Source organism: Boleophthalmus pectinirostris, unplaced genomic scaffold, assembly GCF_026225935.1.
Source record: "Boleophthalmus pectinirostris isolate CB_2022bp ecotype Guang Dong unplaced genomic scaffold, ASM2622593v1 HiC_scaffold_2826, whole genome shotgun sequence".
NCBI lineage: Eukaryota > Metazoa > Chordata > Actinopteri > Gobiiformes > Gobiidae > Boleophthalmus > Boleophthalmus pectinirostris.
This window is the reverse complement of record NW_026571291.1, coordinates 1,491,085-1,557,795: the sequence shown is the minus strand read 5'-3', so window position 1 is coordinate 1,557,795 and position 66,711 is coordinate 1,491,085. Positions and strand designations below refer to the sequence as shown.

The following is a 66,711-nucleotide window of genomic DNA, read 5'->3' as shown; positions in this document are numbered from 1 at the left end:
GTCACATGAAAATTGTTACTGAACTCCGTGTGACTGAAGTGAAGCACATCTCCACTCACCACTCTTGGCTCCGTCTCCACATCCACACGTTCCTTTCAACGGACTGAACCACAAAACACCACGACCAAAAACCTCGTCCTTCTCCTTCTCAATCTCCTCCTTAAAACAAGTAAGTTGTTCATGTTCTGGCTCCGGTACGAGAGGAACTTTAAAATCTCCAGGTGCTCGATGCTGCGTCCATGTTTGGACAACTTCCATAAACACAGAGACGCTCGCTGCGGTTGACGTCGTCGTGTCTCCAGTGTCACATGTGGGACACTTTTGGGCCGTTTAATGTTCACACTGGAGTCACATACAAGTCACATTTAATTGGAAATGTGAACGACCTCGAAAAAACATCGGATTTCACAAAAAAAAAAAAAATCTGAATTGAGCGTTAAGCCCTGCAGTCTGAACGTAGCCTTAGACTCAGTTCTTTTCTGAAACGGTGAACTTGAGTTTGGGGCCCTCACTATAACACACTGTTTTTTTGTTGTTGTTTTTTTTTGTTTTTTTTTTGTATTTCTTTAATGTGTATTGTCTGTTTTTCCTCATTGTTCATGAGACACGCACATCTTTATTTGAATTATGTTGGTCTGGAAACTTGTCTTATTATTTCGGTCGCCTACTAGAAAACCAGAGCTGGAAGTGGTTTTATTTTTTTTCTTGTACAGTTACATTTTTGTTTTGTTTACATCCATTACATATGATTATGATTATACTATGATTATGTTTATTATGTTCAAATCAGGGTCATGATGATTCATCCATTCTGACATGAAAGGGGGAAACACTTTGACAGTTCAAATAAATTTCACAATCAGATTCTGTTTTGATGGTGTTTTCTTGTTTAAAGTAAAACTACTCTCAAATCTCTCTGAGGCCTCGGTCATTAGTGGCACTGAGGGCAGTTGGGGTTCGGCGTCCGCCTCCTGTTACCTAACGGTAGCACCGCCTCTGCATGACATCACGAGGTGGAACCGAGCGTTTGAGGATTAGATGTAAACAGACGAATAATAAAAGGATTATTCAAACACATGTGAATGAAAACACAACTCCAGGTCTGTTTTTGATTTATTAACAGTATTAAAACACGGCTTAAATCTCACAAGAGCTGCTCAGGAAGTGTGTCGGCTCCTCCATTGTCTCCTGGATTATCCACGACCTGTCAGGCAGCCTCAGTACGTGCGGCAGGGAGCACCCTGTCTGATACTGTGGTCACTAATGCAGGAGCTCCCCAGGGAACAGCCCTGTCTCTGGTTCTGTTCAAATCTGATTTCCAGAACAGCTCCGAGTCCTGCACCTGCACAAGAGACGATGAGTCAGAGACAGGTGCTGGGACAGGTGCTGGGACAGGTGCTGGGACAGGGCTGGGACAGGTGCTGGGACAGGAGCAGGGACAGGTGCTGGACAGGTGCTGGGACAGGTGCTGGGACAGGTGCTGGGACAGGAGCAGGGACAGGTGCTGGGACAGGAGCAGGGACAGGTGCTGTGACAGGTACTGGGGTGTATCAGAGATGGACAGGTGCTGGGACAGGTGCTGGGACAGGAGGACAGTGGGACAGGTGCTGGGACAGGAGCAGGGACAGGTGCTGTGACAGGTGCTGGGACAGGAGCAGGGACAGGTGCTGGGACAGGAGCAGGGACAGGTGCTGGGACAGGTGCTGGGACAGGTGCTGGGACAGATGTTGGGACAGGTGCTGGACAGGTGCTGGGACAGGAGACAGGTGCTGGGACAGGTGCTGTGACAGGTGCTGGGACAGATATTGGGACAGGTGCTGTGACAGGTGCTGGGACAGGAGCTGGTGCTGTGACAGGTGCTGGGACAGGTGCTGGGACAGGTGCTGGGACAGGAGCTGGGACAGGTGCAAATGATGTATGATAGACATATATTAATCATGTATAATACTCCCTACAACTGTACAACAACTCAAACTTATGTAACAAATAATACTCCCTACAACTGTACAACTCACCCTTATGTAACAAATAATACTCCCTACAACTGTACAACTCACCCTTATGTAACAGATAATACTCCCTACGATCTGGACTCACACTGGACATTCAGACGTCAGGTTTTGTTTTCGTTTGTGTAAATCTTTCACAGAGCCTCCCTCCTCCGTCACTAATACTACATCTGCTCCGACTACACAAAAAACAAACGAAAACGCACAATATCGAACTTTGGACCGAACTCTGACGCACAAAACCAACTCACCGAAAATCAAAACACGTAGAGGAAAAAACAAATAGTTGTAAATGTTTCGTGATAACAGTTTTAAAGAACTCACGTGATGGTGTTTTCTCATCGCCGTTTCCTCGTCAAAAACAGACCTGGAGTTGTGTTTTTTTTGTTTCATTCCACACACAAGTTTAAGTTCTTTTCTCAAACAGAAATAAAAAAAAAAATCATTTGTCAAGGGGCTAAAAGTTTATTTGGTCGAATACGTTTTTGGTCAGATGCTGGTGGACACTTCCTTATATTCGCCTGAAGGGACTACAGAGGATTTTCAGACAACATGAGATCCCTATATATTTCAAACCCTTTAAACAAACACTTGAAGACAGAAACTAGTCGATCCAAAGGACAAAACACCGAGACACAAAACAAAACAACGTGTGTTACTAGATTCAGTGTAGTGAAGACTGAAGTGAACGTGAACGGCCACTTCAGAAGAGAATGAACCAACACAGATGAGAGAGCAACACAGGACCTCAGTCTGCTGTACAAGAACCTCATCTCCACCTAAAAGAACCTCCTGAAGTCCTCCACCTAAGTCTGCCGTACATTCTCCACCTCCTACAAGAACCTCACCTCCTACCTCTCTGCCGTACACCTCCACCTACAAGAACCTCATTCTGCCGTACACCTCCACCTACAAGAACCTCACCTACAAGAACCTCAGTCTGCCGTACACCTCCACCTACAAGAACCTCAGTCTGCCGTACACCTCCACCTACAAGAACCTCATTCTGCCGTACACCTCCTCCTACAAGAACCTCAGTCTGCCGTACACCTCCTCCTACAAGAACCTCAGCCGTACACCTCCACCTACAAGAACCTCAGTCTGCCGTACACCTCCACCTACAAGAACCTCAGTCTGCCGTACACCTCCACCTAAAAGCCTCGGGCCACTTCTTTGAGGACAGTGAGGTACAGATCTGAGCCTGAGAAAAGGTTTGGTTTGAGAGGAGAGTTAAAGAGGCTATTTTTGTTAAGAAAGAGAGTCCTTCTTTAAACAGAAATGGAGGCCTCAGACATCAGCAGTATTCTATTTACAACTCCATCCTCAAACCTAAATCAAAACAAACAAGAGAACAACAGGTGTATCCAGGTCAGGTCCAGAGGTGTGGAAGCTCCATTATGACCTTGAATGATTCTGCTGATAAGACCCACACTCAGTGCAGATGAATAGGTCGAGCTAACAAACAGAAACTGTAAACAGTGTGTGTGTTAGTTTCAGAGTAGTTTCAGTGTAGTTAGCTCCTCCCTGCAGACAGATATAAGGAAGTGTTCAACAGCGTCTGACCAGAACTGAAGAAGCAGCTTGGATGAGCTGAGAAACGTATTCGACCAAATAAACTTTGTCCAGGTTTAATCGAGGTTTAGTTCTGGTTTGGACCAGGTTTAGTCCCGGTATAATCTAGGTTTAGTCCAGGTTTACTCTAGGATTAGTCCAGATTTAGTCCAAGTTTAGACCCGGTTAAATCCAGGTTTAGTCCACGTTTAGTCCAAGTTTAGATCAGGTTTAATCCAGGTTTAGTCCACATTTAGTCCACGTTTAGACCATGTTTAGTCCAGGTTTAGACCAGGTTTAATCCAGGTTTAGACCAGGTTAAATCCAAGTTTAGTCCCAGTCCAAGTTTAGATCAGGTTTAATCCAGTTTAGTCCAGGTTTAGTCCACATTTAGTCCACGTTTAGACCATGTTTAGTCCAGGTTTAGACCAGGTTTAGTCCAGGTTTAGACCAGGTTAAATCCAAGTTTAGTCCACGTTTAGTCCAAGTTTAGATCAGGTTTAATCTAGGTTTAGTCCAGGTTTAGTCCACATTTAGTCCATGTTTAGACCACGTTTAGTCCAGGTTTAGACCAGGTTTAGTCCAGGTTTAGACCAAGTTTAGTCCAGGTTTAGTCCAGGACTTCAAGAGCTGCTTGTACAAAACATCTGCACAGGGGCAAGTCATTTTTTTCCTCAAATACATAAAAAAATCTGATCCAGACTCTTTAATTCTCGCTATATTCACATTTCTAAATCTTAATCTTTGGGAGTTCTGCCGTTCAAAACTCCAGGAATGAAAAATATGAGGCAGTTTGTGCCGTTCACGTTTCCATCCTGTTCCGTCATGACCTCGGACGTATTTGCTGACGGGAGTTTATTAAAGGTTTATAATTGTGTTTTGATGATGAGTTTGGTTCAGATCTGTGGAGTCAGCGGCTTTGACAATTTCAGGAGCGAATGTAAAAAAAAACTCAACTCCCCGTTAGAAAGAAGGTTTAGACCTGGTTTAGTCTTGGTTTAGACCTGGTTTAGTCTTGGTTTAGACCTGGTTTAGACCTGGTTTAGACCTGGTTTAGTCTTGGTTTAGACCTGGTTTAGACTTGGTTTAGACCTGGTTTAGACCTGGTTTAGTCTTGGTTTAGACCTGGTTTTGACCTGGTTTTGACTTGGTTTAGACCTGGTTTAGACCTGGTTTAGTCTTGGTTTAGACCTGGTTTAGTCTTGGTTTAGACCTGGTTTAGACTTGGTTTAGACCTGGTTTAGACCTGGTTTAGTCTTGGTTTAGACCTGGTTTAGACCTGGTTTAGTCTTGGTTTAGACCTGGTTTAGACCTGGTTTTAGTTTAGACCTGGTTTAGACCTGGTTTCTGGTTTAGACCTGGTTTAGTCTTGGTTTAGACCTGGTTTAGACCTGGTTTAGTCTTGGTTTAGACCTGGTTTAGACCTTGTTTAGACTTGGTTTTGACCTGGTTTTGACTTGGTTTAGACCTGGTTTAGACTTGGTTTTGACCTGGTTTTGACCTGGTTTAGTCGTTTTAATCTAGGTTCAGATCAGGTTACACCAGATCTAGGCTGGGTTTCAGTCAAGGTTTAATCCAGGTCTAGTCCAGGTTTAGACCAGGTTTAATCTAGGTTTAGTTCATGTTCAGTACAAGTTTAGACCAGGTTTAATCTTGGGTTAGACCAGGTTTAGTCCAGGTTTAGTCCAGGTTGAGACCAGGTATAGTCCAGGTTCAATCCAGGTCTAGTCCTGGTTTAATCCAAGTTTAGCCCAGGTTTAGTCCACATTTAATCTAGATTTAGACCAGATTTGATCCAAGATTAATTAAGGTGTAGACCAGGTTGAGTCCAGGTTTATTCCAGGTTTAGTCCACATACATATCGCACCTTTAACTTGAAAACGACCTCTTCATGACATCACGAGGTGGAACAGTGTATTTTGATCTTTGTAGATATAAACAAATAATAATAAAGTTTTACTCAAACATGAATGAATCAAACACAAGTTCAGGTTTGTTTGTGACGAGGAAACAACATTAAAACATCATTTAAATCTCACAAGAGTCAGTTTTGTGCAGTTTTGGACCATTAATAATTTGATTTCTTTACTGAATTTTGTAAATAAAATAAAAAAAAGAATTGTTGGTGTAAAACGTTGCCCAGACTTTTCATTCATGTTTTTATGGTGAGACAGACGTGTGGTTTGTAGGTCAGTGGCGCCCCCTGGTGCTCAGTAATGGAACAGTCCAAACATGTCACTGAAACTACAGTAAACAACATCATGGACATTTACCGCTTTGTCTGGAATGTTCCACAGTATTAAAACTTTCTATCGTCATGGAGACCAAACCAGACCAAGTTACAGGTCAGATCTGAGGTTTAGACCAGATTTGATCCAGGTTTAGACCAGGTTTAGTCCAGGTTGAGACCAGGTTTAGTCCAGGTTTAGTCCAGGTTTTAGACACAACACACACTCACATTTATAACATTTGTATATTTTATTTAAATTGTTTTTAGATTAGTACTTGAAACTGGGCGTATTTGTTTTCATGGGGCATGACTATGAGCGCCTCTCCAGTCTTCTTCTCATCCAACACCAGCTCCATCAGAGCTTCTGCAACTTTACTCGCACTGGAAAAAGACACACACAAAATAATGAACACTTAAAAAAAAAAAAAAAAAAAAAATATATATATATATATATATATATATATATATATATATATATATATATATATATATATATATATATATATATATATATAAATTTCAAGGCAATATTTTAAATGAACATGTATTTTAAGTGTGTATCGCTGTGCCAGTGTGTGTGTGTGTGTGTGTGTGTGTGTGTGTGTGTAACACGCTGACGGGTTAAAGATTCTTTTTTTTTTTTGTCCAATCAGATTTGTTGACCTGGTTTATGGTTTGTTACAGAAGAAGAGGGGTCACAACAAACGCAAACGCCGCAACAAATACAAATGTGACAAACAAAACAAACAACAGAAGTGACCATTGTAGTTCTTCTTCACTTGCCGCTTGATCGGTCTGTTGGAAAATAAAGTCCTGCGGTCACTTCTGTTGTGGCTTTTTGTTGTGTTGTGGCGTTTGTATTTGTTGTGACTCCTCTCGGCTTCTGTAGTTTGTGTTGCTCTAATCATCCACATGAAACAAAACCTGACACAAAGTTCAGTCTTTAGTAAAACTATCAACTGTTCTTCCTGGAGACCTGTAGCATGTTTTTGGGTTGATGGGGGAAACTGGAGCGCCCGGAGGAAACCCATCCAGACACGGGGAGAAACATGCAAACTCCACACAGAAAGGCCCGGGCGACCCAGGGATCGAACCCAGAACCTTCTTGCTGTGAAGCATAAGTGCGTCCCCAGTGTCTCTTTGGCGCCCCCCAGAGGAGGCAGGCGTCACTTACTGAAAACCACTGTTTTAATCAGATTAATTTTGCAGAGTCATTTGACCAACACTGATCAGTGATAAATGTGCGTGTCGTCTGAAGTGTCCCTGTTGTTTCACCGGTTTTCTATAGATTTTCTTCTTTTAGCCGTCGTCAGATACAAACTAAACCCTGAGTTGTAGACTTGTGTATTTGTTCTTTAAACTGTAGAAGCTCTTTCACATTTTGGACGTGTTTTGACTTTTGACAGGAGACGTCATTACGCCCATGGACACTCGATTTAAAAATGTGGAATGTTGTTGTTGTGACGTCGTTTGCATCATCTGTGTAGTGAGAGACGATGTTCAGATGTTTCCACTCACTCCATGATGCCCAGCTTGTTGATCAGCTCCATCATCAGGTCCCGCATGGGCGTGTACGGGCCCAATCTGTCAGGGATCTTTTCGGACAAATTTGTCTTGATGTATGCGGGACACAGAGCGTTGAAGCGCACGCCGTCCTCCGCAACGAGAGACGCCAGCTACACACAAACACAAACACAAACACTCAGCTGGGGTCGTCCACAGGTGAAGCTACAGCGCTGGGAAAAAGGTTTTACCCCCTTAGTCGTTTCTTACTTTTTACATTTTTATTTGTTAAGAGAAAAACCGACGACTGATCCAAGAGTGCGTTTACATGCACATCAGTTTCCCGGTTATGATCGGGTTTTTTGAGTATCCCGGTTTCTTCATGGTGCATGAATACGCAGTACCCTGGTTTCAGTATCCCGGTTATGGCAGTATCGTGGTTATTAGGATACTGTGGCATGTAAACGCAGTATCCCAATTACTGCAACGTAAAGTTGAGTGCGCATGTGTCCAAAAGACACTTTCCAGCCTCACCACAACAGTAGTGACATAAATAAAGTGACCACACAAGTAAAATGAGTGTAAAATAAAGAGCTGCGCTAAACCTGCACACGTACAATCTGCACTCGTCTGACCTGCACTCGGGTGATCACTGAAAAGCTAAAACATGAACTATCTCCTATAGAGGCTTTGCACCGTCACGTGACCCCTATAGCAACAGTACCTACGCCGCCATGACACCGGGCACACTATGTCACTGACTTCAGCAGCATCGGAGAAACATGGGCAGGTCTTGTTGTGTATTTGGTTATTCTAGACCAGGGGTCGGCAACCCGTGGCTCCAGAGCCACAGGTGGCTCTTTAGCACCCCCTAGTGGCTCCCTGTAGCTTTTTCAAAAATGAGTGAAAATGGAAAAGGAATGATTTTTTGGTTGTTGTTCTAATCTGGTTTCTTTAGGGGTAAAACCCTCATTCATCTCTGGTCATGGATCTGATCCATCAGCTGTGTGCAAATGCAAACACATGAAAAGTGTTTCAGCAGAACAAGTAGATGAGCTGAAGCGGGGGTGGTGTCCACCTCCACCTGAGAAGCGCTTTCCCCGAAAAAAACAACAACAAAAAAACACGTGCTCAGAACAACATATAACGAACCAAACGGGATTCACGCTTCTGTCCGGATGCTTTGCACCACCTCGGAACCAGCCGCGGTCGAGCGCGGAGGACCAGAGCAGCCCGCCCGGACCTGTGGCCCACAGCGCGCAGACGACTGCATTGCACAGTCATCTGTGCGCTGGTTCCGTGCGGGAAAAGCAAGAATGCTCTGTGGGCCATAGGCCATAGGTCCAGGCGGGCTGCTCCGGTCCTCCGCGCTCGACCGCGGCTGGTTCCGAGGTGGTGCAAAGCATCCGGACAGAAGCGCGAATCCCGTTTGGTACGTTATGTTGTTCTGAGCGTCCATCTGCGCACGTGTTTTTTGCGCTTCTCAGGTGGAGGCGCTGGACACCACCCCCACTTCAGCTCGTTTGTTTGTTCTGCTGAAACTCTTTTCATGTGTTTGCATTTGCACAGAGCTGATGGATCAGATCCATGACCAGAGATGAACGAGGGCTCGGAGTTCAGTGATTTTACCACTTCTTTATCTCCGGAGAAGCGAGCCCGCTCACTAATGCACGTTTTTCAAGGTATTTGTGAGAAGTACTTACAACTGTAATGAAATAAATGCTACAGGTTTGAGTCTAATCCAGGTGCTCCCAGAGGCTCGGTGTAGTTCTGACGGCGCTCGATGACGTATTTATCCGGGTTGATGTAAACGGAAACTTTTTTGAAAACGATGCTGTGTGCACGATGTTATTTTGGAAAACGGAGGGAGAGAAATATTCGTTTCTCAAAGTACCCGTGTACGTGTAAACGGGGCCTAAATGACAAAGGAATAAACACTAACCACCTGATTTCAGTGGCTACAGACGGAGCACCGAGTATGAGAGGGTCGCAAAAGGGGTTTGTGTATCATGATGCTCATTTTGTATTTGTAGCCGACTTAGTCATTTTAATAGTCGGCTTATAGAGCTAATATACTGACAGCCTATGTTGCCTTCATATTAGGCTTATATAAGGCTTTTCATTTTTTGCGGCTCCAGGCAGGTATGGTTTTAGTTTTTTTTGGGCCAGTATGGCTCTTTGAACATTTTGGGTTGCCGACCCCTGTTCTAGACGCTCTTAACGGGATAAAATGAATCGTTTCTTCACTGTTCCTCTGGAAATTACTCATCAGGAGTTCAAAGAAGGGAATTATCGGAAAAAAGACGGGTATTATGGCTAGAGAACATAAACCACGAAGAGATTTCCTATGGTACCATCAAGACACACTCATGTCACTTTCATCAAGGTATTTGCTATTTAAATTGTTTCATATCTTATTTAATGAGAGAAGCACATTTACTGAACTAAAATGTAAAAAGAAAACATTTGCAGTGTGAGTGGCAGTAGAAACTGTATCTTCCAGCACATATAAACATGTCACTCGTCATAGGAACCATGTTTTCTTTATTGTCTTGTTTATCCACAACTTGTCTTCTAGAATTAATCACTTTTTGTGAGTGGATCTTTCTAACGTTCGCAAGGATCTTTTCATGGCCGATTCTTTCGAGGTTCGGCTCACAGACTCTTCGACTCGTGCGACATGTTGATCACAGGAGCCCAGTGTTGGTTCGTTGAATCGTAAACAAGTGCGGGTTTTCTTGGATAAATTAATGACATTTTAGTTCAGTAAATGTGCTTCTTTCATTAAATAAACTATGAAACAATTTAAAAAGCAAATACCTTGATGAAACTTCAGGTGTCTTGATGGTCTCTTTGCGGTTTATGTTCTCTAGCCATAATCCGCATCTTTTTTTTTTGATAATTCCCTTGTTTGAGCTCCTGATGAGTAATTTCCAGAGGAACAGTGAAGAAACAAAGAAACAAATAATTTTATTCCTTTCAGAGCATCTAGAACATCCAAATATACAACAAAACCTGCCCATGTTTCTCCGATGCTGCTGAAGTCAATGGCATAGCGTGCCCGGTGTCATTGCAGCGTAGGTACTAAACTTTGAACACGTTTTTAACCAACTCCCTCACTCTTTCACAAGTAGATTTCCCAATTTTACAGTTACAACTTTTGGATTTTTGTGAATAAAACTAGGGCCCAACCAATATATCGGTTGGGCACTTGGAAACATATCGTCGATCGGCCTAAATCTTGCCGATATTTCACGTGTGCATGTTATACATCGTTATAAATCTTAGACTCTCTACATTATGTTAATTTAATCCAATTTACATACAGATAAATATCCTAATATGTGGCTCCTCATCAGTATTTATCTGCGGAGTCATTTGTCTGTGTGTGTCCGTACCTGCCCCTGAACACACCAAAGAGTCACGTCACTCAAGTGTGTTTGTTTACACTCACAGACACAGATCCAAACACTGAGATTATTTTCTTTTTACGGACAGTCGGTTTGAGTCTGGATTAAAAGGACACTTACTAGTTCAGACTTGTGATCTGAGAGGAGCCTGTGTGAGCGCTGAGTGTAGGAAATGTGTCGATTTTGAAGCTAGTTTTAGTTATAGAAAGAATAATGAATCTATAATGCTCTGTAAAGCATCTTTGTGACATATGTCTGTGCTATATAAATAAAAGACTTACTTATTTCTCATTGATTTGCGATTAGCTGCTGTAGCTCTCACACATAAACAGACTGTTTTCTATTGATCTATTGTAAAGTGAATATATTGGCCGTATATATGTTACTGGACAAGCATTGATATGTAAATGAGCTGTGAATAGAGGTGTGAATGATTGACATTTACACATATGTGTATGTATATGTAATTAAATTAAAGACTAATAGCAGTAGTTAGAGTAGTTTGGAGTAAAAAAAGTAAACTAATAGCAGTAGTTTACTTTCTTTACTCGTAGCTAGAATGATGTGATGCAAAAACTGCCATGAGGCCGACCTACTGTCTGTAAATATGATGTAAAGACATAATTACATAAATGTCGCCTAAATAAACACAATTTAAAATCCACAAGAGCCAAACCTAAGTTTTTTTTAACAATTCAAGATTTATAGTGAATTTTTACATCACTAAATATATCGACTTTTATATCGGCTCCTCCAACTCCCATTTTATTGGTATTATATCGGCCGCAACAAAATCCGTATCGGTCGGGCCCTAAATAAAACTATTAAAAGTAAATTCTGCTGTGCATAGTTCATAGATAATTAACATAATGATCCCAGAATCAGTATCGAGTATCGAGTCTTTTCCTTAGTACTGAAATTGAGTTTTAGTTTGGTGACAACACGAACTGCAGCTCATGGTTTTTAATGACATTTGGAGAGGGTTTTGACTCTTTGCTCTGGGGATGTTTTTCAGTCGGTTCAGTGTAATTCACTCACTCCCATTGCTCTGGTGAAGCCCACAACTCCAAATTTGGTGGCTGAGTACACGGGACTGTAGGGTATCGCCTCAAGACCTGTGAGAAAAACACAGAATATTTAAGAGGACGTGTTTTACTTCTGACACATTTACACACATTTACATCACTACTTTACCTTCCATTGTTTTGAAAATGCTGTGTGCGTGTGTGTGCCGTGTGTGTGTGTGTGTGTGTGTGTAACATAAATCTACAGTGTGCTGAGTGCTGGAGCAGTGCATTGTGGGACAGGACCTGCTATAGATGCAGTGTTAATGATGACCCCTCCATGACCTTTGCGCAGTTTGCTCATGTGCTCACAGACCTGAAACACAGTCACACAGTCTGAAACACAGTCACACAGTCTGAAACACAGTCACACAGTCTGAAACACAGTCACACAGTCTGAAACACAGTCACACAGTCTGTCACACAGTCTGAAACACAGTCACACAGTCTCAGTCACACAGTCTGAAACACAGTCACACAGTGAGTCTACAGTCACACAGTCTGAAACACAGTCACACAGTCACACAGTTCACACAGTCTGAACAAACACAGTCACACAGAGTCTGAAACACAGTCACACAGTCTGAAACACACACAGTACACAGTCACACAGTCTGAGTCACACAGTCTGTCACACAGTCTGAAACACAGTCACACAGTCTGAAACACAGTCACACAGTGAGTCTGACAACACAGTCACACAGTCACACAGTCTGAAACACAGTCACACAGTCTGAAACACAGTCACACAGTGTGAAACACAGTGTCACACAGTCTGAAACACAGTCACACATTCAAACCCGACTCTTGTCCTCACCAGGTTGATGGACACCGTCTTCTCCCACTGAGTCTCGTCAAAAACTCCAGCGTTGTTACAAACAATGTCCAGTTTTCCAAAAGTCTCCACGATTTTCTGAAAAGCAGCTGGAAAAACAACAAAGACTTAGGGCCCTAATACAACAAATCTGCCAGCAGGGGCCGCTGGAGTCTGGAGTGGAACAGTATCATGTACATGGTGAGGACATCCAAACCAATCTGTGACCCCTGTGGCATTTCACATCACTGCCAGTGAGGGGGTCTGCTGTCAGTCAAGCAGCAAAGAGCAGTGTGGGACATTAGGAAAAAAATAAAATAAAATGCATGGGCATAAAAAAATGCTCCGTCCCCCACGACGTACGTCTACACCAGTAGAGGCGTCAGGATTATAGGATTTTGGATGGTCCGTCACAGAAGTGGTTGGACTTGTGGAGGTGCGCCCCTCTCACGTGCACGCCCCTGTGGGTCCATGCACACTCATGTCAATCATAGTTTTCTCTGTGTTCCTCCGTCGTTCTTTTGTCTCCCATTACGGAGCAGACCAGTGGCTTTCTTGTGCACTCCCCATCCCACATCAGACCCCCTGATCTCCTCTCCCCCCTGGTCACACCTGCTCCCACCTGTGCTCTCCTGACAGTCCTCTCCCGCCCGTCCCGTGTCTCTCACCTGAGGTGCAGGTTTCCACTGCAGGTACCGGACATGGATTAAAGCATTAACATGGGGGGGGGGGGATCACACGACTTGCACTCGTAGAAGGAGGTGCCATGACATAGACAGGGTAAGAAAACACTTCAGCATAGTGCTGTATCCGGACAGCACACGGACATGTGAGTGTTATGGATTTATCATATTTGAAAATAAAATAAGGATTTTTTTGCCTTGAATATTTTACATGAGGTTTTTGAGTGGAAATTCAGGCTCGGCAAACCTCTGGTGTTGGAGTGTGAGTGCTCCTGTCTGCTCCTCTGGCTCTGCTCCTGTCTGCTCCTGCCTGCTCCTGTCTGCTCCTGTCTCTGCTCCTGCTCCTGCCTGCTCCTGTCTGCTCCTGCCTGCTCCTGTCTGCTCCTGTCTGCTCCTGTCTGCTCCTGTCTGCTCCTGTCTGCTCCTGCCTGCTCCTGTCTGCTCCTGTCTGCTCCTGTCTGCTCTTAGATGATGATGATGTTTAGTTTTACCTTTCAGTTGTTCTTCAGACTGAACGTCACATTCAATAAATAAAGTTTTGTCTTTTCCAAACTTTTCCTCCAGATTTTCCACTAAACTCGTCCCGGCTGCTGCGCTCACGTCCAACAGCGCCACCTGCAGACACAAGCAGAGCACTGTCATTATCAACACACGCCACCATCAGCTTGAACACACGACACACAGCAGATTCTGTGTCTGAGCAGTTTGAGGAGAGGAACAGTCCTCTGGACAAAAGTGTCCTCAGCAGGAGCCAGGTGAACAACAACATGCAGGTCTCTTCTAAACTTCACTCTCACTCTGCTCTGGGGTTGGTAATGAAATGGTCCATTGCCTCAAAGTATTCTCTAGAACAGGGAGTCAAACTCAAATTCACAGAGGCCAAACTTAAAACTAGGACTAAGTCGTGGGCCAAATTAAATATTTATTGAAAAAGTTCAGCAACATCTGCATGTTTTCTCATCTGAAGAAAGTCTGGAAATGATTTACTTTCCTATCCTGGTCTGACCGTGTACCCTTGTTTCACCTTCAACAGTGCTGAAACATAACCAAGTAAAAGTAGTAAAAGTCTGTACTTTACTTTTAAATGAGTACTTTTTTGGTTTTACTTGATAGTAAATATTTTATATGATACTTTCACTTGAGTATTTTTTGCTTCAGTATCTTTACTTAAGTAACAGACTTGAGTAGATTTTCCACCAACTAACCCCACACACACACACACACACACACACACACACACACACACACACACACACACACACACACACACACACACACACACACACAGGTTTTACCTTGGCCCCGTTGGTGAGCAGCTCCTCCACCATGGCTCGTCCGATGCCCATGGCTCCTCCGGTCACCAGTGCCACTTTCCCGCTCAGTGCCATGTCTGATACACAGACACATGCACTGAACTGGTCTTTATACAGAAGAGATCTGAGGGAGGAGCCTGGTCCCTGCAGCACACAGAGCTCCACCAGGACACAGCCCAGCGCACACTCAAGTCAAAGTGTCACATGAGAAAATCTACTGGAGCAAATGTATTACAAGTATCTGTTTGAAATTTACTTAAGAGTAAAAGATCAAAGTATTTCAAGCAGATTTTGAGATCTAATAAAGCTTTAAATTGACTGATTTTGATACAGATTTGTGCTGAATTTTGTTCAACAGAAACAACTGAATTGGTTTTGTTTTTCCTAAGTTTGTTTTTATTATTTTGAAACCTACAAAAACATTGTCGACCCAAAGGACAAAACACCGAGCCACAAAGCAGTGAGCTCTACTCCATCCAGTGTAGTGAAGACTGAAGTGAGCGTCACACTGGAGAAACAAAACAAAACAAAAAACAACACAGACGAGAGAGCAACACAGGACCTCAGTCTGCTGTTCACCTCACTGTTCACCTCCACCTAAAAGGACCTCAGTCTGCTGTTCACCTCCACCTAAAAGGACCTCACCTCCACCTAAAAGGATCTAATCTGCTGTACATCTCCACCAAAAAGGACCTCAATCTGTGGTACATCTCCACCTAAAAGCCTTGGGTCTCTCCAGTGACAGGACAGTGAGGTACAGATCTGAGCCACAGAAAAGAATTGGTTTGGGAGGGGACTTAAAGAAGCTATTTTTGTTAAGAAAGACAATTCTGTTCTAAACAGAAATAGAGGTCTCAGACACCATCTATCTCCTGTTTACAACTCCATCCTCAAACCTAAAATAAAACAAACAAGAGAACAACAGGTGTATCCAGGTCAGGTCCAGAGGTGTGGAAGCTCCATTATGACCTTGAATGATTCTGCTGATAAGACCCACACTCAGTGCAGATGAATAGGTCGAGCTAACAAACAGAAACTGTAAACAGTGTGTGTTAGTTTCAGAGTAGTTTCAGTGTAGTTAGCTCCTCCCTGCAGACAGATATTAGGAAGTGTCCACCAACGTCTGACCAGAACTGAAGAAGCAGCTTGGATGATCTGAGAAACGTATTCGACCAAATAAACTTTTGACCAGGTTTAATCGAGGTTTAGTTCTGGTTTGGACCAGGTTTAGTCCAGGTTTAGTCTAGGGTTAGACCAGGTTTAGTCCAGGTTGAGTCCAGGTTTACTGTAGGATTAGCCCAGATTTAGTCCAAATTTAGACCAGGTTAAATCCAGGTTTAGTCCACGTTTAGTCCAAGTTTAGATCAGGTTTAATCCAGGTTTAGTCCAGGTTTAGTCCCAACTCCCCGTTAGAAAGAATCTGGATGATTTCAGTGACGCGCCGACTCGACTGGACTAAAGGTAAAGGAGCGGTTAAAGGTGCTTTGCCGTCACATTGTGAACTTTTAACTGGAAAACTTGAAATACACTTTGGACTTTAAAAGGTGCAGTGTGTAACTTTTCTACATGGAGATGTTTTTGCTTTGTTTGGAATGTTTCACAATATGGCATTATTTATTATCATTATTATTATTATTATTATTCTATCTTCATGGAGGTTTTAGTCCAGGTTTAGTCCAGGTTTAGATCAGGTTTAGACAAGGTTTAGATCAGATCTAGNACCCGGTTAAATCCAGGTTTAGTCCACGTTTAGTCCAAGTTTAGATCAGGTTTAATCCAGGTTTAGTCCACATTTAGTCCACGTTTAGACCATGTTTAGTCCAGGTTTAGACCAGGTTTAGTCCAGGTTTAGACCAGGTTAAATCCAGGTTTAGTCCACGTTTAGTCCAAGTTTAGATCAGGTTTAATCCAGGTTTAGTCCAGGTTTAGTCCACATTTAGTCCACGTTTAGACCATGTTTAGTCCAGGTTTAGACCAGGTTTAGTCCAGGTTTAGACCAGGTTAAATCCAAGTTTAGTCCACGTTTAGTCCAAGTTTAGATCAGGTTTAATCTAGGTTTAGTCCAGGTTTAGTCCACATTTAGTCCACGTTTAGACCACGTTTAGTCCAGGTTTAGACCAGGTTTAGTCCAGGTTTAGACCAAGTTTAGTCCAGGTTTAGTCCAGGACTTCAAGAGCTGCTTGTACAAAACATCTGCACAGGGGCAAGTCATTTTTTTCCTCAAATACATAAAAAAATCTGATCCAGACTCTTTAATTCTCGCTATATTCACATTTCTAAATCTTAATCTTTGGGAGTTCTGCCGTTCAAAACTCCAGGAATGAAAAATATGAGGCAGTTTGTGCCGAACGTTCACGTTTCCATCCTGTTCCGTCATGACCTCGGACGTATTTGCTGACGGGAGTTTATTAAAGGTTTATAATTGTGTTTTGATGATGAGTTTGGTTCAGATCTGTGGAGTCAGTGGCTTTGACAATTTCAGGAGCGAACGTAAAAAAAAACTCAACTCCCCCTTAGAAAGAAGGTTTAGACCTGGTTTAGACCTGGTTTAGACCTGGTTTAGTCTTGGTTTAGACCTGGTTTAGACCTGGTTTAGACTGGTTTAGTCTTGGTTTAGACCTGGTTTAGACTTGGTTTAGACTGGTTTAGACCTGGTTTAGTCTTGGTTTTACCTGGTTTTGACTTGGTTTAGACTTTTAGACCTGGTTTAGTCTTGGTTTAGACCTGGTTTAGTCTTGGTTTAGACCTGGTTTAGACTTGGTTTAGACCTGGTTTAGACTGGTTTAGTCTGGTTTAGACCTGGTTTAGAGTCTTGGTTTAGACCTGGTTTAGACCTGGTTTAGTCTTGGTTTAGACCTGGTTTAGACCTGGTTTAGTCTTGGTTTAGACCTGGTTTAGACCTGGTTAGTCTTGGTTAGACCTGGTTTAGACCTGGTTTAGTCTTGTTTAGACCTGTTTAGTTTTGTCTTGGTTTAGACCTGGTTTAGACCTGGTTTAGTCTTGTTTAGACCTGGTTTAGACTTGGTTTAGACTGGTTTAGACCTGGTTTAGTCTTTTAGACTTTTTGACCTGTTTACTTGTTTAGACCTGGTTTAGACCTGGTTTAGTCTTGGTTTAGACCTGGTTTAGACCTGGTTTAGACTTGGTTTAGACCTGGTTTAGATATTTTAGACCTGGTTTAGTCTTGGTTTAGACCTGGTTTAGACCTGGTTTAGTCTTGGTTTAGACCTGGTTTAGACCTGGTTTAGTCTTGGTTTAGACCTGGTTTAGACCTGTTTTAGTCTTGGTTTAGACCTGGTTTAGACCTGGTTTAGTCTTGGTTTAGACCTGGTTTAGACCTTGTTTAGACTTGGTTTTGACCTGGTTTTGACTTGGTTTAGACCTGGTTTAGACTTGGTTTTGACCTGGTTTTGACCTGGTTTAGTCGTTTTAATCTAGGTTCAGATCAGGTTACACCAGATCTAGGCTGGGTTTCAGTCAAGGTTTAATCCAGGTCTAGTCCAGGTTTAGACCAGGTTTAATCTAGGTTTAGTTCATGTTCAGTACAAGTTTAGACCAGGTTTAATCTTGGGTTAGACCAGGTTTAGTCCAGGTTTAGTCCAGGTTGAGACCAGGTATAGTCCAGGTTCAATCCAGGTCTAGTCCTGGTTTAATCCAAGTTTAGCCCAGGTTTAGTCCACATTTAATCTAGATTTAGACCAGATTTGATCCAAGATTAATTAAGGTGTAGACCAGGTTGAGTCCAGGTTTATTCCAGGTTTAGTCCACATACATATCGCACCTTTAACTTGAAAACGACCTCTTCATGACATCACGAGGTGGAACAGTGTATTTTGATCTTTGTAGATATAAACAAATAATAATAAAGTTTTACTCAAACATGAATGAATCAAACACAAGTTCAGGTTTGTTTGTGACGAGGAAACAACATTAAAACATCATTTAAATCTCACAAGAGTCAGTTTTGTGCAGTTTTGGACCATTAATAATTTGATTTCTTTACTGAATTTTGTAAATAAAAATTAAAAAAGAATTGTTGGTGTAAAACGTTGCCCAGACTTTTCATTCATGTTTTTATGGTGAGACAGACGTGTGGTTTGTAGGTCAGTGGCGCCCCCTGGTGCTCAGTAATGGAACAGTCCAAACATGTCACTGAAACTACAGTAAACAACATCATGGACATTTACCGCTTTGTCTGGAATGTTCCACAGTATTAAAGCTTTCTATCGTCATGGAGACCAAACCAGACCAAGTTACAGGTCAGATCTGAGGTTTAGACCAGATTTGGTCCAGGTTTAGACCAGGTTTAGTCCAGGTTGAGACCAGGTTTAGTCCAGGTTTAGTCCAGGTTTTAGACACAACACACACTCACATTTATAACATTTGTATATTTTATTTAAATTGTTTTTAGATTAGTACTTGAAACTGGGCGTATTTGTTTTCATGGGGCATGACTATGAGCGCCTCTCCAGTCTTCTTCTCATCCAACACCAGCTCCATCAGAGCTTCTGCAACTTTACTCGCACTGGAAAAAGACACACACAAAATAATGAACACTTAAAAAAAAAAAAAAAATATATATATATATATATATATATATATATATATATATATATATATATATATATATATATATATATATATATATATAAATTTCAAGGCAATATTTTAAATGAACATGTATTTTAAGTGTGTATCGCTGTGCCAGTGTGTGTGTGTGTGTGTGTGTGTGTGTGTGTGTGTGTGTGTGTGTAACACGCTGACGGGTTAAAGATTCTTTTTTTTTTTTGTCCAATCAGATTTGTTGACCTGGTTTATGGTTTGTTACAGAAGAAGAGGGGTCACAACAAACGCAAACGCCGCAACAAATACAAATGTGACAAACAAAACAAACAACAAGAAAAGCCACAACAGAAGTGACCATTGTAGTTCTTCTTCTTCACTTGCCGCTTGATCGGTCTGTTGGAAAATAAAGTCCTGCGGTCACTTCTGTTTGTTTCTTTTTGTTGTGTTGTGGCGTTTGTATTTGTTGTGACTCCTCTCGGCTTCCGTAGTTTGTGTTGCTCTAATCATCCACATGAAACAAAACCTGACACAAAGTTCAGTCTTTAGTAAAACTATCAACTGTTCTTCCTGGAGACCTGTAGCATGTTTTTGGGTTGATGGGGGAAACTGGAGCGCCCGGAGGAAACCCATCCAGACACGGGGAGAAACATGCAAACTCCACACAGAAAGGCCCGGGCGACCCAGGGATCGAACCCAGAACCTTCTTGCTGTGAAGCATAAGTGCGTCCCCAGTGTCTCTTTGGCGCCCCCCAGTGAGCCCAGGCAGGCGTCACTTACTGAAAACCTCTGTTTTAATCAGATTAATTTTGCAGAGTCATTTGACCAACACTGATCAGTGATAAATGTGCGTGTCGTCTGAAGTGTCCCTGTTGTTTCACCGGTTTTCTATAGATTTTCTTCTTTTAGCCGTCGTCAGATACAAACTAAACCCTGAGTTGTAGACTTGTGTATTTGTTCTTTAAACTGTAGAAGCTCTCTTCACATTTTGGACGTGTTTTGACTTTTGACAGGAGACGTCATTACGCCCATGGACACTCGATTTAAAAATGTGGAATGTTGTTGTTGTGACGTCGTTTGCATCATCTGTGTAGTGAGAGACGATGTTCAGATGTTTCCACTCACTCCATGATGCCCAGCTTGTTGATCAGCTCCATCATCAGGTCCCGCATGGGCGTGTACGGGCCCAATCTGTCAGGGATCTTTTTCGGACAAATTTGTCTTGATGTATGCGGGACACAGAGCGTTGAAGCGCACGCCGTCCTCCGCAACGAGAGACGCCAGCTACACACAAACACAAACACAAACACTCAGCTGGTGTCGTCCACAGGTGAAGCTACAGCGCTGGGAAAAAGGATTTACCCCCTTCAACGATTCTTACTTTTTAAATTTAAATTTGTTAAGAGAAAAACACTCTCCAAACCGACGACTGATCCAAGAGTGCGTTTACATGCACATCAGTTTCCCGGTTATGATCAGGTTTTTTGAGTATCCCGGTTTCTTCATGGTGCATGAATACGCAGTACCCTGGTTTCAGTATCCCGGTTATGGCAGTATCGTGGTTATTAGGATACTGTGGCATGTAAACGCAGTATCCCAATTACTGCAACGTAAAGTTGAGTGCGCATGTGTCCAAAAGACACTTTCCAGCCTCACCACAACAGTAGTGACATAAATAAAGTGACCACACAAGTAAAATGAGTGTAAAATAAAGAGCTGCGCTAAACCTGCACACGTACAATCTGCACTCGTCTGACCTGCACTCGGGTGATCGCTGAAAAGCTAAAACATGAACTATCTCCTATAGAGGCTTTGCACCGTCACGTGACCCTATAGCAACGGTACCTACGCCGCCATGACACCGGGCACACTATGTCACTGACTTCAGCAGCATCGGAGAAACATGGGCAGGTTTTGTTGTGTATTTGGTTGTTCTAGACCAGGGGTCGGCAACCCGTGGCTCCAGAGCCACAGGTGGCTCTTTAGCACCCCCTAGTGGCTCCCTGTAGCTTTTTCAAAAATGAGTGAAAATGGAAAAGGAATGATTTTTTGGTTGTTGTTCTAATCTGGTTTCTTTAGGGGTAAAACCCTCATTCATCTCTGGTCATGGATCTGATCCATCAGCTGTGTGCAAATGCAAACACATGAAAAGTGTTTCAGCAGAACAAGTAGATGAGCTGAAGCGGGGGTGGTGTCCACCTCCACCTGAGAAGCGCTTTCCCCGAAAAAAACAACAACAAAAAAACACGTGCTCAGAACAACATATAACGAACCAAACGGGATTCACGCTTCTGTCCGGATGCTTTGCACCACCTCGGAACCAGCCGCGGTCGAGCGCGGAGGACCAGAGCAGCCCGCCCGGACCTGTGGCCCACAGCGCACAGACGACTGCATTGCACAGTCATCTGTGCGCTGGTTCCGTGCGGGAAAAGCAAGAATGCTCTGTGGGCCACAGGTCCAGGCGGGCTGCTCCGGTCCTCCGCGCTCGACCGCGGCTGGTTCCGAGGTGGTGCAAAGTATCCGGACAGAAGCGCGAATCCCGTTTGGTACGTTATGTTGTTCTGAGCGTCCATCTGCGCACGTGTTTTTTGCGCTTCTCAGGTGGAGGCGCTGGACACCACCCCCACTTCAGCTCGTTTGTTTGTTCTGCTGAAACTCTTTTCATGTGTTTGCATTTGCACACAGCTGATGGATCAGATCCATGACCAGAGATGAACGAGGGCTCGGAGTTCAGTGATTTTACCACTTCTTTATCTCCGGAGAAGCGAGCCTGTTCACTAATGCACGTTTTTCAAGGTATTTGTGAAAAGTACTTACAACTGTAATGAAATAAATGCTACAGGTTTGAGTCTAATCCAGGTGCTCCCAGAGGCTCGGTGTAGTTCTGACGGCGCTCGATGACGTATTTATCCGGGTTGATGTAAACGGAAACTTTTTTGAAAACGATTCTGTGTGCACGATGTTATTTTGGAAAACGGAGGGAGAGAAATATTCGTTTCTCAAAGTACCCGTGTACGTGTAAACGGGGCCTAAATGACAAAGGAATAAACACTAACCACCTGATTTCAGTGGCTACAGACGGAGCACCGAGTATGAGAGGGTCGCAAAAGGGGTTTGTGTATCATGATGCTCATTTTGTATTTGTAGCCGACTTAGTCATTTTAATAGTCGGCTTATAGAGCTAATATACTGACAGCCTATGTTGCCTTCATATTAGGCTTATATAAGGCTTTTCATTTTTTGCGGCTCCAGGCAGGTATGGTTTTTGTTTTTTTTGGGCCAATATGGCTCTTTGAACATTTTGGGTTGCCGACCCCTGTTCTAGACGCTCTTAACGGGATAAAACTAATCGTTTCTTCACTGTTCCTCTGGAAATTACTCATCAGGAGTTCAAAGAAGGGAATTATCGAAAAGACGGGTATTATGTATGGCTAGAGAACATAAACCACGAAGAGATTTCCTATGGTATCCATCAAGACACACTCATGTCACTTTCATCAAGGTATTTGCTATTTAAATTGTTTCATATCTTATTTAATGAGAGAAGCACATTTACTGAACTAAAATGTAAAAAGAAAACATTTGCAGTGTGAGTGGCAGTAGAAACTGTATCTTCCAGCGCACATATAAACATGTCACCCGTCATAGGAACCATGTTTTCTTTATTGTCTTGTTTATCCACAACTTTGTCTTCTAGAATTAATCACTTTTTGTGAGTGGATCTTTCTAACGTTCGCAAGGATCTTTTCATGGCCGATTCTTTCGAGGTTCGGCTCACAGACTCTTCGACTCGTGCGACATGTTGATCACAGGAGCCCAGTGTGGGTTCGTTGAATCGTAAACAAGTGCGGGTTTTCCTTGGATAAATTAATGACATTTTAGTTCAGTAAATGTGCTTCTTTCATTAAATAAACTATGAAACAATTTAAATAGCAAATACCTTGATGAAAGTGACGTGAGTGTGTCTTGATGGACCATTGGAAATCTCTTTGCGGTTTATGTTCTCTAGCCATAATCCGCATCTTTTTTTTTTGATAATTCCCTTGTTTGAGCTCCTGATGAGTAATTTCCAGAGGAACAGTGAAGAAACAAAGAAACAAATCATTTTATTCCTTTCAGAGCATCTAGAACATCCAAATATACAACAAAACCTGCCCATGTTTCTCCGATGCTGCTGAAGTCAATGGCATAGCGTGCCCGGTGTCATGGCAGCGTAGGTACCAAACTTTGAACACGTTTTTAACCAACTCCCTCACTCTTTCACAAGTAGATTTCCCAATTTTACAGTTACAACTTTTGGATTTTTGTGAATAAAACTAGGGCCCAACCAATATATTGGTTGGGCACTTGGAAACATATCGTCGATCGGCCTAAATCTTGCCGATATTTCACGTGTGCATGTTATACATCGTTATAAATCTTAGACTCTCTACATTATGTTAATTTAATCCAATTTACATACAGATAAATATCCTAATATGTGGCTCCTCATCAGTATTTATCTGCGGAGTCATTTGTCTGTGTGTGTCCGTACCGCCCCTGAACACACCAAAGAGTCACGTCACTCAAGTGTGTTTGTTTACACTCACAGACACAGATCCAAACACTGAGATTATTTTCTTTTTACGGACAGTCGGTTTGAGTCTGGATTAAAAGGACACTTACTAGTTCAGACTTGTGATCTGAGAGGAGCCTGTGTGAGCGCTGAGTGTAGGAAATGTGTCGATTTTGAAGCTAGTTTTAGTTATAGAAAGAATAATGAATCTATAATGCTCTGTAAAGCATCTTTGTGACATATGTCTGTGCTATATAAATAAAAGACTTACTTATTTCTCATTGATTTGCGATTAGCTGCTGTAGCTCTCACACATAAACAGACTGATTTCTATTGATCTATTGTAAAGTGAATATATTGGCCGTATATATGTTACTGGACAAGCATTGATATGTAAATGAGCTGTGAATAGAGGTGTGAATGATTGACATTTACACATATGTGTATGTATATGTAATTAAATTAAAGACTAATAGCAGTAGTTAGAGTAGTTTGGAGTAAAAAAAGTAAACTAATAGCAGTAGTTTACTTTCTTTACTCGTAGCTAGAATGATGTGATGCAAAAACTGCCATGAGGCCGACCTACTGTCTTTAAATATGACGTAAAGACATAATGACATAAATGTCGCCTAAATAAACCCAATTTAAAATCCACAAGAGCCAAACCTAAGTTTTTTTAACAATTCAAGATTTATAGTGAATTTTTACATCACTAAATATATCGACTTTTATATCGGCTCCTCCAACTCCCATTTTATCGGTATCATATCGGCTGCAACAAAATCCGTATCGGTCGGGCCCTAAATAAAACTATTAAAAGTAAATTCTGCTGTGCATAGTTCATAGATAATTAACATAATGATCCCAGAATCAGTATCGAGTATCGAGTCTTTTCCTTAGTACTGAAATTGAGTTTTAGTTTGGTGACAACACGAACTGCAGCTCATGGTTTTTAATGACATTTGGAGAGGGTTTTGACTCTTTGCTCTGGGGATGTTTTTCAGTCGGTTCAGTGTAATTCACTCACTCCCATTGCTCTGGTGAAGCCCACAACTCCAAATTTGGTGGCTGAGTACACGGGACTGTAGGGTATCGCCTCAAGACCTGTGAGAAAAACACAGAATATTTAAGAGGACGTGTTTTACTTCTGACACATTTACACACATTTACATCACTACTTTACCTTCCATTGTTTTGAAAATGCTGCTTGTGTGCGTGTGTGTGTGTGTGTGTGTGTGTGTGTGTGCGTGTGTGTGTGTGTGTGTAACATAAATCCACAGTGTGCTGAGTGCTGGAGCAGTGCATTGTGGGACAGGACCTGCTATAGATGCAGTGTTAATGATGACCCCTCCATGACCTTTGCGCAGTTTGCTCATGTGCTCCAGACCGAGGTACGACACTCGAATCATCCCCATCTGAAACACAGTCACACAGTCTGAAACACAGTCACACAGTCTGAAACACAGTCACACAGTGAGTCTGAAACACAGTCACACAGTGAGTCTGAAACACAGTCACACAGTGAGTCTGAAACACAGTCTGAAACACAGTCACACAGTCTGAAACACAGTCACACAGTGAGTCTGAAACACAGTCACACAGTCTGAAACACAGTCACACAGTCTGAAACACAGTCACACAGTCTGAAACACAGTCACACAGTCTGAAACACAGTCACACAGTCTGAAACACAGTCACACAGTGAGTCTGAAACACAGTCACAGTGAGTCTGAAACACGTCAGTGAGTCTGAAACACAGTCACACAGTCTGAAACACAGTCACACAGTCTGAAACACAGTCACACAGTGAGTCTGAAACACAGTCACACAGTGAGTCTGAAACACAGTCACACAGTCTGAAACACAGTCACACAGTGAGTCTGAAACACAGTCACACAGTGAGTCTGAAACACAGTCACACAGTCTGAAACACAGTCACACAGTCTGAAACACAGTCACACAGTCTGAAACACAGTCACACAGTCTGAAACACAGTCACACAGTCTGAAACACAGTCACACAGTCTGAAACACAGTCACACAGTGAGTCTGAAACACAGTCACACAGTCTGAAACACAGTCACACAGTCTGAAACACAGTCACACAGTGAGTCTGAAACACAGTCACACAGTGAGTCTGAAACACAGTCACACAGTCTGAAACACAGTCACACAGTCTGAAACACAGTCACACAGTGAGTCTGAAACACAGTCACACAGTCTGAAACACAGTCACACTGTGAGTGTGAAACACAGTCACACAGTCTGAAACACAGTCACACTGTGAGTGTGAAACACAGTCACATTCAAACCCGACTCTTGTCCTCACCAGGTTGATGGACACCGTCTTCTCCCACTGAGTCTCGTCAAAAACTCCAGCGTTGTTACAAACAATGTCCAGTTTTCCAAAAGTCTCCACGATTTTCTGAAAAGCAGCTGGAAAAACAACAAAGACTTAGGGCCCTAATACAACAAATCTGCCAGCAGGGGCCGCTGGAGTCTGTCAGCAGGGGCCGCTGGAGTCTGCCAGCAGGGGCCGCTGGAGGCCGGAGTGGAACAGTATCATGTACATGTTGAGGACATCCAAACCAATCTGTGACCCCTGTGGCATTTCACATCACTGCCAGTGAGGGGGTCTGCTGTCAATCAAGCAGCAAAGAGCAGTGTGGGACATTAGGAAAAAAAAAAAAAAATGCATGGGCATAAAAAAAAAAAAAAAACGATCCGGGCCCCACGACGTACGTCTACACCAGTAGAGGCGTCAGGATTATAGGATTTTGGATGGTCCGTCACAGAAGTGGTTGGACTTGTGGAGGTGCGCCCCTCTCACGTGCACGCCCCTGTGGGTCCATGCACACTCATGTCAATCATAGTTTTCTCTGTGTTCCTCCGTCGTTCTTTTGTCTCCCATTACGGAGCAGACCAGTGGCTTTCTTGTGCACTCCCCATCCCACATCAGACCCCCTGATCTCCTCTCCCCCCTGGTCACACCTGCTCCCACCTGTCCTCTCCCGCCCGTCCCGTGTCTCTCACCTGAGGTGCAGGTTTCCACTGCAGGTACCGGACATGGATAAAGCATTAACATGGGGGGGGGGGGGGAATCACACGACTTGCACTCGTAGAAGGAGGTGCCATGACATAGACAGGGTAAGAAAACACTTCAGCATAGTGCTGTATCCGGACAGCACACGGACATGTGAGTGTTATGGATTTATCATATTTGAAAATAAAATAAGGATTTTTTTGCCTTGAATATTTTATATGAGGTTTTTGAGTGGAAATTCAGGCTCGGCAAACCTCTGGTGTTGGAGTGTGAGTGGCTCCTCTGGCTCTGCTCCTGCCTGCTCCTGTCTGCTCCTGTCTGCTCCTGTCTGCTCCTGTCTGCTCCTGTCTGCTGCTCCTGCTCCTGTCTGCTCCTGTCTGCTGCTGCTGCTGCTCTGTCTGCTCCTGCCTGCTCCTGTCTGCTCCTGTCTGCTCCTGTCTGCTCTTAGATGATGATGATGTTTAGTTTTACCTTTCAGTTGTTCTTCAGACTGAACGTCACATTCAATAAATAAAGTTTTGTCTTTTCCAAACTTTTCCTCCAGATTTTCCACTAAACTCGTCCCGGCTGCTGCGCTCACGTCCAACAGCGCCACCTGCAGACACAAGCAGAGCACTGTCATTATCAACACACGCCACCATCAGCTTGAACACACGACACACAGCAGATTCTGTGTCTGAGCAGTTTGAGGAGAGGAACAGTCCTCTGGACAAAAGTGTCCTCAGCAGGAGCCAGGTGAACAACAACATGCAGGTCTCTTCTAAACTTCACTCTCACTCTGCTCTGGGGTTGGTAATGAAATGGTCCATTGCCTCAAAGTATTCTCTAGAACAGGGAGTCAAACTCAAATTCACAGAGGCCAAACTTAAAACTAGGACTAAGTCGTGGGCCAAATTAAATATTTATTGAAAAAGTTCAGCAACATCTGCATGTTTTCTCATCTGAAGAAAGTCTGGAAATGATTTACTTTCCTATCCTGGTCTGACCGTGTACCCTTGTTTCACCTTCGTCAGTGCTGAAACATAACCAAGTAAAAGTAGTAAAAGTCTGTACTTTACTTTTAAATGAGTACTTTTTTGCTTTTACTTGATAGTAAATATTTTATATGATACTTTCACTTAAGTATTTTTTGCTTCAGTATCTTTACTCAAGTAACAGACTTGAGTAGATTTTCCACCAACTAACCCCAACACACACACACACACACACACACACACACACACACACACACACACACACACACACACACACACACACAGGTTTTACCTTGGCCCCGTTGGTGAGCAGCTCCTCCACCATGGCTCGTCCGATGCCCATGGCTCCTCCGGTCACCAGTGCCACTTTCCCGCTCAGTGCCATGTCTGATACACAGACACATGCACTGAACTGGTCTTTATACAGAAGAGATCTGAGGGAGGAGCCTGGTCCCTGCAGCACACAGAGCTCCACCAGGACACAGCCCAGCGCACACTCAAGTCAAAGTGTCACATGAGAAAATCTACTGGAGCAAATGTATTACAAGTATCTGTTTGAAATTTACTTAAGAGTAAAAGATCAAAGTATTTCAAGCAGATTTTGAGATCTAATAAAGCTTTAAATTGACTGATTTTGATACAGATTTGTGCTGAATTTTGTTCAACAGAAACAACTGAATTGGTTTGTTTTTCCTAAGTTTGTTTTTATTATTTTGAAACCTTACAAAAACATTGTCGACCCAAAGGACAAAACACCGAGCCACAAAGCAGTGAGCTCTACTCCATCCAGTGTAGTGAAGACTGAAGTGAGCGTCACACTGGAGAAACAAAACAAAACAAAAACAACACAGACGAGAGAGCAACACAGGACCTCAGTCTGCTGTTCACCTCCACCTAAAAGGACCTCAGTCTGCTGTTCACCTCCACCTAAAAGGACCTCAGTCTGCTGTTCACCTCCACCTAAAAGGATCTTAATCTGTGGTACATCTCCACCTAAAAGCCTTGGGTCTCTCCAGTGACAGGACAGTGAGGTACAGATCTGAGCCACAGAAAAGAATTGGTTTGGGAGGGGACTTAAAGAAGCTATTTTTGTTAAGAAAGACAATTCTGTTCTAAACAGAAATAGAGGTCTCAGACACCATCTATCTCCTGTTTACAACTCCATCCTCAAACCTAAAATAAAACAAACAAGAGAACAACAGGTGTATCCAGGTCAGGTCCAGAGGTGTGGAAGCTCCATTATGACCTTGAATGATTCTGCTGATAAGACCCACACTCAGTGCAGATGAATAGGTCGAGCTAACAAACAGAAACTGTAAACAGTGTGTGTTAGTTTCAGAGTAGTTTCAGTGTAGTTAGCTCCTCCCTGCAGACAGATATAAGGAAGTGTCCACCAACGTCTGACCAGAACTGAAGAAGCAGCTTGGATGAGCTGAGAAACGTATTCGACCAAATAAACTTTTGACCAGGTTAAGTCCAGGTTTAGTTCAGGCTTAGTTCAGGTTTAGTCCAGGTTTAGTCCAGGTTTAGTCCAGGTTTAGACCAGGTTCCGTCCAGGTTCAGTCCAGGTTTAGTCCAAGTTTAGTCCAGGTTTAGACCAGGTTCCGTCCAGGTTCAGTCCAGGTTTAGTCCAAGTTTAGTTCAGGTTTAGACCAGGTTTGGTCCAGGTTTAGTCCAAGTTTAGTCCAAGTTTAGTCCAGGTTTAGACCAGGTTTGGTCCAGGTTTAGTCCAGGTTTAGTCCAGGTTTTAGACACAACACACACTCACATTTATAACATTTGTATATTTTATTTAAATTGTTTTTAGATTAGTACTTGAAACTGGGCGTATTTGTTTTCATGGGGCATGACTATGAGCGCCTCTCCAGTCTTCTTCTCATCCAACACCAGCTCCATCAGAGCTTCTGCAACTTTACTTGCACTGGAAAAAGACATTCATCAAATAATGAATACTTTAAAAATATATATGTATATATAATTCAAAGCAATATTTTAAATGAACATGTATGTAAAGTGTGTAACACTGTGCCTGTGTGTGTGTGTGTGTGTGTGTGTGTGTAACATGCTGACGGGTTAAAGTTTTTTCTGTCAGATCACAGATTTGTTGACCTGGTTTATGGTTTCCGTGAGGGGTCACAACAAACGCAAACGCCGCAAAAATACAAATGTGACAACACGAACGTAAATGCCACAACACATCAAAAAGCCACAACGGAAGTGACCGCGGGGCTCTATTTTCCGACGGACCGATCAAGCGGCAAGTGAAGAAGAACTACAATGTGAAAAATTAAAGGAACGGAGAAGTTGGAAACGTAAGTAAAAGTAATTTATTATTTTTTCATTATTCGTTTCACGTTGTAATTCTTCATGTTTTATTGCAGGACATGCAGGGTGTAACCGGTAACCGGAGCATAAATGTAACGTCATATACGAAATACCTGCATGTCCTGCAATAAAACACACATCGAGGAAACAGGGAGGGCGTTCAGTCCACGAAAAAAGGAACATAGAACAGAACACGAGAAGGAAACAGCAAAGGCAAAACACGAGCAACAAAACACAAAGCGGAACAGGAACAACTCAAATCGGCCGTTTCTGACCATTGTAAAAGAGAGAAGCACATTTTGGACTGGAACAGAGCAAACATCACTGGGACAGAGGAAAACAAACATCGTCGTTGGATTAAAGAGGCAGTTGAAATACGGAAACGTGCCCACGGGACGATGAACCGGGACGAGGGGCTTTTTTACTCTCACACACCTGGGATACTGTCCTGAGGAAGTGGGACTGCAGGTGGCGCTGTTGTCCTGCCTCCACCGGTAGGAAAAAAGCGCCAAAACCTGTTTAAATCAACTGAGCGACACGACACAGAAACATCACGTGACTCTGAGGGAGAGCGCTAGTGAGAAGTCGAAACTGTCAGGTATGAAACAAAACTCTAGGTCTGAAAAAAGAACCTAATAACATAATGTGGAATGTTGTTGTTGTGACGTCGTTTGCATCATCTGTGTAGTGAGAGACGATGTTCAGATGTTTCCACTCACTCCATGGTGCCCAGCTTGTTGATCAGCTCCATCATCATGTCCTGCATGTGCGTGTACGGGCCCATTCTGTCAGGGAGGTTGTGGGCCAAATTTGTCTTGACGTACGCGGGACACAGAGCGTTAAAGCGCACGCCGTCCTCCGCACCGAGAGACGCCATCTACACACAAACACAAACACAAACACTCAGCCGGGGTCATCCACAGGTGAAGCTACAGCGCTGGGAAAAAGGATTTACCCCCTTCCTTGTTTCTTACTTTTAAAATTTTTATTTGTTAAGAGAAAAATACTCTCCAAACCAACGACTGATCCAATCTGTGTGTCGTTCGTTCATTTGTTTTTCAAAATAAAACCAACAATAAGAAAAACGAAAAAAACAACTATTTTCTTCTCTTCGTCTCTAAAACCAAAAGGAAAAAAACAGACAAAGATTTATTTATTTATTTTTTTTTCAGTTTTTGATTTTGTGTTTAAATGAAAAATGGAAAAAATGAATAACAGACGTTTCCCGTTTACGTGACTTAAACTGCGATGCCGGACTTTTGAGCCGCATACGGACTGAACCAGGACTGAGACCGAGACCCAGACCAGACCAGACCAGGACCAGACCAGGACTGACACTGGGATCTGGTTTAGTCCTGGTTTAGTCCTGGTTCAGTCCTGGTTTCAGTCCTGGTTTAGTCCTGGTTTAGTCCTGGTTCCTGGTTCAGTCCTGGTTCAGTCCTGGTTCAGTCCCGGTCTGAGTTCTCACCAGTCTATGCAGACATCACAGTTTAAGTCACGGAAACGGGAAACAGTGGTTATCCATTTGTTTTTTTTTGTGTGTGTTTTTTTTTTCCATTTTTCATTTAAACACAAAAATCTGAAACTGAAAAAATGAATCATTATCTGTTTTTTCATTTTAGTTTTGGAGACAAATAATGAAGAAAATAATTGTTTTTTCTAGAGCTGGGCAAAAATAAAATAAATTAATTGCATGAGTTTGAGTGTGATTAATCGCGATTAATCACATGTTATACGCAAAACCAATTAATGAATTAAAAAGTAGAGTATAGCTTCATTTTTATTGGAAATGTAAATGAAAGAGTCAAAAATTTGTTGTGCAAACAGCATTTCTTTCAGAGTGGAACACTCAGAGCCTTCAAGGTATTCTGAAGGATCAAGTAAAAACTACTGAAAGAATTTTTGTACTACTAATATGTTTTTTCAATATTTTTTATTCAGTGAGTAATAAACACGACACTAGTAATAATTTCTAGATCATTGTTATAAACTTGGACTGATATTTCTTGGGAAACAAAGGGTTAATATAATGGAATGAAAATGGACCAGTCACAATTTTTCTTCCAGTGGTTTCTGGGTAAATCAGTGACTCCCCCTGCAGCGCTGAACTAAAGAAACAAGCTCAGCTCAGAGCGCACGGCTGGTCTGGCCGGAGCCGGAGCCCGCGGCCGAACCTGCGGCCGGAGCCGGAGCCCACTTCGGCCACAGGCATGGACACGTTGCATCTCACGTGGTCAGAAAAAAGTACAGAAAGTGTAAAGAAAAGACGTCAAACTTAAAGAAACGCTCGCGGTGGACTTTTTGAAAATAAAAGCCGGTGAGAAACAGATGTTTACAATAAAATAAATAAATAATAAAAACTGTGTTAACGGCGTTAAAATAATTGTCGATAATGACTTAATTAGTTAACACAAAATTAACGCGTAAACGTGCCCGGCCTTGGTTTTATAGTTTTTTTATTTTTGGTTTTATTTTGAAAAAAGAATCAACGAATGATACACGCCCAGACCTCTGGTCAAACTTTGAACATGTTTTTAACCAACTCCCTCACTCTTGCACAAGTAGATCCCCCATTTTTACAGAAACAGCTTTTGGATTATTGTGAAGAAAACTATTAAAACTAACTTCTGCTGTGCAAAGTTCATAGATAATTAACATAAAGATCTGATCCGGTTCTGGGGATGTTTTTTAGTCGGTTCAGTGTAATTCACTCACTGCCATTGCTCTGGTGAAGCCCACAACTCCATATTTGCTGGCAGTGTAGACGGGACTGTAGGGCATCGGCTCAAGACCTGTGAGAAAAACAGAATATTTAAGAGGACGTGTTTTACTTCTGACACATTTACACACATTTACATCACTACTTTACCTTCCATTGTTTTGAAAATGCTGCATGTGTGTGTATGTGTGTGTGGGAGTGTGTGTGTGTGTGTAACATAAATCCACAGTGTGCTGAGTGCTGGAGCAGTGCATTGTGGGACAGGACCTGCCATAGATACAGTGTTAATGATGACCCCTCCATGACCTTTGCACAGTTTGCTCATGTGCTCCAGACCGAGGTACGACACTCGAATCATCCCCATCTGAAACACAGTCACACAGTCTGAAACACAGTCACACAGTCTGAAACACAGTCACACAGTCTGAAACACAGTCACACAGTCTGAAACACAGTCACACAGTCTGAAACACAGTCACACAGTCTGAAACACAGTCACACAGTCTGAAACACAGTCACACAGTCTGAAACACAGTCACACAGTCTGAAACACAGTCACACTGTGAGTGTGAAACACAGTCACATTCAAACCCGACTCTTGTCCTCACCAGGTTGATGGACACCGTCTTCTCCCACTGAGTCTCGTCAAAAACTCCAGCGTTGTTACAAACAATGTCCAGTTTTCCAAAAGTCTCCACGATTTTCTGAAAAGCAGCTGGAAAAACAACAAAGACTTAGGGCCCTAATACAACAAATCTGCCAGCAGGGGCCGCTGGAGGCCGGAGTGGAACAGTATCATGTACATGTTGAGGACATCCAAACCAATCTGTGACCCCTGTGGCATTTCACATCACTGCCAGTGAGGGGATCTGCTGTCAGTCAAGCAGCAAAGAGCAGTGTGGGACATTAGGGAAAAAAAATAAAAAATATGCATGGGCACAAAAAAAACCAAAACGATCCGGGCCCCACGACGTACGTCTACACCAGTAGAGGCGTCAGGATTATAGGATTTTGGATGGTCCGTCACAGAAGTGGTTGGACTTGTGGAGGTGCGCCCCTCTCACGTGCACGCCCCTGTGGGTCCATGCACACTCATGTCAATCATAGTTTTCTCTGTGTTCCTCCGTCGTTCTTTTGTCTCCCATTACGGAGCAGACCAGTGGCTTTCTTGTGCACTCCCCATCCCACATCAGACCCCCTGATCTCCTCTCCCCCCTGGTCACACCTGCTCCCACCTGTGCTCTCCTGACAGTCCTCTCCCGCCCGTCCTGGGCCAACCTTGAATATTTTACATGAGGTTTTTGAGTGGAAATTCAGGCTCGGCAAACCTCTGGTTTAGAACCCCACACAACCCCACACCTGCACTCCCACAAACACCGAAGGCAAAATATGACTCAGTCTGAAAGTTGGAGTGTGAGTGGCTCCTCTGGTTTTGCTCTCTGCCTGCTCCTGCTGGCTCCTGTCTGCTCCTGTCTGCTGCTCTCTGCCTCTGCTGTCTGCCTGCTCTGCTCCTGTCTGCTCTGCCTGCTCCTGTCTGCTCCTGTCTGCTCCTGTCTGCTCCTGTCTGCTCCTGTCTGCTCTTAGATGATGATGATGTTTAGTTTTACCTTTCAGTTGTTCTTCAGACTGAACGTCACATTCAATAAATAAAGTTTTGTCTTTTCCAAACTTTTCCTCCAGATTTTCCACTAAACTCGTCCCGGCTGCTGCGCTCACGTCCAACAGCGCCACCTGCAGACACAAGCAGAGCACTGTCATTATCAACACACGCCACCATCAGCTTGAACACACGACACACAGCAGATTCTGTGTCTGAGCAGTTTGAGGAGAGGAACAGTCCTCTGGACAAAAGTGTCCTCAGCAGGAGCCAGGTGAACAACAACATGCAGGTCTCTTCTAAACTTCACTCTCACTCTGCTCTGGGGTTGGTAATGAAATGGTCCATTCCCTCGAAGTATTCTCTAGAACAGGGAGTCAAACTCAAATTCACAGAGGCCAAACTTAAAAACTGGTACTAAGTCATGGGCCAAATTAAATATTTATCGAAAAATTTCAAACATCTGCATGTTTTTTGTTCTTTTGAGATATGTAATGTTAAACCTTTTCTTATTAAAATAAATGTTTAATAATAGTTTTGCTTAAACATTGAATCCAGAACAAGCAGAATATAAAATAATAACACAATTTTAAATAAATAATGTTTTTTAGCCTATCCTTAGCGGGCGGGCAGCTCTAATACAGATTTGATATGATCTCACGGGACAAATATATTTATATCACAAAACCACATGAACACGACACATCAGAACACGAGTGATGCACAAATGTAGAAGTTTATCTTGGATCTTCTCCTCAGCTGAGGCAGTGTCCATGTTTTTGTTCATTTTTGTCCACAATGATCACCTTGGTCTTCTTGATGTTCAGAACCAGGTTATTGTTGTAACACCATGATGCTGTGTTACTACTACTACTACTACTACTACTACTACTACTAATATTATAACTACAACAACTACTACTCCAACAACCAGGGCAGTTTTAGTTTTCAGAATTGGACCCTCTTTCTATTCATTTACATTAGACAGGGGCCAATGTACTGTAAGACTTCTTGCCCTGGGCCCCCAAATTTTTGGCGAGGAGAAAATTCAGTTTGTCGACTGGACAAAAATTTGTTTGGTTGAAGACATTTCGCAGCTCATCCAAGCTGCTTCTTCAGTTCTGGTCAGACGCTGGTGGATACTTCCTTATATCTATCTGCAGGGAGGAGCTAACTACACTGAAACTACTCTGAAACTAACACACACACTTGTTTACAGTTTCTGTTTGTTAGTTCGGCCTGTTGACCTGTACTATGTGTGGGGTCTAATTAGCAGAACAATTCATGGCCATAATGGAGCTTCCACACCTCTGGACCTGACCTGACTACACCTGTTGTTCTCGTTTGTTTTGATTTAGGTTTGAGGATGGAGTTGTAAACAGGAGATAGATGGTGTCTGAGGCCTCCATTTCTGTTTAGAGAAGGATTCTCTTTCTTAACAAAAATGGCTTCTTTCATTCTTCTCTCAAACCAATTCTTCTCTCTGGCTAAAATCTGTACCTCACCGACCTCAAATGAGTGACCTGAGGCTTTTCGGTGAAGATGAACAGCAGACTGAGGTCCTGTGTTGTTCTTTCGTCTGTGTCGGTTCATCCTTTTGTGAAGTAGCTGTTTAGTTTCTCCAGTGTAGCGTTCACTTCAGTCTTCACTACACTGAATGCAGTAGACCACATTGCTTTGTTTGTGTCTCGGTGTTTTGTCCTTTGGTTGGACCAGTTTCTGTCTTAAAGTGTCCGTTGGTTTGAAATAGACCGGGATCTCATGTTGTCTGAAAATCCTCTGTAGTTTTTCAGAAACACCAGCCACGTAGGGAATAGTTAACCCCTTTTCTCCTGGGTTCTGATTCTCTGTTGTCTTGTTTTTGTTTTTGTTAGTTTTTTTTAGGGATAACTATTCCTTACATGGCTGGTGTTTCTGTTGACCAGCCTGACAACAACAACAACAACAACAACTACTACTACTACTACTACTACTACTACTACTACTACTCCTACTACTACTACTACTACTACTACTACTACTACTACTACTACTACTACTACTACTACTACTACTCTTACTCCTACTACTCCTACTCCTGCTGCTACTACTACTACTACTACTACTACTACTGCTACTACTACTACTACTACTACTCCTACTACTACTACTACTACTACTACTACTACTACTACTACTACTACTACTACTACTACTCCTCCTACTACTACTACTACTGCTACTCCTACTCCTACTATTACTTCTACTCCTACGCCTGCTGCTACTACTACTACTACTACTACTACTACTACTACTACTACTACTACTACTACTGCTGCTACTACTACTACTACTACTACTACTACTACTACTACTACTACTACTACTACTACTACTACTACTACTACTACTACTACTACTACTACTACTACTACTACTACTACTACTCCTACTACTACTCCTACTCCTGCTGCTACTACTACTACTACTACTACTCCTACTACTACTCCTACTCCTGCTGCTACTACTACTACTACTACTACTACTACTACTACTACTACTACTACTACTACTACTACTCCTACTACTACTCCTACTCCTACTCCTACTCCTGCTGCTGCTGCTGCTACTACTACTACTACTACTACTACTACTCCTGCTGCTACTGCTACTACCACTATTACTACTACTACCGCTACTACTACTACTACTACTACTACTACTACTACTACTACTACTACTGCTGCTGCTGCTGCTACTACTACTACTACTACTACTACTACTACTCCTGCTGCTACCGCTACTACCACTATTACTACTACTACCGCTACTACTACTACTACTACTACTACTACTACTACTACTACTACTCCTGCTGCTGCTGCTGCTACTACTACTACTACTACTACTACTACTACTACTACTACTACTACTACTACTACTACTACTACTACTACTACTCCTGCTGCTACTACTACTACTACTACTACTACTACTACTACTACTACTACTACTACAAGTAGTAATAGTAGTAGTTCTAAGCACAGCTAGGAGTTGAAAAGACATAATGTAAATAATGAAAATTATTTTTACAAGTATTTGAAAACACTGCTGCTGCGCCTTGAACCTGAGCCCAGCCTTGTCGTTCTTTTTAGACAGATTATCTGTGCACTTCAGTGATATTCAGTAACATGATCTGATGACATCTTTTTTCACCCAAATGCTAAAATAAAACAGATTTAACTAAAGACTGTGACTGTTCACATATGTAACTCTGTGGTGCACTGGAAAGGATTTACTTTCCTGTCCTGATCTGACCCTGTGTCACCGTTTCACAAAAGATATGTACATGTATATCTTTCTCATGCAACAACAATCCCATCTGCACTTTAATAAAAAAAATAAAATAAAAATAAATTACATATATATCTCTCTGATGCAACAACAATCCCATCTGCACTTTAATTAAAATAATAATAATAATAATAATAATAATAATAATAATAATAATATAATATATATATATTTTTAAAAGAATTGTAGATATATATGTCTCTGATGCAACAACAATCCCATCTGCACTTTAATTAAAAAATAAAAAATAAAATAAATTACATATATATCTCTCTCTGATGCAACAACAATCCCATCTGCACTTTAATTAAAATAATAATAATAATAATAATAATAATAATAATAATAATAAATATATATTTTTTTAAAAGAATTGTAGATATATATATATATATGTCTGATGCAACAACAATCCCATCTGCACTTTAATTAAAATTAATAAATAAATAAATAATATATATTAAAATAATAATAATAATAATAATAATAATAATAATAATAATAATAATAAATAAAAGAAATATACATATGTATCTCTCTGATGCAACAACAATCCCATCTGCACTTTATACTGTATATACCTTTGTTGTTTTGTAGTTATGTTTCTGTAACAATAATTAAATAAATAATAATATATATAAAATTTAAAAAAAAAGAAAAGATATGTACATATATATCTCTCTGATGCAACAACAATCCCATCTGCACTTTAATAAAAAAAATAAAATAAATAAAAATAAAAAATAATAATAATATTAATTAATTAATTAATAAAAAGAAATGTACATATATATCTCTCTGATGCAACAACAATCCCATCTGCACTTACTACAGTAATTAAAAAATAAAAATAAAATAAATAAATTTAAATAAATAAAAAAAAAAAAAAAAGAATACTTGGAGAGACCCGCAGGGGGCGCTGTCTCCCCCCGCGCACACTCTGGCGCACGCAGCGGGAGGAGGGACACTTCCGGCCCGGTAACAGTCGTCAGGGGGACCGCGCTCAGGAGGAGGAAGAAGAGGAGGAGGATTTTTCTGCTGTTTTTACTCACTTTTGTGCGGTTCCTCCTTCACAGCGGACTCCCAGGCGCCCGCACAGGCCCAGGACCGGACAGGACCGTCGCTTTGGCGCAGTTTGACCGTCACTTTGGCGCACGGCAGCTGGAGGTTCAACATGACCCACCAGGCTGCGGCTCTACAGACCTACAACAACGAGCTGGTCGAGTGTGAGACATTTAACTTCTGATTTAACACTGACTTAACACTGATTTAACCTCCTGCAGAGAGTTGAGAAGCGCTTTACTGTCCGTCTGTGACGTTCAGGGTTTGTCCGGTGTTTACAAACAAAGTGCTGCTGCTAGAGATGTAACAATAACCAAACTATTGTGATATGTTGTCAGAAGTTCTCACAGTAATATCGTGGACCATCACAATATATCGAATTACAAGTCTCTTTGCTTAAATAAAGAGTTATGGTGCAGCAACAGCTAAAAAAATACAGAAGAACTACATAGACCATGATCCTTTGCTCCATTTCAGTGCAGACGACAAGAAGAAATAACAGTTCTAACACTTTTAAGTCTTAGTTCTTTGGATTAAGTCTTGTCAAGGCATTTTAAGAGGAAAAAGAAGCATATTCACAGTTTTGTTTGTTTAGCCTCCACAAAATATCACAATAAATATCATGCCGTGAGATGTAAATCGTGAAAATATCGTACAGAGAGTTTTGGATATTGTTACATTCCTAATCGTGAGCACCCCCATCTTATCATGAGCTTTCACACAATATCGCAATAAATATTGTACCGTGAGGTTCATACCGTGACTAGTGATGGGCATTCGATAAAATTTTCTTAATCGATTGTTGGGAGAATTAACGATTGATTAATCATTAAAGTTTTTATATTAAAATTGTCATCATTATTATTACTATCTGCACTAATCTGCATAAATAAATTCAACTTTACGACATATAAACATAATGACTCTAGAGCCACATCAACCCGTTTGACATTATAATGTGTTTAATTCAGTTTTGTTCAACTCTCACAGAAACAAAACTTAAAACCACATCACTAATTTGCATAAACTAAGCGAAGGAGAAAAAAAAACTGCTCTTGTGTTGCGGATTAAAGGACACGACTCAGGTGAATACAGGTTAGTGTGACCAGATTTGTGTTTGTCAAAACCAGGACACCGTACGGGGGGAGGGAGGCGGGGACTCGTCATCGACATTGCGCGACTCTCACCTGGTAAAACTTTTTCATGTTTTCTGTGTCCTGGTGAACTTTTTTTCCACTGGACACTGAAACATATCTGCTTGCTTTGTGCACGTGGACTCACACTTGTCCCGACTGGAACGGAAAGTGTGTAATTTCTTGTACAAATCATCGTTAAATCCACATTTGTGCTTCGGTACGTTGCAGACTGACCCACTGTTTGTGTCTCGCTCCTTCTGAGTTACAGAGAGCTACATGTCGGGACTCCTGTTTGGTCACGCTACGCACAGCAACCTACATTTGGTTTGTCGATGAAAATGAACGTAATGATGAAATTCTTAATGATCAATTATTGATTAATCGACTAATCATGACCATCCCTAACCGTGACAGTATTGTATTATTACATGTGGATATTGTTACACCCCTAATAGAAAGAGAAAGTCTTCATCATGTTCATAGCATCATAACAATTGTGTATCATCATTCACTCCCAGTTCTCTCAGCATCTTAAAAACACCATCCTCAAAATCATTATTTAGTTCATTCACTCCAGAGCATCACTGTCTCTTCACTCTCCAGACACGCCTCAGTCCACACTCCGGGCGCAGGTTTGGTTTGAGAGGAGCCACTGTTTCTCCAGGAGTGAGAAAGTGCCGTAGTTTGTCCATGTGATCAGCTCCGTCGGTGACACGTTCCACTGACGGACGCCGCGCATGAAAAGGCTGAGTTTACAAATGCCGTCGTGCGTTTGTGGATCCCGCTCTCGCCGCGCTCAGTGGGTCGAGCGGCTCGGGAGCAGGTCGGGAGCGTCGGAGCAGGTTTCAGAGCTCAGAGAAGCAAAATGTTTCAGCGGACGAGCAGCAGAATGATCACGAATGATCTTAAACAGCAGACAAACATTTGCATCATGATCAGGTTTTCAGAACTTCAAATACTGTGTTTCACAAGAACATGACAGTGGTGGAAGAGCCGACTTTTCCTGTCATGGGTCTTGAGAGGCTTTTATATAATGATTCTCAATCCGTGTATGATTCGTTCATTCATTTTTAAATATAAAACCAAAAATAAGAAAAAGAAAAAAACAACTATTTTCTTCATTATTTGTCTCTAAAACCAAAATGAAAAAACAGATAATGATTTGTTTTTTCAGTTTTCGATTTTGTGTTTAAATAAAAAATGGAAAAAACGGATAACGACCGTTTCTCGTTTACATGACTGCGATGCCGGACTTTTGACCTGCGATCCAGGTCCAGGACCAGAGTGGACTCCAAGCCTCCACGGGGTCCAAACCGCAGCTTCGAGCTCCAACCCTGTCGTGGACTCTGAGCCTCCAGTCTGGTCCCGGTCTGGTCCCAGCCTGGTCTCGATCTCAGTCCCGCTCTGGTCCTGGTCTGGTCCCGGCCTGGTCTCAGTCTCGGTTTGGTCCCGGTCTGGTTCTGGTCTGGTCCTGGACCTGGATCAGTCCTAGTTCAGTCCGTATGCAGTGCAAAAGTCCGGCATCTCAGTCACAGAAGTCACGGAAACGGGAAACGGCCGTTATCCGTTTTTTCCATTTTTCATTTAAACACGAAATCGAAAACTGAAAAAACAAATCATTATCTGTTTTTTCATTTTGGTTTTGGAGACAAATAATGAAGAAAACTGTTGTTTTTTCGTTTTCTTATTTTTGGTTTTGTATTGAAAAATGAATGAACGAATGATACACGGATTAATCTCGACGCCTCAGAGCTGATTTACAAACCTGTGACCAACTTGTTCTACAGTAAAGAAAGTGTGGAATTATCATTTTATCTAGAGGCACCTGAGGCTTCAGTGGTCCGGGAGTTTCTGATGTGTCTGAAATTGGCCATGTCGAATTTTATGATATTTGTTAACATTTTAAGGTGCGTTTTAAAACATAAATTTGGTTCCACAATAAGTCGTAGATATTTCACCTGATCAACATTATTCATTTTCTGCCCTTCTGTCAGAATTTCAGGGTAGTGTTGAAGTTTGAGAGGAGGTAGTTACAAATGAAGTGCTGCTGGTGATAATAATCTGCATGTATTTTTTTTTTTATATGTAGCACTCCTCTTTTCTGCTCTTCTCTCTCACCCTCCTAAAACAATGTTCCCAGACGTCCCTTTTTACCAGGGACAGTCCCAATTTTGAGCCCCTGTCCCAGCAAATTTATCCAAAACCAGTGATTAGTCCCGGTTTTATACAAGAAATGTCCCCGGTGTCCCTATTTTTGACCAATCTGATCCCTGCCAACAGTAAAGAGAGACACACATTATCATTTGTTTAGGTAAAATACTGAAAAGTTGCTTAAAAATGACCAAAACACAAAGTAAATGTGACTATAGTGACTCACATTAGAGCCAAGTGCAGAACAATTCTCCTTAATTACTTGTTTCTCTCGTTTCACAGTTTTATCATTTCCAGCCACCACAAACCGAGGACGTCCCAGTTTTTTTATTTTGAAAATCTGGTCCCATTATCCTAAAAGCCTCTTAGTCTGAGAGCAGTGAAGGATCTAATTCAATCTGATTAAGGCTTTTAACTCCGTAGTCCCGGCGTCTCCTGCTCTTTGTGATCAGTTTTGTATTTGGACACTGATGTAAAATCAGAATAGTTAAGTGTTTCACGGAGGCCTGTCACGATAATTACAATATTGACTTATTGTTCAGTGTGTCAAAGCTGGATCAAGTTAGTTTTGGGTTAAATATTTATCGTGTGCACATTTTCTTTGCACCACTGATACTGGTACTGTTGGTTATTTTTTGTTTAAATTATGAAGTTTAAGCTGTAAAAGTTTGAATCAATAACTTCTATGACTCATTACATCTACAAATATCTAATAATATGTTTGATTTTATTTATTTGTTGCAGCTGATGATTTTTTTAAAGAATAGTGAACATTTAGAATAGGTTTTTGGTTTACAGTCGTCACCTTTCGTAGTCTCGCTGTTTTGCAGATTTTTTAGTACAATTTTGCATGACTTTTTTTTTTTTACAGTGTATAAAGGCACATTGTGTTCCTCCCCCTGCGTCCTGATTGGCTGTAGATCACTGTCAATCAGTCTCCTCCATGCCGTCTCTCCTGTACAGTACAGAATGTGTTCAGTTTAACAAATGTACATAAATGTTGGATCTGTATCAGTGTGATTCTGAAGTGCTGTGTGTTTGTGAGTTTTCTCCTCGACAAAAAACACAATAACGATAAAGTCTCCTGCGCTCGCTCCCAAAAGACAGAGGAAGACGTAACTATCGCACAAAAAGTTGGACTTCTGGACACGCTGAAGGAAGAGAGAAGTGACACGCTGCATGTGTCAGAGTCCTGCACCTGGTCGGATACGGGCAAATAGTTGCTGAAACGGGCGAGTTTTAACTTTCTGGAATTTTAAGGGCAGGTAGTGATTACACACGGGCGGGTCGGGAGGACTGAACCAGGTCTGAACCAGGTCTGAACCAGGTCTAAACCAGGTCTAAACCAGGACTACACCAGGTCTCACCAGGACTACACCAGGTAAAACCAGGTCTACACCAGGTCTACACCAGGACCAGGACTACAACCAGGACTACACCAGGACTACACCAGGTCTACACAGGACTACACCAGGTCTACAGGACTAAACCAGGACTACACCAGGACTTCACCAGGACTAGGACTCACCAGGACACACCAGGTCTACACCAGGACTACCCAGGACTACACCAGGACTTCACCAGGTCTACCAGGACTAAACAGGACTAACCAGGACTAAACCAGGACTAAACCAGGACTAAACCAGGACCAGGACTACACCAGGTCTACACCAGGACTTCACCAGGACTAAACCAGGTCTAAACCAGGTCTAAACCAGGACTAAACCAGGACTAAACCAGGACCAGGACTAAACCACACCAGGTCTACAGGTCTACAGGACTACAGGACTACCAGGACTACACCAGGACGGACTACAGGACTACACCAGGACTACACCAGGTCTAAACCAGGACTAAACCAGGACTAAACCAGGACTACACCAGGACTAAACCAGGACTAAACCAGAACTGAAACAGGACTCACTGTCGGGACGGACTCGGAGGTGACCGCAGGAGAAAAGACCGGCTCAGTTCCGCACCGCCGGCCATCGCCCGATCGCGCTTTGCAGACACCCTGCTCCGCGGAGTCAGGGTTCTCTCTCTTAAGTCCTGGTTTAGACCTGGTTTAGTCCTGGTTTAGGTCCTGTTTTAGTCCTAGTTCAGTCCTGGTTTAGTCCTCTTCAATCCTGGAATCAGTCCTGGTTTACTCTTTGTTCAGTCTGTGGCGTTTGCAGCTCAAAAGTTTGATAAAATCTCGGGTTAACGGGCGGGTGTGGTCCTGTACTGTTTGGGTGCGGGTCTCCAAAACTGGACCCGTGCAGGACTCTGCGCTGTCGGCTCCATTACAGAATAAATGAATCTTCAGTTCGTTACATAAAGAAGAAAATAACAAAAAGGACGACAGCAGCAATAAGTTTAAAGAAGGATGTAAAACGTGTTGTAACTGTCCTGTGTGAGAAAAGTGTATCAAGTTTGTGCTGAGGGGTTTTACAGCCTTAACACAGATAGAATAATTGTAAAATATAAAGCTGACTACTTCATGGATTTCACCTATCGTGGATTATTTTCAGAACGTGACCCCCGCGATAAACGAGGGACCACTGTATTGTGTCAGTAGCATAAACATCTTACATTATATTGTTTGTGTGTGTGTTTTAGGTATCGAGGACTTGTGCTCGAAGCGTGAGGAGCTGAACCGTCAGATCCAGCAGGAGGAGGAGGAGAAGGAGCGGCTCCAGCACGACATCCGCGTCCTGTCCGAGAAACTGAGCCGCGTCAACGAGAGCCTGGCACAGAGACTGGCAGCGCGCGCCACCTTCGACCGCACCATCGCCGAGACCGAGGCTGCGTACTCCAAGGTGAGAAACAACAGAGTGAATACACGCATCACGAATTTCGGACTTCCGATCATGGCGCCATTCATACTGGGAAGGATCCTCAGAAAAAGTGAGCATCAAACCTCCATGTTTGTTTTCCCAGTGGGATGTGTCTATTGTCAAAGTCGATCTTTTCAAGTCTTTTGAACCATATCACTTTTGTTTCTGGTTCTGATATTGTTTAGTTTTGGGATTCGGACGTCGTAATTGTGTGGTTGTTGGATCCTAACAGAGGAAAACGGCTCGAGAAATGGCCTTCGGAAGTTTGTGAACTCCATAACTGCAAAAGTGAATCAGATGTGTGTGACTCAAACCTCTGTTCAAACTGTTTCTCTTCCCAACGGAATTGAAAAATAGTGAAAGGTGAAGGTGATGGGCAGGATTGATTCACAGGAAGAACCAAAAAGGAAACATTTGTCTGACTAAGAAATCATCCTGAAATCATCCAACAATCACACAATTATGATGTTCGAATCCGAAAACTAAAATATGACAATATCAGAACCAGAAACAAAAGTGATATGGTTCAAAAGACTTGAAAAGATCGACTTTGACAATAGACACATCCCACTGAGAAAACAAACATGGAGGTTTGATGTTCACTCTTTCAGAAAATCCTTCCCAGTATGAATTGCGCGATGACCAGAAGTCCAAAATTCGCGGATTCATGAATACCAAGGTGAGGAGGCGTTGGCTCTGGATAAAAGACTAGAGTGTTGCATTTATGAAATCAGTGAAACGCTACAGAGAACACAGAATTTTATTTCTGCATGAAACATTTTGAACTCTGAAAAAAAAAAAGACACTTGGTTGACGCTTTCAAATGAAATACTCAGTGTCTATTTGAGTTTTTGTAGGAAATAAAAATCCAAACTTAAATTATCCACCCACACTGAACCAAAAACATGTCTGCTTCTGTGTTCCATCACTTTATCCCATGTACGAGTCTGATCAGCCATGAAAGCAAATTAATCTGCTCACGTAGTATTAAACGTTCTGTTTTCTTCAGAAACTTTTCTTTTCTTAGATTCATCATTTACTACGAGGGGTTGAAAAGCTCAATAAATCGTGCTGCTGGTGTTGGTGCCGGTGACACTTTGAGCGACAAAAATATTAAAAATGTTTTATTTGAATGTTACAGCATTACCATTATCTACATATTTGGAATTACATTTAAAAATGACCAAAAAACATTGTAATTAAATACTCTTTATTTATTTTCCAAAGTCACAGGGAGCCACAACAGAAGCATGAAAGAGCCACATGTGGCTCTGGAGTTGTCGAGTTGCTCTAGACTTAAGGAAAAACTGTACATGAAGTTTTATTGTGACTCTTTTGTGCAGCACTTGGGCTGCAGTGGATGTCTAAAAACCACAGCCACTCATTTTATTTGCCCTTTGCTTTTTACTGTAGCATGTTTCATTTTCACTCATCAGCTGACAAAAACTCTGTGTCTTTGTTGGTGTAACTGAGCGTGTGAGGAGGACGACTCCCAGCATGCCTCTGTGCTCACAGGAAAGTTATTAAAGAACAACAGAGCAGAATGTAAACAAACTGCCCTGCTCCTCCTCAGAGACAACAGCCTCCACTCAGCTCTCACTTATAATAATAATAATAATAATAATTTATTATTATGACTATATCTATAACCAACGTGAGGGCTGCACTGTGTATCATAATCACAAAGGACGCAGTTATTTAGAAAACAGAACAGTCCTTTACAGTGATCAAAATATCCTGTCTTTTTATAGAGAAATCAATTTCAAATCGATTTCCATTAGTCCAGGGGCAGTTTGTGAAGACAGTTTGAAGAGTAGCAGTAGCAACAATCTGTGTTTTTTATACACTAAAATCTAGACCAGACATGTCAAACTCTGGCCCAGGGACCAAATCTGTATCAGAGCTGCCCACCGGATACAGATCGACTATAGAGACATTATTTATTTAAAATGTTGTTATTATTTTATATTCTGCTTGTTCTGGATTCAGTGTTTAAGCAAAACTATTATTAAACATTTATTTTAATAAGAAAAGGTTTAACATTACATATCTCGAAAGAAGAGAAAACATGCAGATGATGATGAAATTTTTAAATAAATATATAATTTGGCCCAAGACTTAGTCCCAGTTTTTAATTTTGACTTCTGTGAATTTGAGTTTGACTCTCCTGATCTAGACAGTTTACATAAAAATACATTTGCACACTCACCTTCCACGGTGGTTGGTCTCACCCTCATCCAGCTCAGGTCGTCTACCAGAGTCCTGGGAGTCTGAGAGTTCTTCAGTATCTTTGCTGTTCTCAGTCCTGCACTTTTCTGGACTGAGATGTTCTGTTGTTTTTCTTGGTATCTGTTGTAGTCTCTTCCAGTTTGGGGGTTACAGCCCCGAGTGTCCGATCACCACAGACTCCACTGATGCCTTTACTTTCCAGGCTCTCTCCAGCTCCTCCTTGAGCCCCTGGTATTTCTCTAGTTTCTCGTGTTCCTTAAAGGTTGTATGGAGGATTTTTTTTAGTTTCAAACCGTCAGTGAAAGATTAAAATACCATTACAGAGACGCAGCAGCTTTGTAATTATGATGACCAAAAAAAAAAAAGAACGAAAATCTATCAACTGTGGACGTAGTGAGGCCAGATAAACATCAGCCAATAGAAAACGAGGCTCCCTCAGTTTCTATTGGCTGTTAGGTTGTCAATCAAACTCCCTAGTGTAACTGACTCGTCGGAGCGCGGGGATTACGTGGTTTACGCAGCGGTTCTTAGAGGCTTTTTCGAACTGTCGCTTCCTCGCATTTCGCACAAAGTTTGTCGCGACGGCGGACGAGAATCCACGACCGGTTCGCCGCAAAAGAAAGTCCGTTTTTGAGGTCGCTGAAAGAAGAAGAGAAGAGGAAAAGGAGCAAAGCCAAACTGAGGTGATTCTTGGAGATCTCATTCAACGATGGCGCAACTGAAACAGACGAAGGGTCTAAAAACTGACGCGTCGGTCGCTGAATTACTTCTAGACAGGAAACTTCAACGGTAATTCTGAATGCGCACAAGGACTGTCGCTGTATTTCTCTTCCCTTAAAAAAATCCTCTATACAACCTTTAATCCTGATATTACCATCTCTTGGTGTTGCGATGTCCACCACCACATTTATTTTTTTCCTTCGGTGTCTGTTAAAAGTATCAAACTAGATTCTGAGTTGAGCGGGTGTCAGCACTAGAAATGTCACATAAAGAGAACAAAAATTAACCATTGTTGATCTTGAGCATTTTTATTCATCACTGATTTCAAGTAGAGAGTCTGTTCTTTAGTATTGAAATCGAGTTTGAAATCGTCTGAAGAATCGTCTGTCTGATTCTGACTGTGCTTCCGTTTTGGTCCCGTCAGATCCTGGAGAGCTCCCAGTCCCTCCTGAGCGTCCTGAAGCAGGAGGCGGGAAACCTGAGCCGAGCCACCGAGCCCAGACGCAAAAAACAGTGATGTTTACGGAGGCCCCTGAACACCACACGCACTCATCTTCATCATCATCTATTTATGTATTTAACTCTTTTCAATGTTTTTGTGCTGTTTGACAAACTACATTCCAAATAAAATGGTTTAGTAAAAATAATGTGTGATTCTGTCCCTCTCCGCTGCTTCTGAATAAACACACTGACACCGAAACTTGGTCCAAACTGTGAAAAATCAAACAGTGAATTCCAGTTTGTTCAAGTGGATTTATTCAGCTTTCATTTATACACATTTTGACATCACTTTTCTTTTTTTTTTTAATTTGCCCAAAATCATTGACAACATTTTTACAGTAAGCACATCTGCTGCGATGTAGATTTACAGAAGAGGGAGAGAGGAGAGGAGCCACACACTCACGTACAAACACACACACAGACCCACACCGAGCGCTCGAACGTCCCACTGTGTACAGGTCAGTGAACGCACCGGCCGCAGGAAGAGCTTTAGTCCACGACGGGTGTTAGAGACCAGATTAAACTTAAACTGACCACACCAAGGACAGAGTTTTTAACTGCAACACATCTGTAGTTAGTTGTGGGTCTGATCCAAGTTTGGGTCTAGTTTATATTTTTGTTTACATCCATTACATATGATGATTATTTTACTTATGATTATTGTTTAAACTACTTATTTAATGTCACACTGAAAGAAAATCTAATTGCTCTGAGTCTTTGCCCATTAGTCGCTCTGAGGGCAATTGTTGGGGGGCCCCAGGCAACGACCTACTTTTGCCTAATGCAGACATGTCCAAACTATGGCCTGTGGGCTAAATGCGGCTCTCAGACCAATTTGTCTTGGCCCTCAGGCTTCCAGGTGAATTGGCCCAAATGATCTTGCATCAATTAAAAATAAACCTTAAAAATCAACCTTGATAAAGCCAATATTTAATATTTATTGTGTGGTTTTAAGGATCTTAGTGTAAATAAACACTGACGGCTCATTCTAACATGTTTAAACCTGCACATATTTAAATTATTCACTGTATTGAGCATCAGTCTAGGGCCCTCTGCTTCGTCTGTGTTTAGATATGTGGCCCTTGATGAAAAAAGTTTGGACACCCCTGGCCTAATGGTACCACCGCCTCCGATTATAGCACAGGTGTCACCAACATGGCGCTCTTTGGGCTGTCCCAGTAGCACTTAAAACTTTAGAAAAGTTATTTTTGGAATCAGATTCTTGAAAATGTTGTGTTTTTTGTTGTTGTGATGTGATAATGGTTAATGCTCTACAACTTAACAGTTTAAATTTGACTCTTTTAGATAGATTTCTGAACTGGTCGCCCTTGAACTTAACTTAAAGCTCTTAAAGTGGCCCTTGGGAAAACCCTAGACTAAAACATTTCTGGATAAATGAGCGATTATTATTGACATTTTCGAAAGTAGAAGGAGCTCCTCACTTTGGGTTTTCAGATCCTTCGTCTCCCGTCGTGAATCCAGTCGGCTCTAAACCCCAAAGCGCTCGATACGTCCTTGTGTTGTTTTTTTTCCACAAACGGCGAGCGAAAAACGAACACAAGCGAATCACCGTGGCTCCTCCCCCTCCGTCCGTGGCCCCTCCCCTCCCTCTCTGTGTGCAAAACGAAGCTAGAACATAACAGTGCAAAGACGTTTTTACCTGTGGACAAACGCAGACTATTCAAATCTCAAACACATACGATCCAAGTTTTAAAAAAGACATCCAGTCTGAAAGTATCAACATATGGACAGAGCTGTACAACAATACTGGTGCGAGAGCCGAGCGGGAGTACAAATCATGGGTTGGCATTCGTCATGAGTAAAAAAAAAAAAATCTCGGTGCATCATTGAATACATATAAAAATCATAATGTTAAAAACTCATTCTGTCATTTTTAAATACACGCCGTCTTGCATTCACTCACAGTCATGCCCAAGGTACAGAGTGGCATATCCAGCAAAGTCTGTTACACTAAAAAATTACAAAAAACTTTAAATCAAAATATATTTCTCCATGTGAGTAGTTTTGACTCGTTTAAATGTATTTACTCGAAGAGGGGGCATCACCGTGTTTCCTTTTGTCGTTTTGAAAATGCAAAACTCGCCCCAAACGATGCATTAACGAGTTTTACACGTTTCACTTTTGGTCCTGACACTTTGTACCCGCTCCCCTTGCTCCCTGCGCAGGTCGCTCCCCCTTCAGAGCGCTGTCAAAACACAATCAGAGTGCGTCCTGCGAGTGAAACCGCCGCACGTCGCAACAGGTTTGTGAAGTTGTAGTGTGCAGTTTTGTGTCATGTTTTTGTTTACAGTCGTCCCTCGCTGTAACGTGGTGGAAACTGTCGCTGAAATGGGCGGGTTTTAATGTTCTGGAATGTTACGGGTGGGTCAGGACTAAATCAGGACTAAACCAGGACTAATCTTGGACTTAAGAAAGAGAAAGCTGAACCTGTGGAGCGGGGCGTCCGCAAAGGGCAATCGGGTGACGGTTGCGCTTAAGACCGCGGTCTTTTCGCCCGCGGTCACCTAAAAACCAGACCGGACCAGAGCGGAACCAGACCGGGACTGAGACCGAGACCAGACCGGGGCCCAGACCGGGACTGAGATCGGTACCAGACAGAGACCAGACCGAGACCAGACCGGAGACTCAGAGCCCGGAACTCGAAGCTGAGGCTCGGACCCTACGGAGGCTCGGAGTCAAAGCTCGAAATCGGCTCTGGTCCCGGACCTGGATCAGTCCTGGTTCAGTCCGTATGCAGTGCAAAAGTCCGGCAACACAGTCACGGAAGTCACGTAAACGGGAAACGGTCGTTATCTGTTTTTTCCATTTTTCATTTAAACACAAAATCGAAAACTGAAAAAAACGAATCATTATCTGTTTTTTCATTTTGGTTTTGGAGACAAATAATGAAGAAAATAGTTGTTTTTTCATTTTCTTATTTTTGGTTTTACTTTGAAAAACGAATGAACGAATGATACACCGATTAAAGTAAGTTAAAATACTTTGCAGATTTCACCTATCGATTTCACCCTCACGATAAACGAGGGACCACTGTATTCATGGAGGATTGTCGTGTGGGAGCGAGTGTGGGGGGTCGAACAGGGCCAAGAGAGATCGCTAGATTACTCAAACATTCTAACATGGCTCCAAAAACAGTCAGTTTTGCACAATACCCCCTCTGTAATGACGCACTATGTAAACACCCCCTTTTCCGGAGGAGGGTCTGCCACCTTCTTGTCTCCATGGAGATGTTATGGCTTTGCCCGGAGAGTTCCACAGTATGGCATTAAACTTAAGCATCTCCACGAAGAAAAGCACAATTGAGAAATGTTACACAGTGCGTCTTTAACTATAAACTACGTATTGGATTTTTTTTTTGTCGTATTTGCAGGCGTTTCAATTTTCTTTTCCTGATTTCTTTCCAAGTGTGGGAAAAAAAACCCCACAAGTAAATACACCCAAACTGGAGTCAAAACTACTCAACCTCAAACGATAGATGCTCAGAACTGAAGACTTTTTTGCAGTGTGTCCCGATAGTGGAATGTGAGAGTACATGAGGACCTACTGGAGAAGAGCAAATCCATCTGAACTGTCAAAAAACCCCAAAAGTGTCTGTAGAAAACTTTTTTTTTCTTACATATAAACATTGAACTGAACAGTGACCAGAGCCTGACCCGTCACTGACCCGCCCGTGTGTCAAAAGCGCCTTTTGTCTCCGCAGATCTGCTGTTGGACGCTTTAAGGCTGCAGTGAGAAACGTCCAAAATCAAATAAACAATTCTAAAAGAAATTATTCAGAATATCGATTTTGATTTTTATCGTTAGACCGTATAAAACTTACAAATATGTCATTGTAACTGAGTTGATTTTTAGGGTAATTGTACTTTCTTGAGTAGATTAATAAACTACTACTTGTACTTGTAACTGAGTATAATTCTACCCGTGTAATTGTAATTAATTAAATTTTAAATCATAGAAGTTACAGAGTCCAAACAAATCCCAACTGTGTAATCTACGTTTGTCTCGGCTGCTCAAAACAGGCTTCGAAAAGGACGTTAAAGTATTTATCATGCATACTTTTTACTTTAAATTAACTACTACTTTGGCAGTAGCTTGTAATCGAGTACATTATTAGCTAACTACTCACTACTTTTACTTTCCAGTACTTTTTCTACCACAACATAAAGACCGTAAAGAGAACTGGTGTTTGTCATAATGAGGGAAATTTCAGAAATGGCTTTTTTGTTTTGAATAATTTCACATTAAACTGATTGTACGTTTTTTTGGTCTACAGCTTATTTGCACAGTTCTGCTCACAAATTTAAACTTAACTTCATTAAATTGGACTCAAAATGTGTAAAACAGCATAGGTCAGTGAAGCCGGTCGTTACAGTAGTGCAGCGTCTTTGCAGTACTGGTGTTTCAGTACTGCGCGGGTCTTTGGATTTTCATACACTAAATATTCTTATCAAAACAGCGTAGTTCATTTGATGTGTATCATTTAGAAAGATATTCAGATATAAAACCAGATTGTTATTAGTTTAGTACAAAATCCGTGTGAGAAGGCACCAGCGCTGCTCAGACTTTGTGCTCCATTTCAATTGGCACCACTGACAAATATGGGCAAAGAACATGGATCAGTGTCAACAAACTGTCTGTCACGAGCCTCAAATACTGTTCGATTAGAATGTGATTATTTTTGAATTATCATGAAGGTTGTCACATTTATATGGAAGCCCATTTCTGCCAGTAAATAAAGAATAAAAGCCTCAAGAAAGTCATAATTATGAGTTTAAAAGTTAGAATTAGAGTTTAAAAGTCATAATTCTAACTATAAAAGTCATAATGACGAGTTTAAGTCATAATTATTGAGTTTAAAAGTTATTACAAATTTTGAACTCAAAATTGTGACTATTAAACTCATAATTACGGGTTTAAAAGTCATAATTATGAGTTTGAGTTTAAAAGTTATAATTATGAGCTTAAAAGTCATAATTATTGAGTTTAAAAGTTATTACAAGTTTTAAACTCATAATTATGACTTTTAAACTCAAAATTATGACTTTTAAACCCGTAATTCTGACTTTTAAACTCAAACTTAAAATTATGACTTTTAAACTCATAATTCTGACTTTCTGTGAGGCATTTATTTTTTATTTACTGGCAGAAACGGGCTTCCATACATTTATCCCTATTTTTTTTCTTTAGGAACCTTCATTTCAAACTATTATTATTTCTTTTTCATATTTATTTACATAGCTCCCGTATGTAAATTTATTCAGATTTATTCGGTGGATGTTCCTTAACCAAAATATCCATTTCATCAGGAAAGCTCCTGACTAAATACAGTATATTTAAACCAGAATGTTCCACAGGATGGCATTAAATGTACCTCCACAGAGATAAGCAGGAAACGCCCTGACCCCACCTGTAAGAATGCATGTTATTAAATATATCTATACAATAAATACAAGTTAGACAAGTTAAATGCCATACTGCGGAACATTACAGCCACGGCAATAACATCATCAACCAATCTGACGCCATTTACGTCACCGCAAATTTGATCACGGCGCCAAAACGAGTGCAGGGTCACGGGCGGGCCAGCAGGGGTCAGGCTCTGGTCTTTACGTATCCATGACAACAGAGATGGACATTCAACGTGATTTTCAGCGGCGCGGTCCCATCGGCCACAGCACAGACGTGACCAAGGACACTTTTGCATGATTCAAAAACAGATGCTACACTCCTCTGGCGCTGCATACGTTTACAAAATGTCAATGTCGTCGGCTTGTCCGCGTCAAGCCGACGTTCTCCCAGTGGCGTCGGAAAAAAGTACAAATAAAAAACAGCCGAAAACATGCAGGTACAAAATGATCGAATGGCATCGTGTCCGCGTCGGGTCCGATCGGCGTCTCCGGGGTTTCCATAGTAACACTGGACTCACCGTGGCGCCGCGTGGGCTAAGGCTTCCTGCACATTCAAGTTTCTCTGTCCAGGACGTGCCAAAGAGCTACAGAGGAGGAAGACTCAGGGGAGCGCTGGGACAGAGACTGGAGTAAAGATGGACACTGGGTTTGTAGTAACCAGTCAGAACTATTAAAGACGCACTATGGACTTTTTTTTGAGGTGGAGGATCCCAAACCTACTAGTCTCCGTGGACTTTACTCACACTCTTAAGGCCGCCACACACTACAGGATTTTTCTAGTGCCTCTGCTCAGGTTCATTTCTCTCCAGTGACTAGACGATTTGCAAGAACCCCAGAACTTTTAGACCGCGCACCGACCAATCAAAGAAGAGCTGTGAAATCATGATGTCAAACTCGTGGTGTCTGTCTAGGTCCCTTTTGTGGTTAAAACAGTAAACAAAGCGTCGAGATGGATGTAGACGAAGACAGACATTCTGTGTTGGTAATGATTCCCGAGATTGAGGATTTAAAGCCGGAACAAAGAAAAATGTTGGTGAATTTTATCAAGGGGAAAGACGTTATTGTTCTTCTTCCGACGGGATTTGGTGCATTATGGAAAATAAAATGTAATTTGACAGTATGACATCATCACATCTGAAACCACCACAAGATTTCCAATGAAGTTTTACATGCTCTTTTTTTTTTTTTTTTTGTCATATCATTGATAAAAGAAAATAAATGAGGTTCAAAAAAGTCAATAATTATTATGATAATTTTGGACACTGTGTGTGTGTGTTTTTATATTTATATGTTAAGCTATGTTATTTATTTAAATGTTTACAGTTCGTGGTAGTAGCAGAGCAATGTAGCCAGTCGCCATAGTCTGTATAGCCAACGTTGTCATGGGACGTTTCTAAGTAACCGCGACCAAATAGGAGTGATTTGTTCAATAAAAAAGTACCCGCCTACCGTCAAGCGAATGAATCCTAATGCTGCGAGGTCAGATGAATCAGGCTAGAATTTTTCATCTTAAACGATTTTTACACACCACAGACATGAGGTGAATCTTATAAGTCGTTAAAACTGCAGCAGGATCTGTCTGCGGACCACAGGATATAAAGTTGTGAGGGCGATCAACTTCTTTTGCATGTAAAACCACTCGCTCTGAGACTCTTTAAGTGTCCAAAGATCTAGTTTAGATACAAGTCAAACTGAGGCAGAGCGCTTCACTGGGTCTTAAACGAGCAAAAAATAGCAGTACAGTATATTCAGTCAGAGTGCCTCGGGTTTGTACCTTGCCCATTTTTACATTTTCAGGTAAGGGTAACTTTCTGTTTAAAGACAAGTCAAACTGTGTTATTATTATTTGTGAAATGTGGTGCAAAACTTCAGATACATGATTTTTGGAGATAAAGTTCACAGGAAGTAGAGTTACTATCGTTAATCCGCAGCTTCACCTTGATCCGTGCGCTGTGTGGATGTAAACAAACAGACGTGAGGAACTACTCCCACCTTTTTACTTTTAAAGAACGACTCAAACTGGATTCACTGGTTTTGTGGACTGGGGTCATTTTTTAGGGAGGAAAATTTCTATGGATAATGTGTTAAATTGACAACTTTACGAGAGGCGAGGAATAAAATCTGCTCATTATTTTCGCTATTTCCCGAGTTTGTAACTTGCGAGTCTGTGTCCGTCACTCCTCTGCCCCTGACGCTCTGTTTTATCGGTTGTTATCGTAGCATCGCTGATGTTCAGACGCAAAAGACACCAAGACACAAAGTGGGGTCACGCCTCCCTGACGTCAGAGAGAAGCAAATCGCAGCCAAAAACGGGCAAATTCTCCTGTATTGTAGTGTGTGACGGCCTTTAGTTCCAGAGTAGTTTCAGTGTAGTTATCTCCTCCCTTCAGGCAGATATAAGGCAGTGGTCACCAACGTCTGACCAGTGAATCAGGTTCATTCTGAGACTTTTGTCCCGATGACAGAATTGAATTTTTTGTTTGCCGTTTTCCACACGATGAAAATATAAAAGCTTGGGAGTCACCTGGGAGACACGCAGGAGACTTTTTTGGCAATAAAAATGACGAATCCTCCACCAGAAAACACACATAGCGCTTCTTTAAGAGACAGTTTTATGCACGTCTGTGAATAAAACATCCATTCGGGTTGGTTTCCTTCAGCGCCAAGTACTTCTGCCTCACAGTAAAAAGGTCCTCGGTTCTATTCCCAGACAATATGGAATGTGCTTTTAACAGATATAAGGTTGGACCGCGTGCGCACACTCTCCCGCAGAGAACTTCCCCGGCCTCGTACGGTTTTGTGAAGACTTCAAACGGACTGGAAACGGGAGCGGGCGCGAGCGTCTGCTGGTTCGTAGTGGCTTCATAAACATCCGGAAATGTGCCATCTTTACAACAGTCCACTGCAGGTGAGCAGGTTACACACGGGACACCGCTGCCCGGCCGCCACAGACCAGCTGCTGAGGGGGCAGAGGATGGACAGAGGAGGGCAGAGGATGGGCACAGGAGGGCAGAGGATGGGCAGAGGATGGACAGAGGATGGGCAGAGGATGGGCAGAGAAGGGTAGAGGACGGGCAGGGTGGGGCAGAGAATGGGAGTATGGGGCAGAGGAAGGCCACAGGAGGGGAAGAGGATGGGCAGTGTGGGGCAGAAGAGGACAGAGGAGGGCGGAGGAGAGCAGAGGAGGGCAGAGGAGAGCAGAGGAGTGTAGAGGATGACAGAGGAGGGCAGAGGAGGACAGAGGAGGGCAGAAGAGGGCAGAGGAGGGGCAGTGTGGGGCAGAGGAGGGCAGGAGCAGGCGTCCACAGTGAAAGGAGCTGTGCTGGGGTCAGACGAGACGGGCACGGTCCCTGGTCCCCGGCAGGTCCCTGGTCGGTCCCTGGCAGGTCCCTGGCAGTGGAGCTACAGTGGTCAGGAGGTTCAGAAGTAGAGGGCTGGTTCGCTGCTGTAGTCGGAGAGGGACGAGCTGTCTGCTGGGGTCAGCTGTGGAGGAGAGCAGGAAATGAGCTCTTTATGAAAAACAAAACTCCCACTCCTACACACAAGTACAGACACTAAAGCTAGAAGAGAGACTGCCCAAAGTATACATCAAATGTGTATAGTAAATAAAGACTTTCAAGACATAGAGTTTACTTTTGCTGTTGATAATTTTCTATAATCTCCCAAAAGCCAGGACAAAGGTTTAAATGATGTCCTCTGTGTGTTCTAGAGTCTGTAGTCTCACCATGATGTCCTCTGTGTGTTCTAGAGTCTGTAGTCTCACCATGATGTCCTCTGTGTGTTCTAGAGTTTATCGTCTCACCATGATGTCCTCTGTGTGTTCTAGAGTTTATCGTCTCACCATGATGTCCTCTGTGTGTTCTAGAGTTTATCGTCTCACCATGATGTCCTCTGTGTGTTCTAGAGTCTGTAGTCTCACCATGATGTCCTCTGTGTGTTCTAGAGTCTGTAGTCTCACCATGATGTCCTCTGTGTGTTCTAGAGTCTGTAGTCTCACCATGATGTCCTCTGTGTGTTCTAGAGTTTCTAGTCTCACCATGATGTCCTCTGTGTGTTCTAGAGTCTGTAGTCTCACCATGATGTCCTCTGTGTGTTCTAGAGTTTCTAGTCTCACCATGATGTCCTCTGTGTGTTCTAGAGTCTGTAGTCTCACCATGATGTCCTCTGTGTGTTCTAGAGTCTGTAGTCTCACCATGATGTCCTCTGTGTGTTCTAGAGTCTGTAGTCTCACCATGATGTCCTCTGTGTGTTCTAGAGTCTGTAGTCTCACCATGATGTCCTCTGTGTGTTCTAGAGTCTGTAGTCTCACCATGATGTCCTCTGTGTGCGCTGGCTGTGGAGGAGCCTCGTCTCGGTGGGCGCTCTCCTCGTCTCTCTGCTCCTGCCACGTGCTGTAGTCCACCGCGTGTTTAGGAATGTAGTTAGACAAATCTGCCATAAGAAAACAAAATCACACTGGTGAGTACATGACAGTATACGTGTAGTACATGACAGTATACGTGTAGTACATGACAGTATACGTGTAGTACATGACAGTATACATGACAGTATACGTGTAGTACATGACAGTATACGTGTAGTACATGACAGTATACGTGTAGTACATGACAGTATACGTAGTACATGACAGTACGCGTAGTACATGACAGTATACGCGTAGTACATGACAGTATACGTGTAGTACATGACAGTATACGTGTAGTACATGACAGTATATGTAGTACATGACAGTATACGTGTAGTACATGACAGTATGCGTGTAGTACATGACAGTATACGTAGTACATGACAGTATACGTAGTACATGACAGTATACGTGTAGTACATGACAGTATACGTGTAGTACATGACAGTATACGCGTAGTACATGACAGTATACGTGTAGTACATGACAGTATACGATACAGTATACGGTAGTACATGTATACGTAGTACAGTACATGACAGTATGGTACATGACGTAGTAGTACATGACAGTATACGCGTAGTACATGACAGTACGTGTACATGACAGTATACGTGTAGTACATGACAGTATACGCGTAGTACATGACAGTATACGTAGTACATGACAGTATACGTGTAGTACATGACAGTATACGTAGTACATGACAGTATACGTGTAGTACATGGTATTATATGGTGTGGTCTGTAATCATCTCACCCAGTTATTACATTATTTATTATTATTTACTCAGAGTGGATTTTATTCAAGATATTTTAATACAAGTTAGAAGTTTAAAGCCATAACATGGAATATTCCAGGCAAATCATTGGAGACAAGCAGGTGGTGGACCTCACTGTGCATTTTTAACCAAACAGGCCTTAGGCTTTGAGCAGAAGAGTAAATAATAATCGGTACTATGCTGTGAAGCCAGTGCAAATGTGACTGTAGTTCTGGATTTAACCAGAAGAGGTCGTCCTAAACACACTATAAAAACACATGTAGAGCTGCCACCCTTCTTTTAAAAAACACTTTTAAGCATTTATTGCTTAGTTACTTACACTTTTACAGGTTACGTTTTCAATTTAGATTTATTCAAAAACACTGGACATGATGCCAAGATGTTTATATTTTTATTATTCTTCAGTCGTGTCTGAAGCTCTGAACTTTCACATGAAACATGACCTGTTCATAAAATCTCACACTGTGTCCTCTATCTGCAGGTTTATTATTATTATTAGTGTTTTGTAGGATCACAGGATACATACAGTTCCTTTGTAGACGCTGTAATTAATATAAATATAACTTGCAGTTATTGAATGAACCAGTAGAGGTCGTCCCGTCCAAACTCTTCCTTTTAATTATGAAAGGACTAGAGTTATTTAACACAATTGTTGCATCAGGAATGCAAAATGTCCAGTTTTTTAAATAAATGAACCCTCTTTCATATGAAGAGGAAGTGCATGTTAAAAGTGTAAAAAATAAACATAAACAAAATCTAAAAATGAGAAAACAGGACAACATTAACCCTCGAGTCCCTGACCCACCGTTGGCGTTGTTGGGGTGCGTGGCGGCTGTGCTCGCGTTGGCGCGGGGGATGTGGATGCGTCCCACCATACTGGGCGTCTCCTGTGGACTGTCCCCCCTGTCCGTGTCCTCGTCCTCGCTGTCCCACACGCTCGTCTCGCTCGGGTACTCGTAGGTGCTCTGCAGGCTCGACTCGTTAAAGGAGATCTTCAGCTGAAACACAAACACACAAACACAACGGTCACAACACGAGGAAAGTCCAACTGTTCAAACTTTTGAGATTTGCTCCAATCAGTAACACAAAAACAAAAGAACTCTTTATTCTGTTGTGTTTTGAATCATACGAGCTCCTAATTTTAGCCATAACTTTGAAGTAAATGTGACAGGTTTTCATGTTTTTCTACATGATGGACGGTGGATAATTCCTGTGGTCAATCTTTATCATAAGTGGCACTTTGTGGAAAAAAAGTTGGGCACAAAAGTACAAAAATACAGGAAGTACAGGGAACAGAACGACTCTTCCCATGTCATCAACATGGAAAACTCCATCTAACATCCAAAATGCTGAGAAAATTTGTGCACGAGGAAAACATGTTTTAGTTTAAACCTTCATTTAAGAAAATAAAGTTTATTATTTAGACAACCGAGTGTAAAACCAAACTGTGGGACATTCCAAATCAAAAACATCTCCATGAACACAAGCTGCCAAAAAAAAATTACAAAACACTAACCAAACTAAAAATATTAAGCCTATTTAATCCGTTGTGATTGTGATTTTAGGTGTAATCAAGCGGCTCTTATGGCAGGCTGTACACAAGAGCTCTTTAACCAAAAGAGCATGTCTGACTAAAGAGCCCGGACTAACCACAGCCATCAGTTCATTTTGGCTGGAAGTCTGGAAAAACGTCACTGTAGTTCTCCTGTGTCTTTCCGGGAAGTATCTCTGGAGCATTAAACCTAAAATAGAACCATTATCACACTCACACAATCACACGAATAAACTCTGGAATATTACGTTTAAATAATCCCGACGGCGAGTAAAGCACGTTGAAGATTACAGACGGACATTTAACGAAGCTCTTAAATTAAAAAAGGCATGTTTCAGAGTCATTTTTCTGAAGTTAAACTCGTCCGGGTGAAGTGTCCGGAACAAAACTCGCTCGACATGTGGAGGTGAGTCCCCTGAAGCGCGGGTCAAACGCAGAGGACAAACTAACCTCTATCTGTGGACGAAAGCAACTGACCTGGTGATGACGAGAAGAATGATTTATTTTAGTTTTAAGATCCTCATTTGAGCAGGTTTCAGTACTAAAAAAGTCCCGCAGACAGACGGTTTCACTTTGTGGAAACCGTGTGACCTCACAGCGTTAGGATTCGTTCGCTCGATGGCAGGCAGGTACTTTTTTTTATTTAACCAATCGCTGCTGTTTGGTCCGTAATGGGGCCAACTGGTACACAGTGTTCCCTTTTTTATCGCGGGGGTTACGTTCTAAAAATAACCCACGACAGGTGAAATCCGCGAAGTAAGCAACTTTATATTTTACAATTATTCTATCTGTTTTAAGTGTGTAAAACCCCTCACCACACACTTTATACACTTTTCTCACATAGGACACTTAGGCTGCGTTCAGACTGCAGCCTGAAGTGACCCAAATCTGATTTTTTGGCCTCTATGTTCCTGTATCTGATCTTTTAATGTCAGTCTAAACGACACAGATCCGATTTTTTTCAAATGTGACCCAGGACACTTGGATCTGTGCTCCTGAAACTGATACATATCTGATCTTTTGACATGTGACTTCAGTCTGAACGGTCAAAGTGCATTCATCCACCTACACGTTATCAACAAGACACAAACGTCACTATTCTGCACTGAAGTCGGCGAAAATTGTTAATGAACTCCGTGTCACTGAAGTGAAGCACATCTCCACTCACCACTCTTGGCTCCGTCTCCACATCCACACGTTCCTTTCAACAGACTGAACCACAAAACACCACGACCAAAAACCTCGTCCTTCTCCTTCTCAATCTCCTCCTTAAAACAAGTAAGTTGTTCATGTTGTGGCTCCGGTACGAGAGGAACTTTAAAATCTCCAGGTGCTCGATGCTGCGTCCATGTTTGGACAACTTCTGTAAACACAGAGACGCTCGCTGTGGTTGACAGACATAGATCCAGACATCGCAGACACAGATCCAAACACTGAGATTATTTTCTTTTTACGGACAATCGGTTTCAGTCTGGATTAAAAGGACATTTATTAGTTCAGACTTGTGATCTGAGAGGAGCCTGTGTGAGCGCTGAGTGTTGGAAATGTGTCGACTTTGAAGCTGGTTTTGACTCTTCCTCATTGGTTAGCGATTAGCTGCTGTAACTCCTGCACATAAACGGACTGTTTTCTCTTCTATTGTCCGGCTGTAAAGTGACTTTATTGGCCGTATATTTGTTACTGGACCTGCACTGATGTAAATGAGCTGTGAACAGAGGTGTGAATGATTGACATTTACACATATAATTACCGCGGCGCACATGCATTTATGGCTAAAGGCCGATGGCGGTAGTTTATTTTCTTTACTCGCTGCCAGAATGTGATGTAAAAATGCCATTAGGTCGGCCTACTGTCTTTAAATATGATGTAAAGAGTTATAATAGAATAACAATAAATATTGCCTAAATAAACCCAATTTAAAATCCACTAGAGCACAGGTGTCAAACATGTGGCCCGGGGGCTAGATCCGGCCCTCCAAGACCTTTAATCTGGCCCTGGGCTGATTTTTCACTAAAATATTCATTAAAATCTTGTTAATTTTCTGTGGTGTTTATCACAGCAGCGTCTCCAGCGTCTCTGTACGTGGCCCCTCCCACCAGAGCAGCACAAATGAAGACTTGTCTCTTTCCAAACGCTCTTAAAGGACGATCGTTTTGACTGTTGACCGTGACACCCTCATCAGAAAAATGTCCAACATGAGAAAAGTGGAGCCGAGTGCAGGATTTTACAACAAAAATGGACTTATTCCTGTTTATACAAGTTAATGTTAAACAAGTTCAGGTTAAAACTTCATGTTGAAATTGTATTTTTCTTAAAGTTTCAGGTTGTTCATAATATTATAATATTTTGTAAAAGAAAGAGTTCATCAATTAAAAAAGATTTCTGTAATAGATTTGTGTTTCTCTGCACAAATATTTGAACTTATTGTTATTTTTGGGGTTTATATGACATGAGTTTTCTGATCCGGACACTTTGGGATCAAAGTCGGTTGGATACGGCCCCCGGACCAAAATGAGTTTGACACTCCTGCACTAGAGCCAAACCTAAGTTTTTTAAACAATTCAAGATTTATAGTGAATTTTTACATCACTATATATATCGGCTCCTCCAACTCCCAGTTTATCGATATATCGGCCACAACAAAATCCATATCGGTCGGACTCTAGTCTAAATACAGTGTTTTTTTTATTATTGCTGTATTAGAATCAGTATTGAGTATCGAGTCTGTTCTTTAGTGTTGAAATGGAGTTTGAAATGTTAGTTTGGAGACAGCGCTGAGCCCCTCCCTCTCCTCTCCTCGTCTGTATCTCCTCAGAACAATAAGGAAGCGCACAGGACCAGAAGCACTTCCTGTTCACTCAGAGTCTTTTACAGTCTCTCCAGAGTCTGTCGATTTGTGCAGAGCTCTTCACACAGTCTGCTCCACGCTGGCCTCAATGGGCTGTTTGTTTGTTCTAAACACATTTGGCCCCCGAGACGAGGGGCCGGTCTGCAGGACAAGTGCACTCTGGGACGTCCTGTCACAGAGACGGACACTGAGCCGATGTGGATTCTGCAGATATGGACGTCGTTAAAGTCACTGCGGCTGTGCTCCTTTAGTCCTTTAATCACCGGAAGAGAGGGATTTAATCGACCAAAATGTAGTCGAGTATCAGTTTAGATTCTAAGGATTTATATAAAACAACAGCAAACCTAAGACCAGACCTAAGAGCATTTTTAGTACATTTGACCTCGCCTGGATTTTTTCCTTAATTTTGCGATTAAAACTCCTCCTTTTACCTCCTAATGAAGTGTTATACATCCTTTTTTTCAATACAACCTGTTATTTGACAATCTGCTGCTGAAGTTGTGTCATAGGGCTGTAATAAAAGCTACAGGACCAGAAATACAAATGAAAAAGAAAATGGGAAATAAAATTCACTCTTTCAAACAAAACACAAAGCAAACGGTGGCTGAGTGGCTAGCACTCATGCCTCATAGCAAGAAGGTTCCAGGTTCGATCCTTCGGCCTTTCTGTGGGCCTTTTCAAAACATTCTACATGTCTCCAGGAAGAACAGTTCATAGCCAAGTTCAGAGACGAAATGAGCACTGCTGCTAGAACCTGGTACAATGCACCTCTCCTGTTAAGATTAATGTAAAAAGTGTGTGCTGTCCCCGTCTTAAATAAATAAATAAATAAACAAACATATATAAACAACTTTTTGGCTTAATTTAGTGCAGGAGTGTCCAACTCAAATTCTCAGAGGCCAAAATTAAAAACTGGGACTAAGTCGTGGGCCAAACTAAAAATGTATTGAAAAATTTCAACAACATCTGCATGTTTTCTCTTCTTTCAAGATACGTAATGTTAAACCTTTTCTTATTAAAATAAATGTTTAATAATAGTTTTGCTTAAACATTGAATCCAGAACAAGCAGAATATAAAATAATTACAACATTTTAAATAAATAATGTCTCTATAGTCGATCTGTAACCAACGGCAGCACTAATACATGTTTGTTATGATCTTGTGGGCCAAATATAATTATATCGTGGGCCAAATTTGGCCCCTGGGCCTGAGTTTGACATGTCTGGTTTATGGTTTGGAAACACAGTGGATGCGCCGCAGCCTGAGTGCAGAAAGCGCCGCTGTCTCTGCGGTTCACATGAAGTCGCAGAGTTTGCTCGAGATGTTCTCAGCACTAAAACAGTTTATCTCCGTGTGATAAAATAAGTTCTGATGTTAAATGAACATTAGTGAGTTTGATTCGTCTTAATGACCCGTGTGTGGTAAATACAGGTGAGTGTGTAAATGACGAGAAGAAACGTCTCAGACTTCAGTATCCATCCACACCTGATCCATACACCTGTCCCCGCCCCCGAGAGTCTGAAATCTGCTGAAATCCTCCAAGAACATGGAGACAACATGATACAGACACAACAGAGACTCTTTCTGCAGGAGACATGTGCAGTCAGTGTTGGGAAGGTTATTTTTTAAAATGTATTCCCCTACAGATTACAGACTCCAAAATGTAGTTTGTAACAGAATCCATTAAGTTACTTTAGGTGAGTAATGTAATCTGAATACTTTGGATTACTTGATATTGTCATGTTATTTAAAACTACATGAATCTACCAACACATCTTGAAAATTCATGTTTGTTCTTTTCAAATTCTCTGTTGAGCCCAAATCTCCATGAACAGACTTTTGTTTTACTGTAGAGAAGCAAAGATGAGGATATTTTAACATAATTTTGTTTTATCTGCTAAAAAAAAAAAAAAAAAAAAAAAAAAAAGCCCAGACTTTACTTAAACATATTAAAAAATATTATTGATAGAGAAATTATTTTTATATGAAATCACTGCTGCCTTAAATTATGTCCACACTACTGTAGGTGTCATATTGTTTATAAAAAAAAAAAAAAATCACTTTCAGTACAATGATGTTTTTTTACTCAAAATGATGCAGAATCAGATTATTAACAACGACGATTATTAACGACCTCGTCCATTGTGTGAGTGACGCCACCGACGTTACCAAGACGTTTACATCGCTCTTATTGTGCGCGGTCTGTTTGGGTTTCCGGCAATGAGTGGATGCGCCGAGGAAAATGCTGTTTGATTGTGTATGAAGCACAAAATAACTGTTCAAAACACACACACTCCTCGTGGAAAACACACAAAGAAATGCAGATGAGGCAGATTTTAAGATAAAGGCGATTAGTCTGACTATCGAAGAAGTAAACAGAGCTGCTGCACGTGAACCCGACGTCAGTGAGTCGACGGTGAGATTTTGGCGACGGCAGCGACGAATTGACTCAACGCAAAAAGACGACAAAAACTTTCAGCGGCGATAAAAGCAGACGACCCCAACTTGAAAACGTTCTCGAAGACGTGGACACCTGCGGCTTATATATGTACGTATATGTTATTTTCTTTTAAAATTGAGTTGATGCGGTTTATATTCCGGTGCGCTCAATCGTCCGGAAATTAAGTTAAGTGTATTGTTCTCGTCATCACCAGGTCACTTGCTTCCCTCCGTAGATTCTAGTTTTAGTGTTGATTAGTATCAGATTTTCTTTGGACAACCTTGGTGGGGCTGAAAAATAAATCGAAATTGCAGTTTGAAATTTTGAGGTAACATCATTTCCTCCATAAAACGACAAAATCTCAAGTCTTAATCTGCATAAAAAACTCCTCACCCTGGAGTTTAGATCTGCACAAACTGAAATCTGATTCTTTTGTTATTTTCTCGGTTCAGATTTCAGTGTTTTTGTCAGTTGTTCTGGACTGGGATTGGGTTTAAAATGTGAACTTTGAACAGAATTATATTGTTTAACACGTAGCGCACGTACCCGAGTGACGTTTTGCATGTTTGAAGGGCACGCTAACTGTTTTGTTTGGTTCTGGTTCACTCCAAGTTCAAGCGGCTGCTGAAAAGACCTTTGCATGATGAAAGAAAGTTCTGGTTAACAGCACTGGTTTAGTCCTGGTTTAGTTCTAATTCAGTCCTGGTTTAGTCCCTGGTTTAGACCTGGTTTAGTTCTTATTTAGTCCTAGTTCAATCTTGGTTTAGTCCTGGTTCAGTCCTGGTTTAGTCCTGGTTCAGTCCTGGTTCATTCCTAGTTTAGGCCTGATTCAGTCCTGGTTCGGTCCTGGTTTAGTCCTAGTTTAGTCTTGGTTCAGTCCTGGTTTAGTCTTGGTTTAGTCTTGGTTTAGTCTTGGTTCAGTCCTTATTTAGTCCTGGTTTAGTCTTGGTTTAGT

The 66,711-nt window shown here is 41.9% G+C and overlaps 6 protein-coding genes across 6 annotated transcripts in view; 1 reads left to right on the top strand and 5 right to left on the bottom strand.

Moving 5' to 3' along the window:
- Positions 1–6,053: 6,053 nt before the first annotated feature.
- Positions 6,054–12,071, bottom strand: LOC129410932 (15-hydroxyprostaglandin dehydrogenase [NAD(+)]-like). The gene is made up of 4 exons (XM_055160033.1): positions 12,014–12,071; positions 11,742–11,818; positions 7,309–7,466; positions 6,054–6,171 (listed from the first exon to the last, which is right to left on the bottom strand). Exons 1-4 carry the CDS (start codon positions 12,069–12,071, stop codon positions 6,054–6,056), a joined length of 411 nt encoding a protein of 136 aa, XP_055016008.1.
- A 367-nt stretch (positions 12,072–12,438) lies between these two features.
- Positions 12,439–14,652, bottom strand: LOC129410931 (15-hydroxyprostaglandin dehydrogenase [NAD(+)]-like). Its single transcript, XM_055160031.1, has 4 exons — positions 14,560–14,652; positions 13,756–13,879; positions 12,568–12,691; positions 12,439–12,451 (listed from the first exon to the last, which is right to left on the bottom strand). Exons 1-4 carry the CDS (start codon positions 14,650–14,652, stop codon positions 12,439–12,441), a joined length of 354 nt encoding a protein of 117 aa, XP_055016006.1.
- Positions 14,653–19,009: 4,357 nt separating this feature from the next.
- Positions 19,010–28,096, bottom strand: LOC129410919 (15-hydroxyprostaglandin dehydrogenase [NAD(+)]-like). Its single transcript, XM_055160002.1, has 7 exons — positions 28,004–28,096; positions 27,209–27,332; positions 26,024–26,130; positions 25,014–25,110; positions 24,723–24,799; positions 20,266–20,424; positions 19,010–19,102 (listed from the first exon to the last, which is right to left on the bottom strand). Exons 1-6 carry the CDS (start codon positions 28,094–28,096, stop codon positions 20,335–20,337), a joined length of 588 nt encoding a protein of 195 aa, XP_055015977.1. The 3' UTR covers positions 19,010–19,102; positions 20,266–20,334.
- Positions 28,097–29,514: 1,418 nt separating this feature from the next.
- LOC110173271 (15-hydroxyprostaglandin dehydrogenase [NAD(+)]-like) lies at positions 29,515–35,945 on the bottom strand. The gene is made up of 7 exons (XM_055160030.1): positions 35,853–35,945; positions 34,363–34,486; positions 33,364–33,470; positions 33,023–33,119; positions 32,752–32,828; positions 30,756–30,913; positions 29,515–29,632 (listed from the first exon to the last, which is right to left on the bottom strand). Exons 1-7 carry the CDS (start codon positions 35,943–35,945, stop codon positions 29,515–29,517), a joined length of 774 nt encoding a protein of 257 aa, XP_055016005.1.
- A 2,707-nt stretch (positions 35,946–38,652) lies between these two features.
- ssna1 (Sjogren syndrome nuclear autoantigen 1) lies at positions 38,653–48,446 on the top strand. The gene is made up of 3 exons (XM_055160005.1): positions 38,653–38,911; positions 44,633–44,832; positions 48,224–48,446. The coding sequence occupies exons 1-3, from the start codon at positions 38,860–38,862 to the stop codon at positions 48,314–48,316; spliced, it is 345 nt and encodes a 114-aa protein (XP_055015980.1). The 5' UTR covers positions 38,653–38,859; the 3' UTR covers positions 48,317–48,446.
- A 5,028-nt stretch (positions 48,447–53,474) lies between these two features.
- tprn (taperin) overlaps positions 53,475–66,711 on the bottom strand; it is a 73,362-nt gene continuing 60,125 nt past the window's right edge. Inside the window, exons 3-5 of the mRNA XM_055160012.1 lie at positions 59,721–59,913; positions 58,039–58,160; positions 53,475–57,212 (exon numbers count right to left, since the gene is read on the bottom strand). Coding sequence (XP_055015987.1) covers positions 57,150–57,212; positions 58,039–58,160; positions 59,721–59,913 — 378 coding nt within the window. The 3' untranslated portion in view covers positions 53,475–57,149. The remainder of the gene's footprint in view (positions 57,213–58,038; positions 58,161–59,720; positions 59,914–66,711) is intronic.

Bases quoted from the DNA above. Each gene is read 5' to 3' on its own strand.
- LOC129410932 (XM_055160033.1), bottom strand. From the start codon at position 12,071: ATGAGCAAACTGCGCAAAGGTCATGGAGGGGTCATCATTAACACTGCA. The intron at 11,819-12,013 runs GTCCTGTCCCAC...TTTTTCTCACAG, and splicing joins TAACACTGCATCTATAGCAG to GTCTTGAGGCGATACCCTAC. The intron at 6,172-7,308 runs GTGAGTGGAAAC...GTCTTTTTCCAG, and splicing joins AACAAGCTGGGCATCATGGA to TGCGAGTAAAGTTGCAGAAG.
- LOC129410931 (XM_055160031.1), bottom strand. From the start codon at position 14,652: ATGGCACTGAGCGGGAAAGTGGCACTGGTGACCGGAGGAGCCATGGGC. The intron at 13,880-14,559 runs GTAAAACCTGTG...TTGTGTCTGCAG, and splicing joins TGCTCACCAACGGGGCCAAG to GTGGCGCTGTTGGACGTGAG. The intron at 12,692-13,755 runs GTAAAACTAAAC...TTGTTTTTCCAG, and splicing joins GTCTGAAGAACAACTGAAAG to CTGCTTTTCAGAAAATCGTG.
- LOC129410919 (XM_055160002.1), bottom strand. From the start codon at position 28,096: ATGGCACTGAGCGGGAAAGTGGCACTGGTGACCGGAGGAGCCATGGGC. The intron at 27,333-28,003 runs GTAAAACCTGTG...TTGTGTCTGCAG, and splicing joins TGCTCACCAACGGGGCCAAG to GTGGCGCTGTTGGACGTGAG. The intron at 25,111-26,023 runs GTGAGGACAAGA...ACTGTGTTTCAG, and splicing joins AGACGGTGTCCATCAACCTG to ATGGGGATGATTCGAGTGTC.
- LOC110173271 (XM_055160030.1), bottom strand. From the start codon at position 35,945: ATGAACCGACACAGACGAAAGAACAACACAGGACCTCAGTCTGCTGTT. The intron at 32,829-33,022 runs GTCCTGTCCCAC...TTTTTCTCACAG, and splicing joins TAACACTGTATCTATGGCAG to GTCTTGAGCCGATGCCCTAC. The intron at 30,914-32,751 runs GTGAGTGAATTA...GTTTGTGTGTAG, and splicing joins GCTTCACCAGAGCAATGGCA to ATGGCGTCTCTCGGTGCGGA.
- ssna1 (XM_055160005.1), top strand. From the start codon at position 38,860: ATGACCCACCAGGCTGCGGCTCTACAGACCTACAACAACGAGCTGGTC. The intron at 38,912-44,632 runs GTGAGACATTTA...TGTGTGTTTTAG, and splicing joins CAACAACGAGCTGGTCGAGT to GTATCGAGGACTTGTGCTCG. The intron at 44,833-48,223 runs GTGAGAAACAAC...TGGTCCCGTCAG, and splicing joins CCGAGGCTGCGTACTCCAAG to ATCCTGGAGAGCTCCCAGTC.